This window comes from Sorghum bicolor, chromosome 3 (assembly GCF_000003195.3).
Source record: "Sorghum bicolor cultivar BTx623 chromosome 3, Sorghum_bicolor_NCBIv3, whole genome shotgun sequence".
NCBI lineage: Eukaryota > Viridiplantae > Streptophyta > Magnoliopsida > Poales > Poaceae > Sorghum > Sorghum bicolor.
In genome coordinates this window covers 72,769,155-72,824,826 of record NC_012872.2, presented here as the reverse complement: position 1 = coordinate 72,824,826, position 55,672 = coordinate 72,769,155, and the positions used below count along the sequence as shown (strand labels likewise).

The window sequence follows — 55,672 nt, the reverse complement described above, 5'->3', positions numbered from 1 at the left end:
ATATGGGATCCATGTGGAAGTGACTCTCTCTCTCTCTCGTTTTTGGACCAAACATGAGTACGTGACCTCGACCAAACGTGAGTACGTGACCTCGACCACGCGTCCGTAAGAGGGAGCTGTGACCGTGGAGGTAAGGATGGGGACGGTGCTCCAAATGGATACCCGTGGTTCTTCTCTAGTGTAACTAAATGAACTAAATAGGTCATTCGTTGATTTAGTTACACTAGAGAAAAACCGCATATATCCATTTGAAGGATCACCCCCATCCTTACATGGAGGTGCCTCGGATCCACTCGACGCCTATGCCACTGTCCCTGCCCATGGATCTAGCCGCTCAACCTCTCGAGTCAGCTGCATCCGAGCCATGCAGAAGTACTTAGAGCTGCGCCTCTAGAGCTCGTTGTGACTAAAGCCATGGGAGAGGTAGTCGGAGGATGAGGCCACGAAGAGGTTGCCATGTCAAAGTCTGGCAGATATAAGCGAGTGTTGCGGCAGGCATGCTTTTCGTGTGAGCATGGGGAGGAACCGCCAGAACCGTGGGATCGGAGCTGAAGCTGAACCCCTAAGTTTGTTTGCCCTTGGGCGAATTTGGGTGCCTACCCAAATTTGTTGGCCTCTAGAGTTGATTTTTTTAACTAGACATCTAAATTTGGCTATGATGGCTCCAAGTAGGAGCTTATTGGAGTTGTTCTCAAGTCTCAGCCAGCTCTGCCGAGAATGGTATACAGCATGAGTAATGAAAAAATAATATACTGTAGTCTTAAAAAGTATTTACTTTACATATTAGCATATATATACTCAACTCATCTCAATTGATTATCTTTATTTAAATGGATAATGTGCTAGGGAAATTTTGGACAGGGCTGGACGGACGGGGGGGGGGGGGGGGGTGTCTTTTGCTATTCCGGGGCAGGACAAGGGGCCTTGGGGCCCTGGAGGCGCAAAGCAGCCACTGCCGCACTGGTACCTGTACGGAGTAGCTTTTGGCGTTTCGCCGTCATGATATAATATAAATAAATAAATTATAGGGAAAAGCCCATCCGGGCATCCACGGGGCTTGTCGCGGTGTGGCGAGCGCCGGAATAAGGCCTCCCCTCGTTATTCCTCCGAGCCCGCAACGCGACGACGGTGCCGCAACAAAACAAAATTCCCCGCTTGTTTGTTTCCTGCCCCGTGCAGCCGTGCTCTCGCCCGCCTTCATGGGCCATGGCCATGACTTTATTATTATTCTAGGTTTAGTTTTTAAAAATTACTAAAAAGATTTTAAGATTTTTTGTCATATCAAATTTTACAACACATGTATAAAGTATTAAATATAACAAAACCTTATACAGTATCCGTGTGTACATATGTGTGTCGGCTTTCCTTTCGCACGATTATATAGAGTGTAGTACTATTATCTTTATATTTTTTGCTAGCTTTTTTTGGAAACATTGGTAGTACTCGTAGTACCAAGTCCTCGGCCTTATTTACTTCACGAAAAGAAAATATTTGAATATCACGTAGGATAAGATGACATTTTTAAGTATAAAAAATGTAAATTAATAAAAAAATAAATTATGTAGCTTATTTAGAAACTGCGAGACAAATGTTATTGTAGAAGTTATAATCAATCATGAACTAATTAATTTTAAAAGATTCATCTCATGATTACAATTAAATTGTGCAATTAGTTTTTTAATCTATATTTAATGCTTAATATATGTATTCAAAGATTCGATGTATTAGGTGAAAAGTTTTTAGGTGACTCTCACTCCCACCGTAAGCGAAAAAGACACAATTCTAGCTTTTTTTTTTACCAAGTCAATCTATCTCAACAAATATTATTATTTATAATTATAATTAGTTTGGTCATGAAATACTAGAAGGCATGAACGTTTCTATTTTTTTTGTAAATGTAGTTGTTTTTTTTAAAAGAAAAAAGACTCAATCCACCTAAAACTGCATCGTTTTTTGACTGAGGTATTAGCACTGTACACAAAATGTTTTTTTTCGGCAGAGAAATACTCTACTATATTGGCATCGTTCAAGATGGGCAGGCGCGGAGCGAGAGCACAAGAATACAAGGGCCTTGTTTAGTTCCGAAATTATTTCGGATTTTGGTACTGTAGCATTTTCGTTTTTATTTGACAAATATTATCCAATCATGGACTAACTAGGCTCAAAAGATTCATCTCGTGATTTACAGTCAAACTGTGTGATTAGTTTTTGTTTTTGTCTATATTTAATGCTTCATGCATGTGCCGCAAGATTCGATGTGACATGAAATCTTGAAAACTTTTTCGGCCTTGTTTAGTTCCCAAAAAATTTTGCAAAATTTTCCAGATTCTCCGTCACATCGAATCTTTAGACACATGCATGAAGTACTAAATATAGACAAAAATAAAAACTAATTGCACAGTTTGGTCGGAATTGATGAGACAAATCTTTTGAGCTTCCATGATTGGACAATATTTATCAAATACAAACGAAAAAGCTACGGTGTTCATTTTACAAAATATTTTGGAACAAGGATGATCTGCTTCGGCGATGGACGGACGCGTCTGCGCGGCAGGCCAAACGAAACAAAGGGAGGTGTCCCGCTCCCGCGTCCGCATCAGGTCGACGCGACGCGACACGCGGGGGAGGACGACAAGAGGCAGCCCGGCCCGTCGGCTTTTGGCTTTGGGAACCGGAACGTGCGGCGACCTGCCTGCGGTCCGCGCGCCGTGTGAGTCTGTGGCTGGGACTGGGACCCTGGCTGCCTCTGGCTCCGGGTCCCAAGTCCATCCCGCTCTCTCGCAGGTGCAGAGCCGCCCATATGCATGCATGCCCATCCACCCCGGCTGTCGCCCCCTCGCTGCGTCGCAGTGGCAGCTCCCTGCAAATCTGCATTGCTTGCCTTTGCGTATGCACAGTTTTGCAAATTTGCTTTGGGCCTTGTTTAGTTCACTCTGAAATCCAAAAAGTTTTCAAGATTCCCTGTCACATCAAATTTTGCGACATATGCATGAAGCATTAAATATAGATAAAAATAAAAATTAGTCACGACTGTAAATCGCGAGACGAATCTTTTGACTTTAGTTAGTTTATGATTGGATAATATTTAACACAAACAAACGAAAGTGCTACAGTTCCGAAAACTTTTCAGTTTTCGGAACTAAACAAGGCCTTGGCTTTGTTTAGTTCACTTTGAAATTAAAAAACTTTTCAAAATTCCTCGTCACATCAAATCTTGTGGCACATGCATGAAGCACTAAATATAAAATAAAACAAAAACTAATTGTACAGTTTATCTGTAATTTACAAGACAAAGCTTTTAAGCTTAGTTAGTTTATGATTGGACAATATTTACCACAAACAAACGAAAATACTAAAGTATCAAAATCCGAAATCTTTTTGGAGCCTTTGTAAATTGTAAGATCAATTTTTAAATATAATTAGTCTATGATTAGTTATAACGGATACAATAACTCACATGTATTAATAATAGATTAATAAATTTTAATAAATTTGTCTAACAATTTTCAAAAGAGCTATATATTTTTTTTATTAATCTACATCTAATACATAAAAAATTTATTTCGCCCATTAAACAAAGCTCACGTTACAGCGGTGGCATCAACTACCAGGCCTCACGTAACAGCGGTGGTATTCCGTACGAGTAGTACCGAACAATAATCAACTACCAGTACCAAGAGGAGCATAGGACTTGTTTAGTTTCAAAATATTTTGCAAAATTGATACTGTAGCTTTTTCGTTTGTATTTGACAAATATTGTCTAATTATGGACTAACAAGGCTCAAAAGATTTATCTCGTCAATTTCGACCAAACTGTGTAATTAGTTTTTATTTTTGTCTATATTTAATACTTCATGCATGTGTCTAAAGATTCAATGTGACGAGAAATCTGACAAATTTTGCAAAATTTTTTGGGAACAAGGCCATAGTTATCGAGCGAAACTGTTTTTTTTTTCACTTTTCCCCGTTGACCCTTTCTGTACGTACTACATACCACTCAGTGCATGGAGTAATAAGGGACTATTTAGTACTACAATTCAGCTTTTCAAATAAAATAACCTTTTTTTATTTTGCTTCGGTTCCATTAACAGCTTCACTAGTGGGGTTTAAGCTAATTTTAAGAAATACTCCTATTTGGTAAAACAATCTCTCTGTTTGACCGTTTTGGGTTTTGTTGCACATCATCTAATTTTATCTCACTTGTATCCTTAAGAATTGCACGTCTGCTTTGACAAACGGTTGTCTAAAATCAGAAGTTAGTTTATTTTGAGATTGAGACGGAGGAAATCCGTAGAAATATGAACACCGGATACCGTTGTAGAAAAAATTGCATCTAATTAACATATTTTGTCTGTCCAAGAGCAAAGCATATGTACATCCACTAGGAAACAAACAAAACCATTAAAGGAAAAGGCCAGTGTGCTAAAAACCAAAATACAAACAGGTCCCGGTCCCACGACGTAGACCGAACAAAGCTAAAAGTCAATTTCGTACATGGATCGATCGATGCGTGGTGAACACAAAAGGTTAGCCGTGTATACGTACTACTCGTTTGACTCGTAGTTGTACCACTCGCTCTCGTGTTCGTGTAGTACAAATGAAACAGCCTAATGTATGCATGTCTGGTGCCACGGAAACACACACACACATTTTGGAGCCGTGTCGTGTGCTGTTTTTTTGCAGCGAGCGCGACTTGTTGGTTGTTGTTGCTCGGTGCGTTTTCCTCAAAAGTCGCCGCCAGAGAGTCATCAGAGGAGAAAGCGTTGGAATTTTAAACCAATACAAATTTATTCACGTGGAAAAGTACTGGTGGCGGTGGGTAGGAGAAGGACTGATCATCTTTTCCTTCGTTTCATGATTATTATGGAGAGTACGTAGGTTTCACAGAATCAGAAGGGTTACACATAGATAAGTTTTTTCTCTCTCTCTCTCTCTCTCTCTCCCAGTCGCACTATCTTGCTTGTGTCACTTCCTTCTTAATTGTTTTCAGAAAACAACGCGTGTGTTTTGATTATTTACCCTTATGCATTATAAATGCAACAGTACACAACAGATCAGCATCCTTATTACTGAGCTCATTACGACTGTAAAGCGCACCACACTACTATAAAAAATATTTGTCGTGACTTTTTCAAAACCACCTCCGAGGCAAACAAGGATATAAACCACCGAGGTAGTCGCTTTTTATTAACTGATGAGGTGGTTATAAGAAAGCACATCGTAAAATCCATTAACGGAGACAGTTTTATAAAAAATACCGCCTCTAGAAATAGCCCTATTAACCGAGATGGAAGATTTATAAGGCCTGCCTCGGTTAATATTCCCGATGCCTAACTGGTCGAGACGAAGCCCAATAACTATACATAGTGTGTGTATATATATATATATATATATATTCTCACTCCTCTCATCGAGTCGCACCCTCACTTTCTTCTTTCCCTTTCCTCATCGTGGCACTGCACTCCCCTTCTTAGCGGCGCTCCTAGGTTGATGGTGGCGGGCCATGGCAGCGGCGTGGTCGAGGGCGAGGTGACGTCGGCACGGTTTGTGGCTGAGGCGAGGCGGGCACAACGAGCAGCGCAGGCGTGAGCGTGACCGAGGATGCGACAGGCTCCTTTGTGTGTTAATAATTTTTTTGTGTGTTAATAAATTTTGTGTTTGCAAGTTTTGACATAAGCTATAACTTAGTTCATTCCTTTTATGTTTAATAACTTTTTATAAATAAAATTTGTTTCATAACTCTTGCGTTTTCAAGGTCTCGTATAAGTTATACATTATAAGTTAAATATTATAAGTTATATCTGATTATTTGGTACACATAAGCTATTATATGTAAATGGTGTGTCCTAAGTTATATGTTCTAAATTATATATCCTAAGTTAGTACATACAAGTTATTTGTAGAACAAAATTCTTTGAAACATATTTAAGTGAGGTCTAGTTTTATTCGTCGCATCGTGTAGAACACACTAGTGCAGATAAAATTAAAAATGGACACACTGTTTTAAGTTATAGCATTTTTTAAAAAATATTTTGTTTTTGTGCATTATGTCAGTGCTGACATCACAGCTAGAGAAAGAGAATGAAGCCAGAGAGGCAATGAGGATGGATGCACATGATGGGTATTTCCTAAAAGAGAAAGAGGTGGAATTTTTTTTTTTAAAATGGAAAGTTTAATCGGTTGGAAAATCGTTCTCTTGATTTTGTTTGACTGATTATTCGCCAATTAGTGGCGTCGGAGTTTATCAGCTGAATCAGCCAGCTACGGCTTTATCAGCTCTTGCACACATGCATGCAACAGTAATGTAATTTTAGATATATTTTTGAGTAAAGTGTCTAAAGTTTGGTTAAATATGGATAAAACTTCTGTAATGGTTCAGTACTGACAGAAAAATTCATGTACCATGTACGTACCAACATGAAAATTCGAAATCAATCTTTTAATAGTAAACCGACAAAAAAATCAACACAAGCATAGACCAATAGGAAAAATAAAAATTACATGATAGAGCACCGTCAGAAACAATCTTTTTAAAAGTTAAAAAAAAAAGAATCCGTCAGATCTGGTCGAGACAACAACACGCATGACAGAGAGCTTCCATGTAATAGGTGTGGTATGCAGATCTGTTTGACTAGTCGACCATATCCTAGTACTAGCTTACAAATAAAATCAAACAACATGTTTCACACTTCATGTACAGTAGTTAATAAATTAAATGTGACAAGGTACCACCAAATAAACGACACGACACTAACCCACCTGGCTGCACACACACACACACATCTTCTCTTCCGGCGTCAAAAACGATGGAATATAATATCCACCGCTCATCTCCCATGGATGGATCGATTATTCCTGTTCCTGGTGGTAGAGCCACAGCCACGCATGCACGCACGGCGCACCGACGAGCCCTGCAGCGGCGTGCAGGTGGGCGACAAGAGCGAGCGAGATGAGATCCGGACGGCGCCACAGCAAGATCCAACGCGCGCGTCGTCTCCCTCTGCTGCCACCAGCCCTGCACTGCATGCCGCTCATCCATGGAGGGATGAGCTTCCGCTAGCCGCAGGTAGATCGAGGCCAAGCAGTACAAGATCATCGATGAAGGGGCCCGGAAGGCCTGGTGGAGACGGCCGGACGCGTGCACACTGCATGCATGTGTCGTCGTCGTCGATGCTCCATCATCGTCCATCCATCTGTCTAGCTACTGCGAGGGCTACACAAGTCTGTAATAGATATATACAGACAGACAGACTTGCAATTGACGACAACTAGACGCGTGTTATTACGACGTTAGTAGATGGCGCTGGTGATTTTGATCTTTTTTTACATGTGACTCAAAAAGCTCGCGTTGCATTCTTGTTTGGCTGCCAATACCAACAATCGAGCATGGCTTGGCTGAAAAGTCATAGTTAAAAATATTGTCTACTGATTTATTATAAAAAAATACTACTAAATGACTAATAGATTCGACATATAACCTCATAAGCTCAAGCGAGCAGAGCACGGACCGACTGGGTTGAACATTAATAATTAAAGATTTCAGAAGACGATTATTGGTGCATGCGATGCGATGCAGTCGTGTTATCTCGTGTGGCTTCCTGCACCTGCACACCGACACACACAAACGCACGAGCGTGCGTCATCTCTATGTATACTGCTCTAGTCCAAGGTCGACTACCAACATAATAGTGAAAACCAACAGCATGCTACGTTGACCCGTCGCCCGTCGATCCATCGATACAAGTCGTCTGTACAGCCAAGCAGTTCAAATAAAGCTAGCTTTTCATACACAGAAGCCTGCAGGATCACACAGTACACTACACTGCTTCAACACAGATGGCCACATGTTATTATTATTAGTACTTCATTAGCATCCGGCCGGAGAGGAACAACGACACCTACCTTAACGAACCACATGCCTTGTTTATATTTATATTTCTTTAATCTAAGTCGTCATCGGTTCTCCCCTAGCAGGACTCACACCGTTTTTTCTGTAATTTCTCTCCAGGAACAGGAAGTCGTCGTCTCCGCAGGTGAGGTGTCTGATTTTGACCACATGGGATGGGTGTAATGAATTGAATAGCGTACGACCTTCAAGTTTGAAGCAAATCTTGTCATTTTGTACTAGCTGGCTGGTCCAAAGTATCGCGTGTCGTCGTTGGAATTGGAACGACCAAACCAAGATCTTGGATTTTTCTCCCACGAAGGAAGGACAAGGCATCAAGCGACGTACCGCTCCAATCTTTGCTTTCATGCCTGACACAATTAGTTTTCTCTACTGGCTTAAGACAAAGAGATTGCTTGTCCTGATCTCTTGCGGGTAGGTTCTAGAATTGAATAGTCTGTGATGACTGATGAGGTCGATCGTCACTTGTCTCGCTTGGGATTATTTATCGCTGCCTGCAAAGACATGTTATTTTCTGAGATGACTAAGCAATCTTGTTAATCCTGTTACTCGCGTACACATTTGCGTCATTCCTACACTCTCTGTATAGGCTTGTAGTAACTGCATATGCTCACTGGCTTGTAGTACTAGCTCAAATTAAAGACGCTTTTGTGCTGCATATAACAAGTACTGTACGTGTCGTCTTGTTCGTTTGACAGATAAGTCGTGACAGTAAGTATTGTTGGCTAATTTGGTGTAAGAACTAAGAACTGAATGACTGACAGATTTGACTGATAAGCTCAAGCGAACAGGCTAGGCCGACAACAGCAGACGCGGCTTATAATAACTTTGGTACCATGATTAATTAATTTCATAAGTATAGCAGCTAGGTCGTTGTGTTAGTTGTATTGATGAAGCAACAACCACCATCAGCATGCTGCTGCTATAGTAGCAATAAGGCCATCCTCAATGGGAGTTTCATGACACAGTTTCCAACACATACATATTTTAGAAACAGTGCATAGGAGTTTCATGGGGATAAAACTCTCTCTACTCCCATGAAACTCTTATCATCTATCTCTTCATTAATATAGCGCTACATCAGCATATTTAATGTACATGAAACTCTAATAAAACCACATTGAGACTGGCCTAAGATAATCGTAGGATATAGGATAGATGCATACAGCATTAGCGTGACTGATGAGTGACGATTGTCTGAATCTAGGCGAGTGTCTCAAGCTAGTTTATCAACTTGTTTGATTGAGTCTCCATAGATCGCAGACAGAATATATTTGCCAACTGTTTGGATTCCATAGTTACGTATACATTTCAAATTATAATACCTGCCGTGCATGCTTTTGGCAGGTTGCGATGCATGCGTAGGAGAAACCATGCACAAACAAGGACAGTAGGTGTGCATCCATCCAAGAGCAATAACTCTGCACCCGTCGATGGCCGTCGTCCTGCCCGTCCGTCCAAGGCAGCATCGGCCTTGTTTAGTTCACCCAAAAACCAAAATTTTTTTAAAATTCTCCGTCACATCGAATCTTGTGACGCATGCATGAAACATTAAATATAGACAAAAACAAAAACTAATTACACAGTTTAGCTGTAAATCAGGAGACAAATCTTTTGATCCTAGTTAGTTCATGATTGGATAATATTTGTCATAAACAAACAAAAATGCTACAGAAATTTTTTCACTTTTTAAAACTAAACAACAAGGCCAAAGAACGCTTCGCGAGGAAGCAACACGCATCACACGCACATCATTAGCATTATATATTAAGGCCCTGTTTAGATTGCTGATAAAAATTTTTTGGGTGTCACATCGGATGTGTCGGAAGGATGTCGGATGAGTTTTTACAAAGCTCGTCAGGAAACTGCAAGACAAATCTATTAAGCATAATTAATCTGTCATTAGCATATGTGGGTTACTGTAGCACTTAAGGCTAATAATCATGGAGTAACTAGGCTTAAAAGATTCGTCTCGCGATTTTAAACCAAACTGTGTAATTAGTTTATTTTTTATATACATTTAATGTTCCATGCATGTGTCTAAAGATTCGATGGGATGGATGAAAAAATTTTGAGGGGCAAACTAAACAGGGCCTTACTACAGTTTACTGCACAGAAGGAAGGGACGGATATGATGAACCTTAGAACCTAGCTAAACTAGAGTAGGCCAGCTAGCAAAGGTATGGAGCCAACAAGGCAGGCCAGGCCAAACGAAACGAACAGAACAAGACAGAAGCGAACAGAACGAGACAGAGTTACGATTAGGCGGGAGCAGGTCCATCTAGGAGTAGATATGGATGGATGGGTATGGGCTGGGGTGGGTACTACCACGAGCAAGCAACTAGTGGTGGGAAGCATGCAGATGCAGTAGGGTTTGCAGCAGGCGTGCACGCGAGTTGGCCCGTACGGTGGCGCCTTGCGCCTTGTCGCGGTGCTTGCTTTTGGCTTTTGGGGCTTTGGGCGTCGTCGTCGGCACCCGGAAACCGATGCCTCGGAGTTTGGAGGCATCACACCCGGCCACACCTCCTTGGACGGACCCTTGCGCTTGCGCCCATCGGCCACGGACACGGCCAGCCATCTCATTTCATCACCGCTCCACGCCTCCCCACCTGACCCTGACCCTGACCGCGACCGCTGGCTCTGTTCTCGTCCCCGCCCGCCTTGCGCCTTGTCCTGCATGGCATGGACGCACGCCAGCAGCAGCAGCAGCAGCGAACAAACGGATACGAACGGACAAACGGAAGCGGACCCGGTGGCTTGGATGCGTGTGGGGGGTTTTGTTCGGGGGTGGCGCGGCGACAAGAGGAAGCCGCTCTTGCGTTGGTTTGGATGGACACTCAGCTGCCAAGGCATCCTTTTGTTCTGGCGTCGCTTGGGTGTTGGGTTGGAGCTGGACTGGACCCGTGGCGCGGCGTGGAATGATCAGCACACACCAGTAGGTGTCGCGACGCGGCACGCCTGCGTCTGCCTGGCGCCACTCGCCAAAGCTACCCCGGTATGGTGTGTGGTGTGGCGTTGGCGCGAGATCTTTTTTTCCGTTCCTGCCGTTATTCAATGCTATTCATTCTTTCAAAACCGCCATCCGGTGTCCATGCCACTGCCGTTTTGCTAGTGACCACTCTAGGAGTAGTCCATGAAAAGGCGTGCCAACCAGATTAGGAATTACTCCCTCCGTCCCCGAAAGCTTCAACTTCTAGAATCTGTGTCCGTCAAACTTTTCTAACTTTGACCAATTTTATAGAAAAGAGTATCAATATCTATGACATAAAATAAGTATCTTACGAAAATATATTCTATAATAAATTTAATGGTATTAATTTGGTACTATAAATCTTAGCATTTTTTTATAAATTTGGTTAAAGTTGTAAAAGTTTGACTTAGGACAACTCTAGAAATTGCAGCTTTCAGGGACGGAGGGAATATATTAACCCATAATTGATCATTTTTAAATTACTATTATTACGCACTGCTTACGGCTGCAACAGGGGTACTATATGTTACTGGAATGGAATGGAACCTGATTCTGGTGCGCCGCCGTATATGTATCAGTCGATGACGTAGCACCCATCCGTTGCCCAACTTGCCAGCCACCGGGTCCTGGTGACTTCTCTCCACTCCACCATGTTCCGGTGCCATTCACTGCACGAATCGGTTGTATGTAGGACAGCAGGAGATAAACGCTCGAATCAAAAGTAACTGAAACAACATTGTTTACCTGATCATTGTATGTAGCACAGTAGGAGAGGAGAGCCTCAGCCAAAGATGACCAAACAGGCATCAAACACCGACCAGACAAGGCGCCGACCATGGATTATTGTTATCACCACATGCATCATCAAGTGAACCCATACCCTGTAGGATGTAGGCACACTGCGATCTTTATGCTATCCTGTCGACTATCACTCGAACAAAGCCCATAGGTAGCTCGAGACAGCACATAATCCAGACAACCGAGTAAGCGATATTTATGAAACCCCGACCACATAATCCAAGAATGAAGAATCCACTTCATTCCACGGTACTCCCATACTGTACAATCACGACACCACAGCAGATTACTCTAAACGCAACGTGGAATTATGTCAAAGGCTTTACCTAGTGACTACATCCTCCGAGATCTTTAGTGTTCTACGGCGGTCATTTGCTTCAGAACATGGGGGAGCCTTGCGGCTAAATCTTGGAGATAGCAGAGCAAGCTAGCTAGTGAGCTATACTACAAAAGATGGCGCCAAGATCACCAAGACGATGAATCATAAGCCACCAAGTTCAGTTAGTTCGGAACTGGGTCCACAGTATTTCCTCCATCACGCCAGATAAAGTGAAATATGTTTCGGCTTGCTCCTGCATTTACCATCTCGTTCTTGTTCTTTAACATCTTCTCTTGTGCAGGGATATCACCATCCTACAACATGGCGAAGGTTAGCTCTGGTTCACAGATGTGTTACAAGTATTTTATGGGACACAATAGCACTGCAACACAAATGAGATGGAATGTACTGCAGCCATTTTATTGAATTTAAATGGAAACAAAACATTTAGTGGGCAGAGGACTTACAAGTATCGAGTATGCCTTTGCCAGTAAGAAAGGGGTTGGATAGAGCTCTACAACAGCTTGTGCAGCTTCTTCTGTTACTTTTGGCACCTGCATCGTATTTATATTCGTTCATGACAAATTTGCATTCAACCATGACATAGAATGAACCAGCTGACTAACATTCTTTAAGTATTGCCAAGTTACCTGCATAAGCTGAAGGGAAAATATGTCGCTCACTGTTTTCTTCTTAAGCTCACAGCACTCTCTCTTAAACTCATCATAGGTTGGGCAAACATGAGAAGTTTTACCAACAATAGAGAAATTTGCATCATAGTATGCTATTATTGAATGTGTAAGGTCAATATATCTCTTCTGAGTATCAGCAAACCCGGTAGTTCTCTGAACGTCAAATCCATCAAGAACCTCAGTGGTGAAACAGCTGAAAATAAATGGCAGAGCAATTAAAAAACCATACATCTTATGCACATAATATTGATCGCTCAGGTTACTTGAGCAGTGACATACGCTGTTTTAACCCTATGTGGTGCACGGTTTGGATCACCTTCAACAAGATATATCAACTTGCTCAGCCCGCATTTCTACAGAGGAATAACAAATGAAAGTACTGTGTCAAGCTGTGGCTAAAATAAACAATATATGCTAGAGGAACTTGGTAAGCTCTGAAACTCCATCAACATGGACAACAGACACAATGTCAGTGACAAGGTTTACAATTTATAGATTCATGCTTAAGTTACCATACCCTTTGTCATGTCATTGCCAGGGATGAGATACTTTAGTTTATAGCCTTTAAATTCAAGATAACAAAAGAATAAAACATAACCTCTGTGAAATGTTAGAATAAGGACATATTGGACTGGCCAATGACATCCTCACATCCAACAGCTGCAAAGTGCAACTCAAATTGGAGCACTCCTTATCAAATCCAAAATTTCTTTAGGTTCAAACTGACTGCCACACATGATTTTACATATGAGATCATGGCACCAAACACACATGATAGTCTTTGAATGACTGCCACATATGAGATCATGGCACCAAACACACATGATTTTACACACCAATCCAATTGCAGCATAGGTAATTCACCAATAATCAGAATAGCAACAGCAAAGCCTTTCAGTCCCACGAAAGTTGGGGTAGGCTAGAAATAAAACCCAACATGAGACACCAACAGAAAGGGAAAAAATATAAATAAAAGAATAAAAAGGAAATAATAATAGTATAAGTGTCATCAGCTGATGTACAAATAAGGATATGGAAGTGAAGGTTCAAGGCTTATAAGTTATAACAACAGCAGAAGCAAATGCAAGTTCAGAAGGCACCTGCATCCTGAATTTCTGATCTTTGTATCGGTTGTCTTCAATTGAGCCATCTAAATCTGTAACCTCTTTCCTTTCAACAATGAAATCAAGAACATACTCTGCGTGATCTTCCTTATGACGGGCAATCCAAATACCATCTCCCACAGGTAACTGTCTAACCTGAATGACAAGGTTCAAACTGAAGAATTAACAGCACTTTCTCTGGCACATTACACAAACGAATCAATCAAGCATCACACCTCAACCTTTCTTATGTTAAAAAAGAACAAAAACTATATCCAAGAGGACAAATTCTGGACATTTATACAAAAAAAATTAATCCAATGACTTGCAACACTGTCCACAATGTGACATTAGGTACTGATGCCACATGCCACACTGTAGGCTGTGAGCATGAGTGGTTGAAACAGACAAAAATATTGACCAAGTTATCTTCTTATTTATACCAAAATTTCACTGTACTTTATGTCATTTTCCCTTTTTTTCATTTCTAATAGTTTTTTTTTATATTTTTTTCAGGTAGTTTCTTAATAGTCAAAGATCCTTGACGGAAGGAATTAGGACTCAAACGGCATATTTTGAAACAAACTATGTAATAGAGGCATAAACACGAAAGCGGGGAAATGTAGTGGCAAATGAAATTGTGTGTCAAGCTCTGGGCTCTAGGTTTGGCATCATATATGAGATATCCCTAATCAGTATAACTGTGCCCCCATTTTCATTTCTACAGCAGAGAGAAAGTAGTACTAGTACATGATATAGAGGAGTGTGCAAACTCTGATCAGAACTAACCTCTACACCAAAATGGCTCTGTGAACGAATGTTATCAGCAACTTTTCTTGAACGAGACCTGCACAAACAGATAACAAACATGAGAACCCGATTCCACGCAAAGCAAACACATTAAATTCCAATGATGACACATCCAACTACACAAATAAAATACATGAGAACCAATTCCATGCAGAGAAAATATACTGAATTCCAACAAAAAAAACAATGCAGAGCAGTCATAACATGATTATTTAAAAAAATAACAAAAAATCATTTTCTCTCTCCAATAATCTATGAACCTATGGAAGTCAAGTCATATATTACAGTTTCGTACAAAACACTACCTCCGTTCCAAATTATAAGATGTTTTGGCTTTTCTAGATTCATGACTTTTGCTATGCACTTAGATATACATTATGTCTAGATGCATAATAAAAGTAATTGTATCTAGAAAAGCCAAAACATCTAATAATTTGGAACGGAGGGAGTAGAATGGTAAACCAGACCAGTCATCATAACCAATGAAACTTGTACCAAGGTTACAAACACATAAGGGCCATTTTTCTTTTAATGTTATGCATTCAATGAGATATCCCACCTAAAGATCAAAGATAACTACAAATATACAAAAGTAGATACAAAATTTCTTGGTGAGAGTAGGATATGATGATACAGACCCGAATTTTTCACGATCATCCAATATTAAAATAACTTCATAAGCTTCAAGAAAGTTTTCATTGGCTCGACGAGGTGGCATAGCTAGTTTAGCACAACCCTAGCAGCAGCAGATGCAGAACAATAGTAATATTTGAATTGAAAATTTTAAGGAAAAAGAACGTTTCTTGAGAAAGTTTCTCAATCAAAAGTCAGGCATACCATTGTAGAAGATTGCAGCTTGGGTGTTCCTTGGAATGGAAGAGGAATATCCGGCAGTCCACAACTAGTAACAGGCTCCTTGCCTGCATTAAAGTATCAGAATCAACCAGACTGGTAGGGAATGACACTAATGTTTCGATATTTTTGTACAATCCAAATAGGAAACGTAGTGATATCCATAGAACAGGATTGCATGTTTCAGTTTTGGTAGAACCCCTTTCGGTAATTTTTTTAGAACATGCAACTAGTAACCAGAATAAATTAGAGAGCAGCAGAACAAAAAAGTAAGCATGATTCTACGAGAAATTATGCGATATGAACAAAAAACCAATTGAAACCTTTTAGGGGAATATTTTTTCCACATGGCTCTTCTGAATCTGAATCGCAGCAAATGATTCCTTCGTAATTCTACACATGGTCGAGAAACCATGAGTTACGAATGTATCATAGATCTACATTATGGAAAAATATGCCAAGAAATTGAAATACTAGCTGAAATTATATCAACTGTGTAAACAGTATATTTAGATTACTAGTGCAAGTAAATCTACAGTCACATATTTGATGAGGGGTATATTTTATTATAAGAAGGAATTGTAATTAAGAAAAAAAAAGAAAGTTAAAAACCACCTTATAAACTGTAAAAGGTTTAATCTCCAGGAATACGTATAGCTCGCATGGACAAAAAAGATTTAAAAGAATCGAAATTATTTCCTTGTCAGGTGTCACATTATTGTTGTAGCTACAATATTCTGTCGGAGCATGTAAGTATGTAGACTAAACTAAATATATGAAAGACTACATGTTTTGAAGTAATGTTTTGATAGTTAAACATTGCTCTGCTATTGATGTTTGACAACTGAAAAGTACTTTTGTTTGTGTCAGACCAGGATCAAGACAGAAGGCTTTAAATATTTATAAAATGAAATGTTGTGGGGATCTCCCCCACATTTTTTGCCTTAAAAAAAAAACTTCATCAAATAATAACTGAAGAAGACTGTTAGAGCACGCCTTTATGTCTTTCACAATACCTAAACATACAGAAGAATCTGTGAAATGGTCTCTTGTATGTATCTTATTGTTAGCACGGGAAACAAAAGCAGTTTTGAAAAAAGGTAGTCCTTACAGTAGTTTGAACTTGATGATAGCAACTGCTCTTTTTTTTTGTCAGAGAACTGCCACCAACAAGCTCAGGACTGTGCCTAGAAACAGAAGGATTCATAGCAGATGTGTTGTGAGAATCATCCAATCCAGACCGTGAAAGACATTCACGCGCAGTGCCTTCCCCTTCTCGAGTTAGCTTATACCTACAAAACTCACCTAGTCAGCTCCAACCGATGTTTAGCATCTCAAAAGAATGTGGATGCCTTATAACAAAAATCAAAGTAGATAGATAATGTGCATAGTTGAAAGTTGCATATGATAAAAAGTGGACACAAATAAAAGACCATTGTACCAGAGGAAATAACTAAATACCAAGATAGATCAGAATGGGATCCCGTTTGTATGGCAAAAAAGATGGTAGGTCTAAGAATCATGCTGGTGCTGCATCTATTGCAGCCTTTACAGGTCCACTAACCCATGATAGAGTTAATGTTATACTGTAGTTAAACTTAAATAAAATCTTCCAATACCATTTGCAGAAGGAAAGAGATCATTAGGCTTCCAAATGCCCACAGCAAAATCTAATATGAAATGGCCAAGTTATCTGCTAGTATACAAAATCACTTTAATGTGTTAGCATATTGAGTTTCTTCCTTCTAACAAATAAGAAAAAATATTGATGTGATAATGTCTCTAGCCCTTGGGAGCAAATCTGGTGGGTTCTTTAAAGATCGTTTTAACAGTGTGTAGTGCTAGCATTGATGCCATCATGTTGTGTAATGTAGCAGCAAATTGCAGAGCCAAAAGATATACCTATGAAATTTGTACTTATAACAAGCTGTGGGGTAATTTTCTCTAAATTTTACTTCTATCATGAGGATTTATGTGTAACCTTTTGTACAGTCCGGTATTACTTTGCCAAAAAAATAATAATAACTGTGGAATGAGTGTATAGGACCCACACAAATGGAAAATGAGAATGTCGGGTATTACTATACTTTGCTGGGTTACTTGACTTGGTGACAAGTCCATTAGATTGTAGTGTCTTCATGCAGCTCCAACCAGTGTACCAGTCCTTCCCGTAACTCTGTTTTGCTTTACTTTTATTTGGACTGATTAAAATGAAAAGTAGCTACTTAGTAACACATCAAACATAGCAGGAGTACCAAACACAGCAGGAAATCAATGAGAAAAAGTACCCAATCGCGTCTCGTGATAGTCCACTGGCTTCAGCAGCATCAATAAGCTCTTGTTTCATCATAAAATCTTTCCCGTTAGCCTTTGCCCTATAAGAAAATTCCATTGTTATATTATCTTAAATATTTTCTCGAAAACTTAGGTATCTTTCTCCTGCCCCTATGAATAAACATCAATATTCAACCTCCCTACTAAAAATACAGTTGTCTTTCATAGACAACATATACGGTATATACCTCAAAGAAATCATACCTAAGGAGTGTTATTAGTATGGCATAAGCAGCAGTGTTCTTCCCTGGCAAATAACGTTTTTTCATTTTTGGTTTCTTTCCTATAACAACAAATGACAAAATTCAGAGAAACAGGGTTTTCAAAGAACTCACAGTCAACCATAAAAATAGTGAAACATACCTTTTGCAGGAGATAAATCCTGATTCGACTCTGCAAAGAAACTTTTCATATGTTGTATGAGCCATGGTCCCACACCCCTGACAACAATGGTAAAACACAATAAGGATAAACTTTATGATGCAACACTACGTTGAAAAAATGCCTTATGATACCGCAAAATTCAGGCTCATTGTTCTAACGCAACACAAGGGATAAATAAATCTCTCAGAAGTCAGACCCTCATTTATAAGATAACACTAGGTTGAAAAAAGAACAAGAAATGGTGGTTTCTGCCTTTCTGGTTTCTAACGGATTATGTTTGGGTGAGAAATCACAATGTAGATATAGCCGCCTAGCAGACCTTACATAGTAACTGAACATTGCAGGCTTAAATATGCCATGCTACATTCTGAGATTTTAAAAACAACCAGCGAGTTCCAGAGATGTTCAAGTCAACCAAATGAACACACCTACATCACTATGCAGATGGTAGAACCACGTATGTACCCCGAATTCCAATTAGCGAAATGAACATGTCTACACGGCAAATCACAAACCGATTCGTTCGCCTTAAGGTATTCAAGCATTAGGAGCAAGCAGAAACGATCCTTCAGCCACAATTTTCTCTGTAATGTCAGCTCGAAATGAAACATCCTCGCCAAAACAAGGCATCCGCTTGGCACGAAACAAAATCCATCAAACGGCAGCTTCAACTGGGGCATTTCAATACCATGAGAGAGAGAGAGAGAGGGAGAGGGAGGAGGAGCACGGAAGTTTTTCACGGAAACGATTTCAGAAAAGTAATACTTACTTGACGTTCGAAAAGTCCTTGAGGGTTCGGATTGGCTCCTTGGAGGAGCAGAGGCTGCGGTTGGCGTTGGCGAAGGCGAGGTAGTTGTTCGGCGAGAGCCCGTCCGGCTCCTGCATCATCGCCCGCCACTTCTCCAGGAAGAAGCGAGAGAGGGACTCATTCTCCGGGTTATGCACCTTGAGTTGCTTCGGCACCGGCTGCACTTCCTTTGGTTTCTTCGGCGGCGGCCGCATCGTGATCGCACGGGGGATTGGTGCACGGCAGTGGAGGCGGATCGCGCTGGATTGGGGATTCGGGAATCGGTATCCGAAGCTAGGGTTTGGGGTTTAGGAGAAGGAAGGAGGAAGAGCCCGCCATTGCGGGGGTGATTCGAGGGGGTTTGCAGTTTGCGGTCGGGTTTTGGAAGTTTTGATGACGATGATGAGCTTCTCAGAGAAGGATCAAAGTTCGTTCATTCACTCCAACGCATCGCAGGCCAGGCCTAGTTGGGCTCACGCTTCAGGCCCAATGTTCAAACCCAACCCACCAGTGCGAACCACCTAAGCCCAAAAAAAAAAAAGTCCTGAGATCTGAAACGCTTCCTTCAATTGAGAAATCAAACTTTTATGCTGTTTCATCCTCTATTTAAAACTGTTCAATTTTACTCTCTATATGTAGGGTTCAGAGCAGGTTTTAACTTAAGCCAAAGAGGCCTATAATGTAACAGGAAGTAGCAATTAGCTTTCAGGGCTGTTGAGTTTGCAATATTATGACTGCTACTTAAGGCTTATTTAGCACATCTCATCTTCACTAGTAAAGCTGTTTTCTTATTAAAAAGCTTCATGAGCAACTTTCTAGATGAAACTGAGCTGTTTTGAAAAAAGTGTTTGGTAAAATAGCTTCACTAATTACTTCATGCATAGTTAAGATAGAGAAATGAGGGAAGCTTCATCCTAACTCATGTTTTTGTGAGAGAAGAAACACAACTTTATCCATGAAGTCCATGAAGCTGTTTTAAAAATAAATGTTTGATAAAAAAAACAGCTTATAAAGCTATTGTGAGCTGTAACGAATAGGCCCTTAGTGATTTGACTAGTACATGACAAGATGTGAGGCCTGATATCTCAATCCTATACAGGCTCCGCCACGCTCAACAAATATACCAGTGCAGAAAACAACGGTAGTACTTTGCACTATTGTCAGTAATTTATAAAGATCACATACATATATTTTCACCATGTTATTACAATAATAATTCCAAGGCTACATTACTGACGTGGCAGCATCAGAAGCTCAACCGCTCAAGTAAAGATGTGCACACTTGGATGAAACAACCGGCAAGAACTGCTTTCAGCTCGTGGATGAAAGCAAAACGCTGGATGCAGTTTGCAATGTTATCCGGTCAATTTTCAGTGTAAACAGAAAAAAAACGACAAGATAACAAGCGACATCTCATAACGCAAGGAAGGGAGTAGAAGTCAACAGATGTACATAATGAAACACTACACATCTCATCCCAAGAACATTGCATCTTGTGCAACCTGGAGACGACAACAGTGAGACACTTTCAGACACTTCATCGGTGACTACATGCTCCAAAACGGTCAGTGTTCAATTGGATCATTTGCCTTCAGAATACGAAAGCCTAGCAATTGAATATCTGAGCATAAGGGGCTAGTAAACCACACAAAAATATGGTTCAAGATCACCAAGGCGGTGATATTGTCACTTAAGTTGGTTAGTCCAAACTGAGCCCTGAAGATTGACATCCATCACCCCAGACAAGCTTGAAGATGTTTCTACTAGCCCCTGCATTTATCATCTTGCTCTTGTTCTTCAACATCTCCTCTTGGGCATGGATATCACCTTCCTTCAAAATCATAAAGGTAAAAATTTAGTTCAAAGAAATGTCAGTGCACAAGTGTTATGACAATGAGTGTCGTAACTTGAAAAGTAGAATGAAAATTAGAAGTAAGAGAAGACTGACAAGCATGGAGTACGCCCTTGCGAGTGAGAAAAGAGTTGGATAGAACTCTATAACAGTCAATGCAACTTTCTCTGTTACTTGTGGCACCTGCATTGCATGTATATTCAATGAGGATAATATCTCACATTCAACTATGACATCACATGAAGCAGCTGGCTAACTTTTGTAAAGAGGGCTTATTTTGACATGTAACCTGCATAAGTTGCAGAGCAAATATTTGGCTCACTGTTTTCTTCTGAAGGGAACGACAATGTCTCTCAAACTCATCATAGGTTGGGCATATACATGCACTGTTATCAAGACTGTGGAAATTTGTGCTGTAGTAATCAATTATTGAGAGTGTAAGATAACCATATGTTCTCATGGTATCAGTATACCCACTGGTACGGATAACATCAAATCCTTCTAAAATCTCAGTGGTGAAGCAGCTGAAAATAAACGACATGACACAGCTAAAAGGTCACATATATGCTTTCTTAAATAATTCATGTAATATGAAATATTAACACTATCAATTCAGGTGAAATGAGCAGTGTTTGTACGCTGTTTTGATGCTTGCTGCTGATCCTTTTGAAGTGTTTGGATCACCTTCAACAAGATATATGAGCTTCTTTAACCTGCATTTCTACAAGGCACAACAAATGAACACATCTCATCATATTGTTTCTCAAATAAATAAGGACAACAAAACATTTTGTCCAGGAACAGAGCAATCTATAGAACCAAGCATATATTTTCTCATGCCCTTTATCATCTTTTTCTCGAACATGGAGGAGAGTTGTGCATCACTGTATTAGAGAAAGCACAAGAAAAGCTAGACCAAATACACTGCCTCGAGGGACAAAATACCCTTTCATCTCCTCATTTTCAGCATTTCTCTACACATCATCAGCCATAGCAAAAGTTAAAAAAAACATCCATTTTTAAGTACCATGACATGCAAAATAAGTTACACAGAATTCTTTGACAGACTACACATTTGCCACAATGATAATGATGCTAAACACACACATGATATATTGATATCAACCATCAATTTCGTTGCTGCATCGGTGAATCGCTTGCAAATGATTAGCTTCCAGACTCAACTACTGAATGGGGTCATCACAAGAAACAAATAACAACAAAGACATGGAATATTTAACAATTTAAATTGAAAGTACAGAGAAGAGGGAAATGTCATTCAAGGTCTATAACAACAACTAGTCAATGCAAGTCCATATAGTACCTGCAGCCTCGTTTTCTGATCTTTGTATCGATTGTCTCTAATTGAGCTACCTAAATCTGCAACATTTTTCCTTTCAACAATGAAATCTAGAACATATTCTGTCATAAATTTTTTATGACGAGCGATCCAAATGCCATCACCTACAGGCAAACGTTTAACCTGGATGACAAGGTTCAAACAGAAGAATAATAATCACTTTCTGTGGAACACAACACAAAATGATCAATATAAGCATCATAAACCTTTTTTATATATGTTAAAAAAGAACAAACACATTTGGTACATCACCGACATGCTTGTGTTTAAGATATTTATAAGCAAGTTACAATCACACGAGTTGCAACTTGCAAGGTTCCCCACAATTTTTTTGAAAGATCCCATCACCCGTCTTTGATTTATCATAAGAAGGGGTTTAGCATACAACTTTTACACACGCGAGTTGCACTACCAGCTGTAGCCTAGGCTGCAGTGGTCCAGAATACTGAATTCCCCCACAATTTTATGAACTTAGGAAACAGTATGTAGGATTGTAGGCCACAAAAAATTTAATCAGAGTCAGTTTATAACTAACCTCTACAGGTACATTAAACTGCGAACTAATGTTATCCGCAACCTTTTTTGAAGCAACTTTTCTTGAGGAATACCTATGCAAAAATGTAATAATCATGAGAGCAAAATTTTGATGTATCTGGACAAATATAATGCTTATATATGAGTAGGATACGGTCATACAAACCCAAAATTCTCACGATCATCCAATATCAGAACAACCTCGTAAGCTTCAAGAAACTCTTCACTTGATTGACAAGGTGGCATAGCCAGTATACAATTGTCCATTGATACAACATCCTTGTCCATACTGAAGTCAGAAGAACCCTGGGACAAAAAAAAATCGGTATACTCTGATGTAAATTCTGAAAGGTGTACTGTGCAGCACAAGGTTTATCCATAGAAAATTCAAACATACCGTTTTACCACACGATTGCAGCTCCAATGTTCCTTGGGATGAAAATGGAGGAGTAAACTGAATATTCTGACAATTTAAGTTAGGAGGAGGTCCCTTGCCTTCAAAAGAAGTATTGGAATTAAACAAAAAGTATAATGTTTTTTATGGATATTATACTATCGAAATAGCAAGCATAATGCTACCAAGAGAAGAAGAAGAAGAAGAAGCAGCAGCAGCAGCAGTATTCTTCTTTGGCTTAGGGCATTTTGGTACTCTTGTTTTCTTTCCTGTTAAAATAAACAAAACCATTTCATATTCTACAGAAGAGAGAATTGGTGCCTAAAGAAAAAAAACAGGAAAGGATTTTCAAACGGCACCCAGTTAAGCATGAAAACGGTTATCATACTGTCCTGCTACATTACCTTTCGTTGGAGAATCCTGTTTGGACTCTGGAAAGAAGCCTTTCATACAACGTATTAGCCATGGCCCCACACCACTGTAAACAGTGAGAGAATATTAGAAACATCCAGCTATGTAAATCAAAATTATTCAAAAAGCTCTGGACTACAATTAAATCTTTTGTGTAATACAGTTCTGGACCACGAAAAAAAGAGAGAGTTTATAACAAATATATGTATATAGAATCATAATGCACATTGTGGATTGTAGGCTAACAAAAGATACAGAATTGATTAGCAATGCAAACACAAATTTCTGATATTAGCCCATAAGCTCAAGATATGAAAGTAAGCTAACCACAGAAATCCTGAAATTTTACTGAAATCACAGTTTATTAGATCCGGTTCCTGTCTAACTACAGCTCAAATAAGAGAATCTCAATTCCCACCAACACGAACCGCACAAAAAAATCCAATCAAACTCCTGTCTCAATGCAGCATTTACTCAGCAACGGACAAAAAAAGAATGGGTTGGGGAAGTAGGAGGAAAGAATTGGTACTTGATCTTAGAGAACTCCTTGAGAGTCCGGATGGGCTCATTGGCGGCGCAGACATTGCGGTAGGCTTTGGCAAACGTGCGGTCCAGGTGCTCCTTGAAACCGGCCGGCTGCTCCCTCATCGACAGCCGCTTCTCGTGAAGGCAGCGAGCGACCTCCTCGTTCTCTGGAACACGCACCTTGACCTGCATCGCCGCCGGCGCTGCCATTTCCGAGAGGGTTTGCAGCTCGGAATGGAGGGGGGGGGGGGGGGGGCTGCTGGATCCGCTAGGGTTTGGGGTGAAGGGGTGGGGAAGAACAGGTCGCCATTGAAATGGTTCGTAGCTCGAACTGATTTGAATTTTGCGGTCGGGACTCACGGACACGGTTCCTGTGATCTTTGCAAAGCTGGGCTGCTCTGGGCTGTCCAGTTAGACTGGGCAAGCCTTATTGGGCTTAAGTTCGACTGCAAGCCCAGTTAGAATGGGCAAGCCTTTTGTTCAAATTTTCTTCTCCCGTTCAGCTCGCCGCGTGCTCGCTTCTCCCGTCCTCCCTCTCTCTCTCTCTCTCTCTCTCACTCCGCGAGTGGCGACGACTGAGGACTGAGGAGCGGGCAAAATTTCAAAAACCGAGTGGGCGACCGCCGCCGCCCTACGCCAGGTGCCCGGGCCGTTTTCTGGGCTTTCGCCGGCGACGAGCACCAACCAGGTACGCCCGCCGCCTTTCTCCCCTTCCTGCTGTGCGAAATCGAGCATCCAAACCCTAACGGCTAGTTGTAATCGGATCTGATCTATTTACAAGTATCTACTTCGATTTTGCGAAGATTATCGCGCCTGCTGGGCACGAGATGGGGATAGAAGATTACCATGTCATCGACCTCGTCGGGGAGGGCTCCTTCGGCAAGGTTTACAAGGGCAGGCGCAAGTACACTCGCCAGGTTAGCGTCCCCCGCTCCTCCAGTGTCCTGGACCCGCTGGATTTGGGCCCATCTGATGATTAGATGAACTCCTTTGTGTGATTTGGATTTCATAGAGGTTGTTTTCTCCTGTTTTGCTTCCAATTCAGACGGTCGCCATGAAGTTCATTCTTAAGCACGGGAAGACCGATAAGGATATACACAACCTTAGGCAGGAGATTGAGGTAAACCATTTCTGTTTTGTCCTACATGTACTTCGGATTTGGGTGTTTTGTTGTTAAACAAAAGGATTGGGAGTGGCTATGAAAACTATAATTTTGGTGTGGTGTCTGCTGCGATTCGGCTGTGCTTGCAACTGTAGTACATAGCAAATTAGCATTAAGCAATGGTGTTTCTTATCTCATTATACTGATACCATCTCACTGCTTGCTGTCGTACACAATTCTGTAGATCCTAAGGAAACTCAAACATGAGAACATAATAGAAATGATCGATGCCTTTGAAACCCCTCAGGAGTTTTGTGTTGTCACAGAGTTTGCTCAGGTACACAAGAACTCAGTTTGATTACCTCGTCCTTTCTCATGACTGGTTTCAATCGTTTAGAGCTGTCTAACTTCAGTGAAAATGCTTGTCTCAGGGAGAACTGTTTGAGGTGCTTGAGGATGATAAATGCCTTCCAGAAGAACAAGTTCAGGCAATTGCTAAGCAGCTGGTATGCGCTTCACTCTAGCTCTGTGTTCTTCCTGCACCATAGCAGTCCAGTTGTTTTGGACGACTTCCCTTCATGGTTTCAGCACATTTCATTTCAGGTGAAAGCATTGTATTACTTGCATTCCAATAGAATTATTCACCGAGATATGAAACCTCAGAACATCCTTATCGGGAAAGGATCTATTGTAAAGGTAATCTATGTTCCATGTTGGCATGCATAATCTGTCAATGTCTTGTCATTTCCATTCATGAATCCTGAAGTTTTTATTAGGTGACCCTCATAAGTTTTTGTTTAGTGTACAATGTACAAAAGACGCTTCAAGGTAACATGTCTCCAAGATGTTGCTGTAGCTAATCCATTGAGGAATTGTCTGTTACTATTTGCTACATCCATACAACTGTATATACATATAATGTACGCAATCCTATTTTTCATGATTCAATGCACTTTATCGATTCCATCTGATATGTTTAAGTTTTCTGTTAAATTTCTTATAGTATAGTATAATGGCGGTAGATGTGGCTAATCATTTCATTAGAATGAGCTTTCATCCCAACGGCCTTGATTCTTGTCTTTAATGTTCACTTATCTACTGTTGTTTATGTCTTCAAGTTGTGATTCTTATCCATTGCGCTACAATGGTTGAAATTCCATTTATATTGTTTCTTGCCTATTTACAGCTTTGTGACTTCGGGTTTGCTCGTGCTATGTCAGCTAATACTGTTGTATTACGCTCCATTAAAGGTATCTATTTTTCATCTTCACTGGTAGCTGACATTTTAACAAATAATTTCCATGTCTTGTAGCCTGTAGGTAAAGTATGTACATTCTGATACTCTGATTCACAAAACTAAGGTGATAGCAATTAGCAGACTGTAATGATCATGTGATTAAGCATTTAAGCTGTACTGTTATATTTGTCATCTTTCTAAAATCTGTATGATTTCGGTACATAGTTCATTTATGAATCTGAACTCTTTATGCATTTCATTCAAATTTTGGAGTTGTTTTTTTTTCAGTCAGAGAGTTTATCTCAAACTACATTCCAAGACATGTTGCTGTGCACTGTATTTCATTATATGGAATTGTGCCTGGTCCTTATTGCATATTTATATCTCATTGAGGCATATGCTCTAGTGATATTGCTTGATCTTACAGTCATATTGTGATGAGCTCTGTTTGTCGAACCTTCATTTCACTAAGCTTGCTTTTCCAATGCAGGGACGCCTTTATATATGGCTCCAGAACTGGTGAGGGAACAGCCATATAACCACACAGCAGATTTATGGTCCCTTGGTGTCATCTTGTACGTACATCTTCACTTTCCTATCTAGACCTGGTTGCTTTTGAATCTTCTCATACTAGTACATTCTAGATACTATTGTATCACATTCCTTTTGTGCAGTTTTAATCTTAATATACTGCTGGCCTTTGGCACCTGGTTCAACGTGGTGCCATCTACTCTACTTTGTGTTTGATAATCTATCTATCAAGCTAAATTTATTGTTTGGTTGACCAGGTATGAACTGTTTGTTGGACAGCCCCCTTTTTATACAAATTCGGTCTATGCACTTATCCGGCACATTGTCAAGGTTAGGCTTATTTAGTTATTTTATTTGTTATCCTTGCATTTTTTTAATTGTCAGAACTGATTTTATATGATTTCATTGATTTGCTAGGATCCTGTAAAATATCCAGATAATATGAGCGCAAACTTTAAGAGCTTCCTGAAGGGTTTACTCAACAAGGTTAAACTCATAACTGGCATTTCCCCTTCAGATCCATCTAATGAGTTCATCCGTGCCTTTTCTTTTCTAATACTGTGTGGTACGTAATAGGTGCCTCAAAGTAGATTAACCTGGCCAGCATTGTTGGAGCACCCATTTGTCAAAGATGATTCAATGGGATCGGCAGCTGTAAGCCTCTTTAGTTACACGCTCAAGTAAATTATGGAATCCTAGTCTTTGAAGATATCAGTGCCTTGAATACCACATAAATTACTCAGGAGTCTCGACCTGCACCTTTTGAAGCTAGAGGGTCTGAAGGTACTCGGAAAACAGAAGAAACACAAACATCAAGGAACCAACCTTCCCCAGCTGCTCCCCAAAGTAGGCAATTTAAATAGTAAACTTATATCCTTTTTCTTAGAGATTTTCCCATAAATTGTATATCTTGAACTGTTTTTAATGTTTGCCAGGTAGAACTACTGCTACCAATAGGGATAATGATTCCGATAAACCAAAAGCTAACAGAAAATTGGATGGCCCTATGCAAGCAACTCAGGACCGCCATGGTTCACCTACTGGTGCTGTTCCTGAAAGTTGCTCTCCCTCAGGTTAGTTAATATCCAAATTCTGACTTCTGGTAGTATTTTTGGGCAGTGGTGTTGATCATAACAGTCAGGTTTCTTCCCTGGAAGTACACAGTTAGGTGATCTTTCTGAATACTTCATTGCAGAGTGTACTGCTTTGGATAAACTGGAAAAAGCTTCACAAACAGTAGAAGGTGCAAACAGCATTGTTGAAGACAATGAAGCACTGTCAACCGTTCTCAGCCCTATCAAAATTTGGCTTACTAATACTCCAAGTCCACCCAGGTAGATTCGTTGCTTTTCCAGTCCTTGTGAACTGTTCAGATCTGATGCTCTCATCTTCTGAAAAAATGAAGGAAAATGGTTATTGCAGATTAACGTGGTTGCAATGCATGGTGTTTATCCTTTAGTGTATTGTTAAGGGTATAGTAGTCATGGGTACTAGAATAATTCTAGAGTTTCCCTTGTATCACTATCATAGTATCATGTATGCCTCTACTAATTTTACATCAGTTCAGTAGTAATTTCTTATCTAAAAAGCATTTGGGCTGTATAAAGGCGTGACAACAGATATAATATTTGAATGGGAGCATTGCTCCACACAATTGTATAGCGTCCACTCAGCAGAAGTTTTTCTTCTGGTTTCATCAAGCCTTGTCTCTAACTTCAACCGAAGCTTGCTTCAACTTTTACAGGGAACTGAACATTGATGGAGCAAATCAGTCACTCAGAATTATAAAAAATTTAATTGATGCCGGGTCATGCCAATCTTATGCGGCAATTGACATAAGCTTGCTTCTTGAGTTTACAAATCTCATTATCAAAACTAAGCTTTCAAATGCTTATGGACTTGTGGTGAAGGTACTTTTGGCATTAATTCTGTGTTTTTTGTTCACAATAAAAAATATTCCAACATTCATCAAATGAAAGCAGTGTCTCTTCTCTTTGGGAAGAGAATTATTTCTTACTTTATTAGGATGTCTTGGGTATAACTTGCAGTGTATAACTATGTTTTTTGTTGGCAGTGCCTGGCAATTGCACGGAAACTACTTGATACAAATGATGAAGTTATTTTAAAATCTTATGACAGACATTGGTTATCCCTATATGAGCTTTATTCACAGGTAACACTTTGATGCCAACTTCAGGTTTTATTGTCAGTTATGTTTCCCCTTCTTTATCTTGATTATTATGAGTTTTGATATGCAGATCCTGGTTTCTACAGTGGATCCATCTGGAAGAATATCTCGTGAGTCAACTGCCTGCCTTGCTTTGATGTTATCTCGGGTCATCTCTGGGTTGAAGGCAAGCATGTCATCTGAAGACCCGAAGCCAGTGGAAGAAAGTCTCCTCAAGATCATTGATCATGCGAGGACGTCACAACTACTTGAACTCTTGTGTGAATGCCTGATAGCTTCGGGTTCAGACACAATATCAGGTTCTACAAACATGGTACCTGCTGCTTGTGAGGCATGCAAGGCTATTTGGTACCTAGCTCATGCTGTTGACATTATGTCCATTGGTGCACACCATTTTTCATTTCCCTTAGCTAATTCATGGCGACAAATACACTCAATGCAAGAGCAAGGTTCAATGGCAGATTCAAACTCTACCAATCTGATTAACATATTTGTCAAATCATTTCTCGCCTCACGACCAATGCAGGTTGCAGTTTACCACTGCTTGCATAATGGTCTAGAATCAGCTATTCATGCTTGTCTTCAGGTAATTCTTCGATGCTGTTTGACTAGAAGTCATAAGTTTTTCAACATGTTTCTTTCCCATGGTAGTATGTGTCATTTTCGTAGGCCAAGTCCAATGTTAAAATGATACAGAGTTGTGTTTATCCATTCAGTATTTGTACTGTCATGGTTTAAGTATCATCCTGTGTTCTTCTAAAACTAAACCGTAGAATTTATGGTGTTACCTCAACATCCTTTTGCACCAATAACTATTAGGAAAAATCTTTATTCTATTTTTGTATCTTGGAACTGCAATTTGTTGCATTGACAGTTGGATATGTATTAAACTAAATATGTTATCAACAATTTCACGTGGGGTAGCACATGGAACTTGCTGAAGTTACTCCTTGCCACCTTGGAGTCAAAATCCTGGCCTTGATCAATGCTATCTTAGCCTTAACCTCCCAGTGCTACATGGCATAGATCTTCTGGTTAGTTGCACTTTCAGCAGCAACATTGTAAAAAATCCCATTTCAGAATTTCTTTGTATAGATAAGATGGCGTCTAAATCCATTTTCAAGTGCAATACAATAATATAGCAGTTTTTTTTACTTATTTTTACATCTTTCTATTGTATTGATTCTTACTATATCTACATGTTGCTTTTCAGCTTATCTCAAGGGCCTGTCTGCAGAATGTGTCTTTCTGTGCCATTATGTGTCGTCCATGGAATTCACCATCTGATGTTGATGCAGTAGAATATGGTGGAGATGGAACAATAGTCTCTGATATGTTTTCCTTATTGTCACTGTGTGGATCATATTTAAATAAGGAATCCAAGCAGAATAGCAATCAGAAGTGCAAACTATCCAACCCTCATGCTCTTGTAGTGCACTGCTGCCTTGCATTAGCGACAATAGCTGCATGTTTGAAATCAGAGGGAGAGTCTTCAGCATCAGTTATCCTAACAAGTTCCCAGAAAAAACAGCGGTCCCGGCTCTCAGTTCTTGCACACCTCTCATCAGTTGATGATACAGTGAAGAGTTGCCTGCAGCCACACTGTGCATCAGCAATGCTTGCGCTCTCGTCAATTGTTTCTCTTGAAAATGGTGGACAAACCAGATCTTCTCTTTGTGAAACCGCCCTTGCTTTATTTCCTCGTATGGCAACACTGCACACTCTGCTGAAGCTTTGGTTATCAGATGGAAGCGAAGCACTCTGTCGATATAACGCTGGCCTTCTGAATCTTTTTGGACTCCGTGATGGAAGTATTGGACTGCTAGAGACAAGGTTGAAATGGGGCGGGCCATTAGCCATTGAACAAGCCTGCTCAGTTGGCATCCCACAGCTCCTAATTCGCTTGCTTACTGATGGTTTCTCAAAAGAGATATCTGACGGGAAAGATAGTTCAACGAACCGCAGTGGGTTGTCTCCATTGGGAGTTGTCTGGACTCTTTCTGCTTTATCTCAATGCCTTCCTGGTGGAGTATTCCGTGAAATTTTGTATAGAAGGGAACAGTTAAAGCTCTTAACTGACTTGTTGTCTGATACACACCTTAAGGCATTGGCAGCCTGGACTGGTCTTGGTGGTGGGAAGAGGGGAGTTCGGGAACTGATAAACTCAGTCGTTGATATCTTGGCATTTCCATTTGTTGCAGTGCAGAGTTCTCCAAACATGCCGTCAGCATCTGCATCCATCAATAGTGGCTTCCTGCTTAATGTTGCATCACCTGGTGGGCGCATTGGTACTGAGAACAAGGAAATGCTCAAAACTATCGAGCAAAACATGCCTCAGTACATTCAAGTTCTACTCGAGGTCTGATTAGTTGGCTCCACTTCTTTCTTGTTCATAAGTGAACATTTCTGTGATTTCTCTCTCCTCATACAGGTTGGCATTCCTGGATGTATGCTGCGCTGTCTTGACTATGTCGACATGGAAGATCTAGGTAGGCCCTTGGCCATTGTGGCAAAAATGGCAGGCTACAGGCCACTTGCTTTGCAGCTTCATAAAGAAGGTCTTCTAGATCCAAGTAGAGTAGCTGCATTACTGGAGGGTCCTATAGCAAAGGAGACTTTGCTTGATTTCCTCATGATTATTTCTGACCTTGCTCGCATGTCAAAGGTTTGTCATTTCTCGTCATCTCTGTGATGTCTTGTATGCCTAGTAAATATACTGTATTCTGATGTAGTGATGTCAAACTTTGTTAGATATATAAACTGATACATTTTGCTTATGGCCAGGACTTTTATGTACCCATTGATAAAGCTGGACTTGTTGGATTCTTGAAGAACTTCTTATCAAATGGGGACCCTGATATAAGGGCAAAAGCTTGCAGTGCCATTGGCAACATGTGCCGCCATAGCTCCTACTTTTATGGCCCACTTGTAAGGAAATATGTATATGTTAATTGTTTTGCAGCTGAAATTGTATGCCAGTAATATTAACTTTGCTGTTGTGCGGTAACAGGCAGCAAACAAGGTGATCCAGCTCGTGGTTGACAGGTGTTCTGATCCTGACAAGCGCACACGAAAGTTCGCATGTTTTGCTGTAAGTTTGTAAAATGCCTTTAACAGAGTGTTTTTTTCTATCCAGTTTCCAGTGTCGGATTAAGCTAAATGAGTCTTGCCTTGTCAGGTTGGCAATGCTGCTTATCATAATGACATGCTGTATGAAGAATTGAGACGGTCCATACCTCAACTCACCACTTTACTTCTTGGTCCTGAGGAGGATAAAACCAAAGGCAACGCTGCTGGCGCACTCAGTAATCTCGTGAGGAACTCTGACAAACTTTGCGAAGACATTGTCTCCCAAGGCGCAATTCAGGTATGTCTAGTCTTTTCTTATTACTCATTTTCATACTCTGCTGACTGCATTGAGCGCTTCTAATCCCACCGTGGATCAATAAAACTGTTGAAGAATGCTTGTCTTTGTGTTCTATGAAGATTGGATGGATTACATTAATGCGCCGAATGCATAACTTTTTCAAGGCATCATCACATATAGTTCTAATATATCCCAATTTCTTGTTGCACAGGCGCTGCTGAAGATGGTCGGCAGTTACTCTACTGTTGCCCTGAGCCCCAGCAGACGAGACGCTCTCACTGAATCACCGCTAAGAATCGTGCTCTTCGCCCTGCGCAAGATGTGCGACCACGCCATCTGCAGGAACTTCCTCCGGTCTTCGGAGCTGCTCCCGGTCATTGTTCACCTCCGGCAGTCACCTGATTCAACGATCTCCGAGTATGCTTCTGCCATCGCGACTAGAGTGAGCCAGGCCTGACGTTTCTATATGCAGGCGCAAGTTCAAAGAGTCAAAAGGTGTTCCACCCTGGGCATGATCATGCCACAGAGGCCCAAATCTACGATCCATCTGCTATGCTGCTGCAGTTGTAATGTAGTGTATGGTCCTACGGGTCAAGCAAGCTAAGCTACCATATTGTGCATATGTATTATACTTCTGCAAAAGAGAGATTCCATTCACTGTTTGTACATACGCAGCACCAAAGAACTCCAGCTACATGTGTGTTGATGTGTAGTATACTGCTAGCCGCTGTTTGTGGCCATCGAATCAGGTCAGGGCCACCGCAGCATGACCAACCTTAAAGGCCAAAGCGGAACCAGAGTGCCCGCTTCTTTGCTTGGAATTTGCTGCGCAACAGGATTCTAACAGCTAACAGTCTGCTCCAAAGAGAGGTGGTCCCATGACCCAATATGCAAGTTATGTAATCTTGAGCTGGGGACTCCGATCCACCCACCTTTGCAGTCTGTAGCGTAGCTACAAGAAGCAAAGTATATGGGGGCCGTTCTTGCTGCAACCTCGGCTTTGTCGACACACTGGAAGAATTCAGAATAGGTCTCTTTGTTGTTGGGTGTTGGGGGTCTGGGGACTTGGGAGTAGTTTTTCCTTCTTCTTTTTTCTTGTCTTGTTTTCATCTTAACCCCTTTTCCTTTTCTACTTCTAATAATAATTCAAGGCAAATGTCTCGCCATCACTTCAAAAAAAAAAGTTGTTTTCATAATATGTACTGTATCATAATAGCTGACTTGATACGATACGATGCCAAATGCTTGACCAGATGTTTCAATATCCCATTCGACAAATACCGGATATAACAACAAAACAGCGACAAGCCAATACCATGGATTATTTTGTACTTCTCGTTCATACAATGCATATTATTTATTGACGTATATATATATACTAAATAAATACGGTATGTGGCAAACACAAAGCGATCGAGTGAAAGCATCGCCGTGTCAGTTTGGGAAGTTGATTGGGTAAACAGGCGTCTTGTCCGGGTTGAACAAGCCAAAGTGCCTCTCGATCTCGTCCCCAGTCTTCTGGTTCTCGTTGAACATGGCGAACACGTACGTCTCCAGCAACCCGGGCCTCCGGGGCGTGCCCTGCCGGACATGGTCGATCACACCCTGGTTGTACTGGCGCGCGTTGTCCACGCTCGCCGCGAACCCGCCGGCGGACGGCCACCCGCTCTCCGACACGACGACCTGGACGCCGGGCGCGCCGGCCTTCTCCAGCGCCGCGTAGATGGCGTCCACCATGGCGTCGAGGAGGTTCGTGTACGCCAGCCCGTTGCCGCCGTCCGTCACCGTGGCCGCCCCCGGTCGGAAGCTGGCGAACTCGAGGCTGATGTTCCGCGGGTCGTCCCTGTAGGCGAAGTAGGGGTACACGTTGGCCAGCAGCGGCGCGCCGGTGTCGGCCAGGAACCGCGCGACGTCGGCCATGTACCCCTGCGCGAACGCGCCGCGGGACGGCGGGAACGTGTCGGCGAACGCGTCCATCTTCACCGCCGTGGACACCTTGATGCTGCCGTCGAGCCCCGCGGACACCAGCGCGGCGTGCACGTTCCGCATGGCCGGGAGGAGCAGCGCCGCGGCGCCGTCGCCGGGGCCTACCTCGTTGCCGACGGCGATGTACCTGATGAGGACGTCGCGCTGGTACGCCTGCACGTTGGCCTGGACCCAGTCCGCGGCGACCGAGGCGCTGCCGGCGAGGGCGCGGACGGCGTCCACGCCGCCCACGTCGAGGATGACGGCGATGCCGCTGCCGCGGAGCGCGGCGAGGGCGGCCTGGTCCGGGAAGTAGATGCGCATGGACTGGATGTTGTTGGACTTGCAGAGCTGCACCACGTCCGCACGCGAAGGGAGGTTGTCGCCGACCACGCCGTAGCAGACACCGTGCACACCTCCCATTTTGCTCGAACTCGGAGATGTTTGTACACGTCGTACTTAGCAGCTAGATTGCTCGGGTCGTGCGCGTGCTCGCTTGGATATCGATCTCAAATGCCGCTGCTCTTGTACTCTAGCTTCTGGTCTCAGGAGAGAAGAAGAGCACTAAGCAGCCTTATATATAGCGTGCGCCGAGAGATGACACTTTACATAAATATTTTATAATCGACTTGTTCGAGTAGAGAGGTGGCTACTTGGGTTGGTAATAAGCTTAGAGCTACTAGCCTACTAGTATCAATTTAGTGTTAACTACAGGTTGGTTATCCTGTTTGACTTTTCGTCGACATGCACGTAGTTGCTTGAAAGTTTCTCAACGTATACACGTAGCAGTATATGTATTTTTAAGGCGACCTCGATCGTCTTGCCACTACTACATCGAGTATGCATATCATATTATTCATGTGTAGGTACAATGTATAGGCTGCTTAAGTTGATGAAATCAAAGGTGAGCGATTGATTTCCATCTTAAATGACTCGTGAAGGACAGGCCAGTCAAGCAAGCTAGCTATCATGAACGTGACAGATACTGACTGGAGGCTTGCTTGGATGGATCATGCATGTTGTGGAATCAAGCAAATGCGTGCGCTGAAGCAGCTGATGCGTTGCTTGCCCGCGTCAAATTCTACTGAGATCGTGTCATTTCTCAGTAGGGGGAAACCCCCTCGTGTCTCATCATATTTTTTTAAAAATCTGATCGTGTCTATCTAACTATCGCGGCACTGCTCGTTTCACACACATATATAATTGTCGCCATGGTCAATATTAAGTGGCAGATCTATTTGTTCCAAAAAAAAAGTGGCAGGTATAATTTCAGTTTTGCGGCGGCTACAAACAAATTATTGCAGAACATGGCTATAGCATGGATCTATTACAATTTTGAATCGAGTGTAGTAATGGTTTTTGATTTAGCTTCAGTCAAAAACTGGAGCAGAAGAAAGCTCAATCTGTCCCAAAATTCGCAGTGGAGGTCCGTCAAGCCAAAATGACTAACAGGCCACCTGGCCCAAAAGGCCCATCACTCAACATAGAGGGTAGAGCCCACGACTAACCAGAGGCGCCTTCTGTTTCACCTCGTCGTACCTATAGTTGGCCACCGTGCCGTGCTGACACGGCACGCGGCACGGCCGTGCCGTGCCGGCACGGCACTCCATCGTGCTGCACCGTGCGGCCGTGCCGGCCGTGCCGTGCCTGGCCGTGCTATGGGCCAGGTCTGCGGCCCACGGCACGGCACATGGGCTGTTTTTCCGTGTCGTGCCGCCCATGGGCCACGGCCAATTGCGCCGTGCCGTGTCAGCCCACGGCCCGTCAGTTGAAAAAAGTGTTCACTTTCATTTTGACACAACAAAGAACAGAATTATAAGAATGATACATATATGTCAAAATGAGCTGATGTGCAATGCTGCCTCATTAAAAACCTTTCTAGGTAAAACTCACCCTTGTGAGAAACCCTAGAAAGGAAAAGAGTACAGCCAGCTCAAAGTCAAAGTTCAACAACAACAATCACAAGTCTTAGTTGTTCTATCCTATTACAAATTTACAATAGCCAACATCAGTGGCAAGGCAACTGGCAGTGCCTCCTCATGTTCATTATGACTCAATCAACAGCCAATCCAAAAATACCTGCAAATAAAACTTGTCAACTTGCTTGATCGATGTAAATGTAAACAAGGCAAGTAGATGATGATGACTACCTCCAGAGGTGACAGGTGCACTTCTTCTAACCGCCAGCTCCAGCAGCAGCACCACCGCTGCCTTCTCCTTCATCCAGGAATAAGCTGTCGAACAACTCCTCTAGGCCCTTGTCCTCAGGTGCATGCTGTTCTTTTCTGGCCCCTTGGTCCCAGTCCTTCAGGCAGGTGAGCATCTCCACATGCTCAGGCAACAAGCGCCGCCGTCGGTCTTCGAGTATCCTGGCTGTACAGCTGAAACAGGACTCCGAAGACACAGTAGATACAGGAACAGACATGATATCGCGAGCCATAATCGATAAGATAGGATAGGTTAGCTTGTGGTCACGCCACCATAGCAGTATGTCAAATGAGTCCCCCCAATCATTGAGAGGGTCACTGTCCAAGTATGCTAACAGCTCATTAACACCAAAACTAGATTGAGTAGATGAAGAGGAGGGGCCAGATGATGCATCAGGACCTCCATAGATCACCGGAGGAGCGTACGAGAGAGAACGAACGAGAGAACACCGTTAGACCGACGGCGAGCGGCGGCGGAAGAATAGACAGGACAACGACTCACATGGTACACCGGAGGAGTAGGGAAGGGAACTAGTGAAAGGAGAGGTAGGAGAGGGACTGAGGGAGTCAGGGAGAAGCGCGAGGTCACCGGAACAAAGCTGGTCCGGCGAGCTCAAGGTGAGCAGGCGACCGACGGCGGCGTATCGGATCGGAGGGAGGCGAAGACGAAGAGTCGAAGAAGAGTAGACGGCGGCGGGGTGGGAGGATTAGGGTTAGGGTGTGGGTGGCCGCGTCTGGGTGGGGGGGTTATATACGGCTGGGCGTGGCCACTGGCCGCGTGGGCGAGGGCGCGAGGCGCCGTGCCGGCCGCCGTGCCGGCCTTTTGGACGTGCCGTGCCCGTGCCGTGTCATGGGCCAGGCCGGCGGCCCATGCACTGCACGGGGCACCGGGCCGTGCCGGCACGGGCACGCGGCCTGCCGTGCCGTGCCGCCCGTGGGCCGTGCCAAAAGGCCGTGCCGTGGGCCGTGTCGCCGGCCCATGGGCCGCATGGCCATATATAGTCGTACCTTGACGCCGAATGCCTCCTCCACCTTTGTCCTCCCAAGTCCCAAGCTACCGGCGGCAGTGGTGCTAGTGCAGCATCCAGGGGCAGGCAAAGCGCAGGGTTGAATCGGAGTATCGGGCGCGACCTTGCCCGCCCCCTGTGGGGGTATAAACCCCTATACCCTCATGGTCCTATATGGGCCGCACCATCAGAGGTGGCTCGGCCCACAGGATGAAGACGTGCGGCGCACGACTGGTCGGCGTGCACCGCAAGACTACAAGATATTGTACCAAATAGGATAGTTTACTTGTAACTCTGTCCCTTCACGATATATAAGGAGGGGCAGGGGTCCCCTAGAGGACAAGTCATACATCATATTCTCTCAACACAAATCAATACAACCAGACGCAGGACGTAGGTATTACGCCAACTCGGCGGCCGAACCTGGATAAAAAGCTTGTCCGTGTCTTGCCTCACCATCGAGTTCGTAGTTTGCGCACCGTCTACCGATAAACTACTACCGTGGGTATACCTCAAGGTAGACTGCCGACCAGCTTTCGTCGACAGTGGCGCGCCAGGTAGGGGGTGTGCGTACAGCTCTCCCGACGAACGAGATGGCCATCATCCCCGACTTCGCGGCCATGGCGGGCGACTTCACGTTCACCGTCAGCCTCAACAACTTCACCGCCATGACCACGGAGGAGGTGTAGATCCGATCTGCGCCAACCACTTCTTCATCGACGTCGGCGGCGGCTTCAACCACGCTGGCTACGACTCCGACTACTCCAGCAACGTCTCCGACCACGCCGACAACGCGTCACTCGCTTCCCTGCTACAAAGGGAGGCAGATCGACAACACCGACCTGCTCGGGCCATCGACCAAATTGTTTGGCCTACTTGCTCTGACCACCAGTCGCAATAATAATCGCCGCGAAGAACGACGCTACGACAACAGCGACCACCGTCATGACAAGTCGAAAAGCTCGAAGGCCGGACAATTTTGTCGTCACTAACTAGACTTTCTTTCAAAGATAAGTACATTTCTAATATTTTATTTATTTTTGGCATAATATTTTTAATATTATTATTCTTCAAAACAACTTTTTTAGCCGACTAGTTTTTTCTCCTACACGAGCTTTCCAGAGCCGGTACCGTCTCCGACTCCTCCCTACACGTGCACGAGATCCGCCCTCTGCGTTCCGGGTGGTCGGCAGTAGCTCTCTGACGTGGCTGACAATCCTACGCGTGCCTAGGTTCCGCACCTCATGCTGATTGTGGGCTAGACCAGAGCTGGTACAAGCTCTAGGATGAATTAACTACTCGTGCTAATTTTATAATAAAAAATCTAAAACTTATCTCAGTGCTGATTTTTTATCTAGAGTTTATTTATACATCATGTACTACCTATTTTCTCTATATTTATTTTTCAGGAGTTTGGCCCAGTCGACAAGCTACGCTCGGGGACTCGTCGACTATTCCCTACGCTGTGCCCGGGGACTGCTCCGACCACCGAGCACGTTTACGTTCCCAACCACGCTCGGGGACTTGTCGACTACTCTCTATGCTGTGCTCGAAGACTGTGCCGACCACCGAGCACGTTTACGTTCCCAACCACGCTCGGGGACTTGTCGACTACTCCAACCACGCTCGGGGACTTGTCCACCGGTCCCTACGCCGTGCTCGGGGACTGTGCCGACCACCGAGCACTATACGCTCGGGGACTGGTCGACCAGCTCACCAATTTAAGAGCTTGGGGACTGCACCGACCACCGAGCACTATACGCTCGGGGACTGGTCGACCAGCCCACCAATTTGAGAATTCGGGGACTGTACCGACCACCGAGCGTTCTATGCTCGGGGACTGGTAAATTCAATTTTTTAGACCTTGCTACAAGGCTCATACTTCGCCTTCCAGCAAGCTCGGGGACTACATCGGTACGATGTATCTGGCGATGCATCTCAGTTTCAGAATTTCTTTGAGGACTTTTCTTTTGACACTGGCACCACGTGCCTACGTCACCTACTACCAGGCTCGGGGACTAAGTGGGCACACTTCACCTTGCGGTGAATATGCTTGCTTTTTGAAAGACTATACTTTTCAGAAAAGTAAAGTGGGCACACTTCACCAGGAAAGAAATCTTTTTTGATTAAGAGCACCATGCATTCTTCGAACAACCTGCTTCTTCGATGTCAATGTTGATCAACTGTCTTTTGAGTCGGTCAAAATACCGTTGCAACTGTTTGGACGAATTTCCTGCTTATTGAAGACGTTAAGCCTCACTGATCGAAGAAGCTCAAGACGGCGTGTTACATCACAATACATGGTGCTCGGGGACTAGCTGTGGGGGTATAAACCCCTATACTCTCATGGTCCTATATGGGCCGCACCATCAGAGGTGGCTCGGCCCACAGGATGAAGACGTGCGGCGCACGACTGGTCGGCGTGCACCGCAAGACTACAAGATATTGTACCAAATAGGATAGTTTACTTGTAACTCTGTCCCTTCACGATATATAAGGAGGGGCAGGGATCCCCTAGAGGACAAGTCATACATCATATTCTCTCAACACAAATCAATACAACCAGACGCAGGACGTAGGTATTACGCCAACTCGGCGGCCGAACCTGGATAAAAAGCTTGTCCGTGTCTTGCGTCACCATCGAGTTCGTAGTTTGCGCACCGTCTACCGATAAACTACTACCGTGGGTATACCCCAAGGTAGACTGTCGACCAGCTTTCGTCGACACCCCCGCCTACTCTCACCACCGTCCGCGGCCGCCGGCGCCGCGCCGCCCCCGACCGCCGACGAGTGCGAGTCCGCGACCTTCGCGCGTTCCTGATACCGTATCGCCGCCGTATCAGGCCGAATCCGTGTTTCTCTTGGATGGAGCAAAAGACTACGGAATCATAGTCGGCTAAACTCCTCTTATGAATTGAAATCCTAGGATAATACCCAGATGACCTCACTATATATTTGTCCGAGCCGGGGCTTCATCTTTTCGGCACATTCGTCTCCAGAGGAATCTCTAGCGCCACCTATTGTAGTCCTAGGCTCCTAGCGCGGCAGCTGTAGCGCCCCTAAGGCCTTGTTTAGTTCATCCAAAAACTAAAAACTTTTCAAGATTCTTCGACACATCGAAACTTACGGCACATGCATGGAGCATTAAATATAGATGAAAACAAAAACTAATTGCACAGTTTGTCTGTAAATTGTGAGATGAATCTTTTAAGCCTAGTTACTTTATGATTGGATAATGTTTGTCAAATAAAAACAAAAGTGCTATAGTGTCGAAATCTAAAAAATTTTCGGATCTAAACCATGCCTAAACTGTGTTCCTCCTTTCTGTATGTATATATCCCCCACCGATCTGGTTTGGGTTTACCCCTTCATCTATGTATATACGTGTGTATACACGATCTGTCAAAAATATTTTTTTAATGGTTTTATTATGCTAGGATTTCAACAATATGTTTACGGTTGATATGCCACTGTTTCTTGCAGAATCAAAATGGAGGAACATCTTATGTGCAGAAGGAAAAAACTGAAGCGTTGCCATAAGAAGCCTGTCTTCAGACAGATGAGTGCAGAAATCCAGTTTTCGGACCTTCCTGTGGTATGTACTGAATTACGTTTATTATGGATGTATTTAGGAGTTCGTGCTAGAACAACCTGTGGAATTAATTGTCTGTTCTCCTTCGTTGCAGGATGTGCTAGGCACGATTCTGTGCAAATTGCCACCAAAGGAAATAGTAAGAGCTAGTGTTTTATCAAATGAGTGGAAACATATCTGCACAGTTTGCCCCAAACTCAGATTTGATGGTGCCGCAATGTGCGGCCAAGATGTGGCTGGAAAACAACACTATATTCAGAAGTTTATTGACAATGTCAATGGAGTCTTGAAACAATATCACGGCAAGGTGGTTGAAGAGTTTGTATCCCACAGCCATAACTCACCTTTGATCCAAGGCACTAGACATTGCTAGGAGACACCTGGATGGGAGGTTATCAGAAAATACAAAGGTTTCTATAATGTAGGACAATGTGCTTGAAAAGTACCTGCCAATGTCAAGTTCTTCGCGTTCTTGATGAAACACTCTCGAGTTCCCTCCTTGTTTGTCGCGTTCTTGAATCACTTGTCCTATTCCTCTTCTCGCAGTGTTTTCGGGAACTAAACAAGGCCGAAGAAGGCCCACAGGATGGCACTGGCAGTGGCATTTGGAGGTAAATAAAAAAAAGGTCTTTTTTATTCATTCAATTCAACCGCACGACACGAGAACGGACGAGATGTGTGTGATCAATCGAGTGAATCCATGGCGATACCATTCATGGCCCCTGGAAGGCCATATGCAGCTGAACTGATACAATTATGTGTTGGCTCTTACAGTATGATGGTAATTAATTAAGATACTAGTAGAAGACAAAATAAATTCGGATGCCCTGGACATGCCGCCGGATTGCCCATGGGGGTTCAGCTACCGCACTGGTACGCCTTCTGGCAGCCGCGGCCGGTGTACGACCCGCCGGCGGCTGGGCACGACCCGAGGCAGGCTGCCCTATCAGGATTGAGCGAGGAGGAGCTGACGCTGCTAAGGACGCGGCGGTGCACCTCCAACCCCATCAACGTCTTTGCCGTCGTCGTCGTCGCTTGCGCCATCGTCATCTGCCGCGCCACATAGGCCCCCGCGCCGGCGGTCTTGCTGGCTAGCCCAACCTCCACGCTGCCGCCGGCGATGATAGGGCCGGCGAGTGCGAGTGCGAGCGCAACACCCAGCAGCAGCGCCAGCTGAAAGACGCAGCAGACCTTGCTGTCCATGCTCTCGTGTGGTGCCGTCCTTGGATCGGAAATGCAATGTGGAAGCTGGTGGCTATAGGTAGACGAGCAGTGCAGAGCAGTGCTGTCGAGCACAAATTTATAAACGGATCGAGGCCCTCCCTTGCTGACTGCTGCTGAGGCCATTACAGATGCAGGCAGGCGTTCAATTTGGTGGCAGTTGCAACTTTCGACGGATGATCATCGTACAGTACAGTACAGTACAAACATCTGCCAACCAATTTTTACCGCCGATTCATGGAGGCGACTCACTTTTGGTTAACTTCTTTTCTATCAATCAAACAAATAATTAAAAACAACATCTTCACCTCGTGCTTTCTGCTTTCCGTGCGCGGCGGCGGTGGCCTTCATCACTCACTCCATAACCTTGTTCCAGCTCGTCGGCGGCATCCCAGCTCCAGCCTCAGACTCTGTCCGCCGCCCATGATCTCCGCTCCTCCTGACACGGCAGAGGATCCAGTACTGGTCCTCTTCCTCCTCGTCGGCGCGGCGGTAGCACCGCGGGTCCGTGATCTGGTACTCCTCCAGCACCCACCCGGCGCTCCGCAGCTGCCGCCCCTGCCCGGACCCGGACTCCTGCCCAGGCTGGGGCACGTAGAAGCAGAACTTGGCCCTGCTCCACCGCACCACCACGCCGAGGTCCGTCACGGACTGCCCGAGCCTGGTGGCGCTGCGCATCCAGGCGCCGGCGCCACTCACGGCGCGGCGCACGGCGGACCGCCCCCGCCCGCGCGCCACGAAGAAGTGGCCCCGCTCCCGCAGGCCGTACCGCGCCAGCAGCTCCCACGGCGCCGCGCCGCAGGGGTCCGCCTCCAGTACGGCGCCCGCCACGCGCGGCGGGAACCCGCGCAGCTGCGGGCGCAGGAAGTGCAGCACCAGCTCGTCCTCCGTCGGGTCGAAGTCGAACCCGCCGCCGGAGGCGCGCACCGCAGCTTCCTCTTCCTCCTCGCCGGCGCCGGCGCTCAGATTCGCCGCGTCCTGTTCCATTCCTTTCCTTGCAACCAAGAAACAGCAGAGTCGCTTGACAAGTCAAGAGCACGAGGCGTGGAGATTCCTTCCTGCGCAGAGTGATAGCTGATGGGCAACCATTGGTCGAGCCCAACTAACCAGTGCTGGCCGCTTCATATAGCAAGCATTTCCGAGTACAGCACAAATGAATCTATCACTATCAATCATGGAATAAATAAAAATCAATCATGAAAAGCACGAAACTGGGAACTCGGCCCTGATCGTTTCGCTGAAATTTAGGGCGTCCGCAATGAAATCACCAGCGACATGCACACAAGATAGAATAAGGCCTTGTTTAGTTCTTTGCCGAATTTTTTTCGGGATAACGTAACACTTTCGTTTGTTTGTGATAATTATTGTTTAATCATGGACTAACTGTGCAATTAGTTTTAAATTTCGTTTATATTTAATACTCCATACATGCGTCTAAAGATTCGATGTGACAAGAAATCTTGAAATTTTTGGATTTTGGGTTCATCACATGGAATCTTGCGGCACATGCATGAAGTATTAAATATAGATAAAAACAAAAACTAATTACATAGTTTGTCTGTAAATCGCGGGACGAATCTTTTAAGCCTAGTTGCTGCATGACTGGACGATGTTTGTCAAATAAAAATGAAAGTGCTATGGTGTCAAAATCAAAAAACTTTTTGGAACTAAATAAGGCCTAAAAAAAAGAACCATAAGCATGCAAAACATAAAAAGAGGAGAGAAAAAAAGAGAACACAGAGTAATAAATAGATTGGAACAAGAATGAAAGGATGTACACGGTACAACATTTTCCTGTAGAAAAATAGTCTAGATTTGCTTTTCTATCTCAAAAGACTGATTTACTGTTGGACCAAACTGAGGATATCAGAAGATGGTTAGGGTTTTGAGACTGAAGCTAGTACTGTAGTTCAGTATTTGCCTTTTGCTACCTGTGGAACCATTAATAGAATGATTACATTAATTTGTTATTCCTGATTCATGCCTTGTGTTCGATTTTATTTTTTTTATTTTGGTCCATGATTCAGCATGATGCTCAAACTGCATTAAACTGCTTATGATTTATGCATATATGTTTTTTTGTCACATCCGTACAAGCGCCGCCACACACACACACACAACACACAGATCTTGCCATTAACAAGCTTTCGATGAACCATCTGAAAACTTCACCAAAAGGGCTTCATGGCAAATCTAAAGTCAACGAGAGTCTACAGATTACGACCAAAGTAGAAGAAAAGACTGATATGGTATTGTTTATCTGACGAAGAGCCTTGAGATTTTTGTAATGAATCCACTGGAGAAAATTCTGCTGACACCTAATCTGCTGTGGGACTCGAAATGAATTCTGAATTTGTCAAGAAATTCCCTCCATGCCATTTTCCGAATACGACAGTATGTACATTCGGGATTCCTTGATCTCTCCTTGAATCAACAACATTCATATGCAATTACTCAAAGTGTGGTCATCACTGCACTTGCTAATTCGGCGGTGGCCTTCATCACTCCATAACCCTGTTCCAGCTCGTCGGCGGCATCCCAGCTCCAGCCTCAGACTCTGTCCGCCGCCCATGGTCTCCGCTCCTCCTGACGCGGCAGAGCACCCAGTACCGGTCCTCCTCCTCGTCGTCGGCGCGGCGGTAGCACCGCGGGTCCGTGATCTGGTACTCCTCCAGCACCCACCCGGCGCTCCGCAGCTGCCGCCCCTGCCCGGACTCCTGCCCAGGCTGGGGCACGTAGAAGCAGAACTTGACCCTGCTCCACCGCACCACGAGGCCGAGGTCCGTCACGGACTGCCCGAGCTTGCTGGCGCTGTGCATCCAGGCGCCGGAGCCAGCCACGGCGCGGCGCACGGCGGTCCGACCCCGCCCCCGCCCGCGCGCCACGAAGAAGTGGCCCCGCTCCCGCAGGCCGTACCGCGCCAGCAGCTCCCACGGCGCCGCGCCGCACGGGTCCGCCTCCAGCACGGCGCCAGCCACGCGCGGCGGGAACCCGCGCAGCTGCGGACGCAGGAAGTGCAGCACCAGCTCGTCCTCCGTCGGGTCGAAGTCGAACCCGCCGCCGGAGCCGCGCTCGGCCGCTTCCTCTTCCTCCTCGCCGTCGCCGGCGCTCAGATTCGCCGCGTCCTCTTCCATTCCTTTCCTTGCAACCAAGAAACAGCAGAGTCGCCTGGAGCACGAGGCGTGGAGAAAGAGACTGGCAGATTCCGCGGACACTGGGGCCTTGTTTAGTTCCAAATTTTTTTGCAAAATCGACACGGTAGTATTTTCGTTTGTATTTGACAAATATTATCCAATCATGTACTAACTAGGCTCAAAAGATTCGTCTCGTCAATTCCGATCAAACTGTGCACTTAGTTTTTATTTTTGTCTATATTTAATACTTTATGTATACGTCCAAAGATTCGATGGGGAATCTAAAAAATTTTGCAAAATTTTTTAGGACTAAACAAGGCCCGGGTATTGGTCGTCGGTCGAGCCCAACCAAGTGCTGGCCCCTCCCACAAAAAGCAAGCATTTCCGAGCCCCGTACACAGATTAAGCACAAAACTGGCAACTCTAATCTATCAATCATGAAAAGAAAATCTTCCATTGGATTTGATAACCTTACCGTGCTCCACCCTCTTATTAGCTTACTTTTATTTTAAGTCAAATTTCTCTAGTTTTTATTAAATTTTTTTAAAAAAAAAGAATATTGACGTATTCAAGTTCAAATAAATGCACTGTCAAAACATATTTCATAAATAATTTGATAAAATTAATACGATGTTATAGATGTTTGTGAGTTTTTCATAAGGACACTCACAATGCAGACTCTATCATAGAGTCTAAAGTTATTTATTACCTCGAATAATGTGGACTTAGAGTCTAAATAAGACTTGGAGTCTTATTTTTTCTACCTCTTTCTTCAATAAATATACTGTCACATCAGCAAAATACCATAAATAATATATAATTAATTGTCTTGGACTCTATGATAGAGTCTTGCATTGTGAGTGCCATAATCTTGGTAGAAAAATCAATAAGTTTGATTTAGGATAAAGCCAAGTGAATCATACCTTAGAATAGACAGAGGAATAAATAGATTGGAACAAGAATGAAAGTGATGTAAACCTTTCTTGTGGACAAAACTGAGGATATCTGCAAATGGTTAGGGTTTTGAGACTGAAGCCAATACTTCAGTATTTAGCTTTTGGAACCATTACAATAATGATGACATTAATTTGTTCCCATGATTCACGATGATGCTCAAGCTGTAATTGATCTGCTTATGAAGATATGCTTTTTGTTGGATTGTCAGAATTCTAAGGCCTAGTGTTGAATCTTGCCAAAAAAAAAAAAAGAAAGGTGCTGGATCTTGCCATTAACAAGCTTTCGATGAACCATCTGGAAACTCCACCAAAAGGGCTTCATGGCAAATCTAAAGCTTTTGTTACAATAAGAGTCTACATATTACAATCAAAGGAGAAGAAAAGACTGATAGGTATTGTTTATCTGACGAATGGAGAAAGTCCTGCTGAAACATAAGCTGTTGTGGGACCTGAAATGAACTCTGAATCTGTCAAGAAATCCCCTTCAAGCCTCCATGCCATTTTCCGAATACAATTGGCAGTATGGGTACATTCGAGTCCCTTGATCTCTCCTTGAACCAACTTTCATGTGTAATTACTCAACACTGCTCTTGCTAGGCCTCCTAACAGGGCGTACAACAATCTCTCCGGGACGCTAGCTCTGGGTTTTCAGCTTCTAGCTCTTTGTGATGCAGCCAACGACGATTATCTGATTATTGCTGCTGCCCTCTAGTTTCAGAGCTGCTCAGGACTCAAGCAAGACCCATTGAGCATGAAAACATATTTCCTGGCCTTGTTTTGAACTTGGATTAGCGTATTTGGGCTACTTTGTGTTTTGACCTGTAAGGCAGAGAAGTGGTACTTCTGGCCGAACATGAGAAATCAGGACAGTGGTTGTGCTACTAGAACAAATGTGAGCACGGTATTGATGGACAACAATCAGAAGTCATGTTATGTACCAGGAAGTTGAGAGTGAGGTGCAATGTGTCATCTTGAGCTTTCTGCATGAACTCACGAATGTGGGTATTACCCCAGTGCCACATGTTTAAAAAGAAAGTGTAAATCTGAACTGTTCATCATCATCCATAGCAAATACAGTAGTACTTTTGATTGAGGAATTCACATTATAACTCACAAATAAGGTTACTAAGCCTTCCTTTTTCATTTAATCAAAACCTGTATCAAAGAAGAATAATAATATAGTATACAGCCATTTACAGAATTACACCCACTCTATGGCTACCTTTGTGTATTATCCATTTATCCATATATATATGTTCTCCCCAATTTATCTCTATGGCTACCTTTGTGTATTATCCATTTATCCTTATATATATGTTCTCCCCAGTTTATCTAATCTAATAGTAAAAATCAACAAGTCCAGTACCGTACAACAAACAATCTGACTAGACCTGAGCAATCTCAATCATTCCATTTTGAAATTTGAAACACATGTGTTTCATCTCAAGAACAGGGAATGAGAGAAGCCTTCTCATTCTGATTCTGATCCTTGAAGCTATTTCCTTGCTGCTGCTTCTCATTGCAAATCTGAGATGCTCATCATCATCCATAGCAAATACTAGTAGTTTTGATTGAGAAATTCACAGCATAACTCACAAATAAGGTCACTGAACCTTTTTTTTTCTCTCTCCATTTAATCAAAACCTATATCAAAGAAGAATCAGAGCATAGTATACAGCCATTTACAGAATCACACCCACTCTATGGCTACCTTTGTGTGTTATACATTTATCCTTGTATGTTTTTTCTCCCCCTCCATCTAATCTAATATAGAAAACAACCAAGTCCGGCACCGTCAACCAAACAATCCAAAATACAGACTAGACCTGAGGAATCTCAATCAATTGGTTTTGAAATTTGAAACAGACACGTTTCATCTCAAGAACAAAGAAGCCTTCTCATTCTGATTCTGATTCTGATCCTTGAAGCTCTTTTCTTGCTGCTGCTCCTGGTGGTCATTGCCATCCTGCAAAGCACCGGGCACCCACCAAACTCTGATGGTCTTGTCAAGGCTCCCGCTGTAGACCATGCAGCCATTGCTGAGCCTGCACCATGACGCCTGGATACATTTGACGGGGCCCTCGTGGCCTCCAACGACGCCCACCTTGGCCAGCTCGCCGCCGCTCTGCCGGCGCCACAGGCCGATGGTCTTGTCGGCGGAGCCGGTGCAGAGCAGGTCCCTGACGACGCAGAGGGACAGCACGGCCATGTCGTGCGCCTTGACGTCGCACGCGAGGCTCCAGCGTGCGGCGGTCCTGCCGCCGAGGCGGTCCCAGCCGGCGACGTGGCCATCGGAGCCCGCGGCGTAGACGCGGCGGTCGGCGGCGGAGACGGCGAGCGCGTTCCAGGAGACGCCGTCGCGGGCGACGAGGACGCCCTGGAGGAAATGCGCCGCCTTGCCCTTCTCCCACGCCTTGACGCGGCCGTCGGCGGAGGCGGAGTAGACGACCCCCGCGTCGGCGGCGACGGCGTTGACGGCGTCGTCGTGGGCGCGGATGGACTCGAGGCACTTGAGGTCGGCGATGCGCCAGACCTTGAGCGTGCGGTCCCAGGAGCCCGAGTAGAGCACGGCGTCGTGCACGGCGAGGCAGGAGATGCTGTCGGCGTGCTCGATCCAGAGGCGCCGGTGGTTCCGCCGTGTCTGCACGTAGCTGGCCTGGCGGAACACCCGGCCCAGGTAGTCCCTGGCGGTGGGCAGCGCGGCGACGAGCTTGAAGGCGTTCTCAGAGCGGGAGCGGCGGGAGACGCGCCAGACGCGGACGCGGCCGTCCTGGTGCGCGGAGAAGACCCGCCCGCCCGCGGCCGCCAGCGCCTTGACGGAGCCACCGTTCTCGCCGTGGCCGAACCGCGCGAAGCGCCGCAGGTCCGGCTGCTGCCACGCCACGATGTCCCCGCCCGTGGACGCGCTGAGCAGGAACTCCCCGCAGAGCGAGAGGCTGGAGACGGAGCCCGCGTGGTCCCGTAGCACCGCCAGCGCCTTGCACGGACCCTGCGGCTGCGGCATCGCGTGAGGCGGGAAAGCGTGGGGTGAGGGGGAGGAGGAGGTGGTGGTGGAGGTGGTGGAGGAGGAGGAAGAGGAGGAGTTGAAGGACGCGAAGGAAGAGGAGGAGAGGGAGGCTGTCAGGTACGCGGGCCGTGGGAGCAGCGGCGCCGTCATGGCCGCGCGGTCCGCGTCCGGCATTGTCATCATGGTGAGGTGAAGGGGAAGGGGGGAGGGAGGGGGGATCCGGCGATCCTGCAGACCGGCACGGCACGCGCAGAGACGTTGGGGAGGAGAGGCGCGGGCCGGCGGTGGTGGCTATAATAGCAGAGGGTGTTGGCTACACCGCGGCGCTGGCTTCGTTGGTTTGGTTCGCGGACAGAGGGGCGGCGCGGGGCGCGGGCGTTTTAACACGACGACCAAGCGCAGGCAGGCCAGGGTGCTGTCTTTTCTCTTTTTTATTCAAACTAGGCCTTGTTCAGTTGAGGAAAAATTTTGGTTTTGGCTACTGTAGCACTTTCGTTTGTTTGTAACAAATATTGTCCAATCATGGACTAATTAGACTCAAAAGATTCAGCTCGCGAATTACAGGTAAACTGTGTAATCAGTATTTGGTTTTGTCTATATTTAATACTCCATGCATGTGCCACAAGATTTGATGTGACGGGGAATCTTGAAATTTTTTGGAAACTAAACAACGCCTGAAAAGGAAAATGAGAGAGAGGAGAGAGGGGGAGACTTAAATAAAGGTAATTAAAGGCAGGTGGGGTGGGGCCGAGGACGCAGGGGCGGTTCAACGGCTACTAGCTAGCTAGCGCGAGGCTGAAACCGTCGTCGTTGTCGTCGAGGTGAGCTGCTTTGATCAGGCAGCACAACGGCACACGGATCCGTCTGTTCATGCGGATGTGGTTGGATCCAGAGCATTATTTCTGCGTGAATCGCTGGCTCTTTAAATTTGGCTTTACTAGTACTATAAGCTAATTTTATTTTACATTGCTAAAATACGCTAATTTTATGCCCAAGTCCGGTCGGTCGAATGCTGGACGGCCGGCCAATTACTTGGTCCGCCGCCGACACGCCCGCGGTAGCATCCAAACACACCTTAATTTCTCTGATGCCATTGCAAATGTAAAAAAATAATAATGTGAATATATATTCTCCGGCGTCAGTGTGTCACTGACTGAGCCAGGACGTGCCAATGCATGGTTAATGCATGGGACACCGACGATCGAGGGCAATGCAAGCTTCGGGTTACAAGAGTTTCCATTGCCAGATCTTTGTATGTGATCAGATCAGTGATCTTCTCATCTCGCTATATATATGTCTGCAACGCGAGTACAAACCTAGCTTCGAGGTCAGGACGTCTGATCGATGATACACATCATGTGTGTACATGCACATACCCCATACGAACATAAACATGATCTATAACTCTTATAATCCTAAACCCCACTAAGTATTTCTCTAAACATGCAAGCTATCCACCTAAGCAATGCACTACCATATTGAGTTAAAATCCACTAAGTAAAACCTCAATAACTATTTATCTCAACATGTAATGTGCTACCACATATATACAATTAAAATCCAATAGCACATATGACAATTGTTGTGTCCACACCAGCAAAACAAATAAGTATAGTCCACATCATCGTACTACACAATCTATTAATCCGTAATTTCCGCAGCAACGCGCGGGATATGCTCCTAGTTATTATTAAGCGATTGCCGACTGCTTAATTAACAAGAGGCCGGTTAGTTTATTAATTTATCATCAGTTGTTGGCTGTCTGTCCCCGTCTGCATGCTGAGTGCTGCGGCGCGCATGCAATCGGGGCCGTACATCCACTATAGCCGACGGACGGTAGAGCGAGAGGTCACATGCAATGCATGCGACCCCTAGGAAACGAGACGACGACAGCACCTACGACCCACACTTTTCGTTCCTTGTAACCTCGCCCGGACACTTGGCATGCTGCTGCCGTGCCCGTGCTGATGGCGTGGTGCTGGATCACCAAGCACTCCACAACCGGTGCACTGAACGTTGACGGCGTGACGATCGCCGATCTCGACTTCTTCCCTCCTGTTCGTCGCTGTTGTTTTCGGTGAAAACTTTCTTTTTGTTGCATGCACATGCATCCGACGACTAGCTTATATTAATTTGTGCTGGAGTTCCCTTCAAGACTATCCCTAGCTAGTACTCCTACCTATATATATATACAGTGGTGGTGGTTCTACTGTTTATCCACCGACCAGAGCTGGACTACGGAATGCAAGCAGCCGACGCTACAAAACGCATGCTCGAGACTGGCGGAGTGCAACTGCTCAACAACACGTACATGCATAGCATATTTGTATACATGCAGCATTGGGTTGTGCTTGTGCAGGACAAGTTTTAGCCCGCTCCGGGCGCCTAGCTTCACTTGCAGAGAACATGGATGCAGCATACTTGTAGTCTATATGGGTGTTTGGTTGGGGTTGTTAGCATGTTTAATTATTTTATTTGACAATTAGTATCGAATAATGACTAACTAGACTCAAAAGATTCCTCTCGCAAATTATTCTCTAACTGTGTATTTAGTTTTTCGTAAATAGTCTATATTTAGTACTTCATACATGTATCCAGATATTCGATGTGTAAACTTTATCGCACTCAACCAAACAGGCTCTATGATCAGATTAATCTCAACCAAACCTCATTGTAATCTCACACACGGTTAGTTGCTTAGCCGCGGGGAGACTAGCTTTTTTTACAAAATATATATTTTGCGAGGACGCGCATTATTAGCTTGTTCGTCAAACCTTTCGACATTTGAATTTGAACCCAACAAACTCGATGCAGAGATCACGTGCAAAATGCCAAAATAGCTAAAGGTTTGGGAGACTAAGGAAATTCTTTCTTTTAGAGTTTTAGGTACCAGATTGTTTGCTTGGTGCGTTGACAGCACGGGCCGCTGACTTCGCAGAGAAAAGGCTTCTCATAGGGTCTCATTCTCACACTCACTGCCTTGGTGCGGCTTGTTTGACGCACGCACGCGATCGAGGGGGGAAACAATTAGTGGGAATGTACGCGCTGTTTACGCTAATGCGTTAGGTTCAAAAGTTTTCAAACATTTTTATATACAATTAGTACGTTTTTTAAGCAAAAGAAGGAGTACGGTGCTTGATTATGGTTTATGAACATGCATGATGGCTCGCTCGCGCATGAAGCAACTGCCGCCCTTCGGTTGGACAACACCTTTTCAGTCTGAAAAGGGCACTTCGTGTTTTTCTGTTGTTCATCATCACAATATAATGCAAAGCTTTTGGACCAGAGAAAGTTTGGAACAGGTGGGTGGATTTTTCTGCTTGTCCGTCCATTTGAATTGAAAAAAGAAATGAGTTTGAAACCAACTGGGACGCATGCAAGAGAGAGCAGGTAGAGGTCCATGGATCAACTACAAATTCAACGAAGCACCAACCATCGTTGGAGCTGATAGGGGGCGAGGTTTCTTTCGTCTAACATGGCAACGCGTAACGGCAAATATTTGAATCGTCAAGTGGCAACAGAGAATTATATTAGCTCAAATCTCGTCGAATAAGTAATGCCAAATGAATGAGCTGAGAAGATTAGCTGAAATCTTGAATCATCAACTCCCAACAACGTTACGATCATCATTTAATTTGACTATCGATTTGTCCCACCACATGGATTAATTGTCCTCAGGCCAGTCTCAATGCATAGTTTCATGGTACAGTTACCAATACTATAAACTAGGTAACCGAGCCACATGAGTTTCGGAGGATGAAACTCCTCTCTCATCTGATAAAATCACATGTCTGTTATTCCTTTCTTCGTGGAAATCATAACTACATATAGTGCGCTGAGTATTTGGAAAGTAGGAAACAATTGCATCTTCAGTGGTGCCCAGCCTTCTGCTGCATGTTAAATGCATGCAAGGCAATCTTTTGGAAGCACCTTCGCCCTGGTTATATATCCATCGTGCATAGAACATGTTATGCATGCATCTACTTTTGTGGCTGGAGTTCAATCATCTCTATGTACCTGCTGCCTGCCTACTGAAACTGCAGCCACCACTGATGATGCACAGCACCAACCATGCTAGTGCTTCTGCTAGTACTCCCACTACTTAGGCCTTGTTCAGTTCCCAAAACTTTATATTTTTGGGTACTGTAGCATTTTGGTTTTTATTTGACAAATATTGTTTAATTCTAGACTAACTAAGCTCAAAAGATTCATCTTACGATTTACAGTCAAACTGTGCAATTAGTTTTTATTTTCATTTATATTTAATGCTTCATGCAAGTGTCGCAAGATTCGATGTGATGAAGAATCTTGAATTTTTTTAAACTAAACAAGGCCTTATATATAAGCCACCAGCCAAAGCAGGACAACATATGTATGAAGCTACGAACGCATGCGAGCCAATGTGCATATAGACTGTACAGGTGCAGTGGACCGAAGGATGCTTCACTTGAACAGAGCATATATATGTCCGTACTTACGTTTGTAAAATTTATGCGTGGTGACAGAGATATCACTCGCAATGCAAGTCGCTACTACTAGCTCGTAAGGTAGTCTTTCAGACAGCTTTAATTTATTACCGACTTCACACGGCTCATCGCGCTGTTAGTCTGTTACCTAGGACTTGTTTAGTTGGCGAAATTTTTTGATTTTGGTTATCGTAATATTTTCATTTATATTTGATAATTATTATATAATCATGGACTAACGGATTTAAAATATTCGTCTCGTAAATTATAGATTAATTTTACAATTAGTTATTTTTATCTATATTTAATGTTGTATGTATGTGTCGCAAGATTCGATATGATAAAAAATCTTGAAAACTTTACAAAATTTTTTCAAAAACTAAACAGTCCCTAAGTGAGAACAGAAAGATATCTAGAAATCCCAAACAGGTAATGCGAGATGAGCACAGAAAAATGATTAGTCGAAATCATGGATGATTTGACGCCAACGTTAGCATCAGCTAGCTGACGAGTACTATATACAGCCTTGGAAAGCGATGCTGGATTTGACGATATATATTGACCGCCAGGTGGCATTGACAACCTCTGCCCTGCTGGCTGCTGCCAATTGAGCAGGTGTGCTCCCCCCCCCGGCGCTGCTCTCCTTCCGTTGGTGGAGTCTTAGTTTTTCTACTCTTTCTTCAATAAATATGGCGCCACATCAACAAAATACCATAATAATATGTAATTAATTATCTTGGACTCTGTGATAGAGTCTTGCATTATGAGTGCCCTTAGAGCACTCACAATACAGACTATAGTCTAAAGTTATTTGTTACCTCGAACAATGTGGACTGGGGGTGTTTGGCACTACTCCACGAACTCTGCTTCACAAACTCCACCATAGAGCAGCTCCATAAAAAAACCGGAGTTCGTGGAGTACCTCTTTAGGTGCACTCACAACTCCACCATTTTTTCTCGAACTGAGTGCGTGAAGCTGAAACTGTTTGGCTTAAAAACGTGGAGCAGAGCTGAAAAACGTGGAGCAGAGCAGTCCCAAACACCCCCTTAGAGTCTAAATAAGATTTGGAGTCATATTTTTTCTACTTCTTTCTTCAATAAATATGCTGCCACATCAGCAAAATATCATAAATAATATATAATTAATTGTCTTGGACTCTGTGATAGAGTCTTACATTGTGAATGCCCTCAAAGACCGATCAAAACACAGTAGAAAAATGTAGGTTTGCCTTAGGTAGGAGCCGTTGCTAACAAGTACCAGACCAACAAGTTGTAAAATAAGGCATTGTTTAGTTCACTCCAAATACCAAAAAGTTTTCAAGATTTTCCATCACATCGAATCTTGCGGCACATGCATGAAGCATTAAATAAAAACTAATTACACAGTTTGCCTGTAAATCGCGAGACAAATTTTTTGACCTTAGTTAGTTTATAATTGAATAATATTTGCCACAAACAAACAAAAGTGCTACAGTAGCGAAATCCAAAAAAAATTCACATCTAAGGCCTTGTTTAGGTCACCCCGAAATTAAAAAACTTTTCAAAATTCCCCGTCACATCGAATCATGTGGCACATGCATGAAGCACTAAATATAGACGAAAATAAAAACTAGTTACACAGTTTGTCTGTAAATCACGAGATGAATCTTTTAAGCCTAAT

At 43.8% G+C, this 55,672-nt stretch overlaps 8 protein-coding genes across 9 annotated transcripts; 1 reads left to right on the top strand and 7 right to left on the bottom strand.

The window, feature by feature from the left end:
- On the bottom strand, positions 11,845-19,342 carry LOC8081327 (crossover junction endonuclease MUS81). The gene is made up of 15 exons (XM_021455578.1): positions 18,939-19,342; positions 18,149-18,225; positions 17,990-18,068; positions 17,740-17,826; positions 17,539-17,652; positions 16,563-16,743; positions 15,775-15,844; positions 15,437-15,519; positions 15,238-15,335; positions 14,579-14,636; positions 13,787-13,945; positions 12,966-13,039; positions 12,645-12,879; positions 12,462-12,548; positions 11,845-12,308 (listed from the first exon to the last, which is right to left on the bottom strand). Exons 1-15 carry the CDS (start codon positions 19,169-19,171, stop codon positions 12,177-12,179), a joined length of 1,767 nt encoding a protein of 588 aa, XP_021311253.1. The 5' UTR covers positions 19,172-19,342; the 3' UTR covers positions 11,845-12,176.
- On the bottom strand, positions 20,121-24,305 carry LOC110433489 (crossover junction endonuclease MUS81-like). Its single transcript, XM_021455717.1, has 11 exons — positions 24,037-24,305; positions 23,501-23,574; positions 23,282-23,365; positions 23,100-23,197; positions 22,869-23,008; positions 22,704-22,776; positions 22,133-22,291; positions 21,447-21,529; positions 21,098-21,332; positions 20,905-20,991; positions 20,121-20,787 (listed from the first exon to the last, which is right to left on the bottom strand). The coding sequence occupies exons 1-11, from the start codon at positions 24,240-24,242 to the stop codon at positions 20,656-20,658; spliced, it is 1,371 nt and encodes a 456-aa protein (XP_021311392.1). The 5' UTR covers positions 24,243-24,305; the 3' UTR covers positions 20,121-20,655.
- Positions 24,537-33,297, top strand: LOC8081326 (serine/threonine-protein kinase TIO). 2 transcript variants are annotated; one of them, XM_002459044.2, is made up of 23 exons: positions 24,537-24,720; positions 24,836-24,949; positions 25,078-25,152; positions 25,379-25,471; positions 25,566-25,640; positions 25,738-25,830; positions 26,321-26,384; positions 26,862-26,946; positions 27,160-27,232; positions 27,320-27,388; positions 27,479-27,556; positions 27,646-27,748; positions 27,838-27,975; positions 28,098-28,236; positions 28,647-28,812; positions 28,977-29,075; positions 29,161-29,676; positions 30,304-31,449; positions 31,522-31,755; positions 31,875-32,018; positions 32,101-32,181; positions 32,269-32,457; positions 32,669-33,297. In XM_002459044.2, exons 2-23 carry the CDS (start codon positions 24,860-24,862, stop codon positions 32,912-32,914), a joined length of 3,996 nt encoding a protein of 1,331 aa, XP_002459089.1. In that variant the 5' UTR covers positions 24,537-24,720; positions 24,836-24,859; the 3' UTR covers positions 32,915-33,297. The 2 variants fall into 2 exon arrangements, with proteins under 2 accessions (XP_002459089.1, XP_021313385.1); XM_021457710.1 differs by having other exon boundaries at positions 24,814-24,949.
- On the bottom strand, positions 33,745-34,984 carry LOC8062312 (glucan endo-1,3-beta-glucosidase GV). Its single transcript, XM_002456877.2, has one exon. It carries the CDS (start codon positions 34,843-34,845, stop codon positions 33,892-33,894), a length of 954 nt encoding a protein of 317 aa, XP_002456922.1. The 5' UTR covers positions 34,846-34,984; the 3' UTR covers positions 33,745-33,891.
- Positions 41,845-42,601, bottom strand: LOC110433449. The gene has a single exon (XM_021455613.1). It carries the CDS (start codon positions 42,573-42,575, stop codon positions 42,087-42,089), a length of 489 nt encoding a protein of 162 aa, XP_021311288.1. The 5' UTR covers positions 42,576-42,601; the 3' UTR covers positions 41,845-42,086.
- LOC8081324 (NAC domain-containing protein 48) lies at positions 42,502-43,646 on the bottom strand. Its single transcript, XM_021455611.1, has 2 exons — positions 42,758-43,646; positions 42,502-42,659 (listed from the first exon to the last, which is right to left on the bottom strand). Exon 1 carries the CDS (start codon positions 43,434-43,436, stop codon positions 42,804-42,806), a length of 633 nt encoding a protein of 210 aa, XP_021311286.1. The 5' UTR covers positions 43,437-43,646; the 3' UTR covers positions 42,502-42,659; positions 42,758-42,803.
- Positions 44,482-45,670, bottom strand: LOC110434003 (NAC domain-containing protein 48-like). The gene has a single exon (XM_021457426.1). It carries the CDS (start codon positions 45,581-45,583, stop codon positions 44,951-44,953), a length of 633 nt encoding a protein of 210 aa, XP_021313101.1. The 5' UTR covers positions 45,584-45,670; the 3' UTR covers positions 44,482-44,950.
- LOC8062311 (protein JINGUBANG) lies at positions 48,139-49,922 on the bottom strand. Its single transcript, XM_002456875.2, has one exon. It carries the CDS (start codon positions 49,727-49,729, stop codon positions 48,413-48,415), a length of 1,317 nt encoding a protein of 438 aa, XP_002456920.2. The 5' UTR covers positions 49,730-49,922; the 3' UTR covers positions 48,139-48,412.

Bases quoted from the DNA above. Each gene is read 5' to 3' on its own strand.
- LOC8081327 (XM_021455578.1), bottom strand. From the start codon at position 19,171: ATGCGGCCGCCGCCGAAGAAACCAAAGGAAGTGCAGCCGGTGCCGAAG. The intron at 15,336-15,436 runs GTATGCCTGACT...TGCTGCTGCTAG, and splicing joins AGCTGCAATCTTCTACAATG to GGTTGTGCTAAACTAGCTAT. The intron at 13,040-13,786 runs GTGCCTTCTGAA...ATTCCTCTGTAG, and splicing joins ATCAGAAATTCAGGATGCAG to AAATGCGGGCTGAGCAAGTT.
- LOC110433489 (XM_021455717.1), bottom strand. From the start codon at position 24,242: ATGGCAGCGCCGGCGGCGATGCAGGTCAAGGTGCGTGTTCCAGAGAAC. The intron at 22,777-22,868 runs GTTTGTATGACC...ATTTTTGCATAG, and splicing joins GATGATCGTGAGAATTTTGG to GTATTCCTCAAGAAAAGTTG. The intron at 20,992-21,097 runs GTTACATGTCAA...CATGCAATGCAG, and splicing joins TTGCTCTGCAACTTATGCAG to GTGCCACAAGTAACAGAGAA.
- LOC8081326 (XM_002459044.2), top strand. From the start codon at position 24,860: ATGGGGATAGAAGATTACCATGTCATCGACCTCGTCGGGGAGGGCTCC. The intron at 27,976-28,097 runs GTTAGTTAATAT...ACTTCATTGCAG, and splicing joins TGAAAGTTGCTCTCCCTCAG to AGTGTACTGCTTTGGATAAA. The intron at 32,019-32,100 runs GTAAGGAAATAT...GTGCGGTAACAG, and splicing joins CCTACTTTTATGGCCCACTT to GCAGCAAACAAGGTGATCCA.
- LOC8062312 (XM_002456877.2), bottom strand. From the start codon at position 34,845: ATGGGAGGTGTGCACGGTGTCTGCTACGGCGTGGTCGGCGACAACCTC.
- LOC110433449 (XM_021455613.1), bottom strand. From the start codon at position 42,575: ATGGCCTCAGCAGCAGTCAGCAAGGGAGGGCCTCGATCCGTTTATAAA.
- LOC8081324 (XM_021455611.1), bottom strand. From the start codon at position 43,436: ATGGAACAGGACGCGGCGAATCTGAGCGCCGGCGCCGGCGAGGAGGAA.
- LOC110434003 (XM_021457426.1), bottom strand. From the start codon at position 45,583: ATGGAAGAGGACGCGGCGAATCTGAGCGCCGGCGACGGCGAGGAGGAA.
- LOC8062311 (XM_002456875.2), bottom strand. From the start codon at position 49,729: ATGATGACAATGCCGGACGCGGACCGCGCGGCCATGACGGCGCCGCTG.